Source organism: Panicum virgatum, chromosome 1N, assembly GCF_016808335.1.
Source record: "Panicum virgatum strain AP13 chromosome 1N, P.virgatum_v5, whole genome shotgun sequence".
In the NCBI taxonomy this organism is placed as follows: Eukaryota; Viridiplantae; Streptophyta; class Magnoliopsida; order Poales; family Poaceae; genus Panicum; species Panicum virgatum.
The window spans coordinates 52,348,089-52,401,890 of record NC_053145.1 but is presented as its reverse complement, the minus strand read 5'-3'; the positions used below and the strand labels follow the sequence as shown (position 1 = coordinate 52,401,890).

Here is a 53,802-nt window from a genome sequence, read left to right as displayed (position 1 = left end):
AACGAATATACCTATGCAAATATGATGGAGTATGTATGTATTATATATATAAGCACTCCAATAATATATATGTGTATATATATATATATTTATATAATATTGGTCCTAGACATTTTCATATGTAAAGGAATTCACATGTATAGATATGTGTATACATATATATATATATAAGTGAATTAATTTATATATGAAAACTATATAGGACAAATATTATATAAGTAACTATATATATATGTATATATTAGTGGAGATCATACACACTGAATTCCAATACATAAGTTTAATTGAAATGCAAAAGTATAATTGAAATAGAAAAAGAATTGAGAAAAGAAAAACATGAAAAAAAAGAGACCTTTTGTCCCGGTTGGTAACACCAATCGGGACAAAAGGGTGCGCCAGCCACGTGGGCGCTGGCTGCACCTTTTGTCCCGGTTGGTGTTACCAACCGGGACAAAAGGTCCACTTTTGTCCCGGTTGCCACACCCGGGACAAAAGGGCACCCCTTTTGTCCCGAACAGGCGTTCCCGGTTGGGAAATCGGGACAACAGCGGTTTCCCAACCGGGACAAATCAACGTTTTTGTAGTAGTGGGGGTGGAGGCCGGGCAGTGATGGCGCTACTAGCTGGGCAGGGGAGGATCTCTGGTAGATGGTGCCGGCGGCATGGCATGGCGGCGAGTGACCACCAGTTATGATGGTGGTGGAGGTGGGCAGCGGGGTGGGGATGGGTAGCAGGGAGCTCAGAAGTGGAAGATTGTGAGGTAAAAGAAGACCAAGAAGGAAACATAAAACATATGAGAACGCGTTGCTTCGATCATCACTAAGTTAGTGGTGAATACGCGTTCCGCTAAGAGCACTGAGAAACTCGTGAAGCATGCACGAGTGTAGGACAAAGTATGGGCCTACTCCTTAACAACGTAGGACAGAGAGAAAGGGGGAGAGGGAGAGGGAGGGAAAGAGTGGTCGCCTAGGCATCCCCAGATGGACCATAGTGAAAATAGGCTAAAAGCTAGAGCGAAAGTTCGTGGTCTGTCAATTCACCAATCCGTCGATTTCTGAAAGAAATCCATTTGACCAAGATGACTCAGCTCCGTGAGCCCGATATGGCTCCATCAATAAAATTAGATCTTCACTGAAAAGTGTTAGAATTTGCAAGCTTAAACATTAGAGGCACATAAACTTCAGGATCTTTACATAACCTAGTTCATGACAAATCAACCTAATGCGGAAAATTGGTCGATTATTATACCAGCGTTAGCAGTAGCAGCAGCCATAAATGCCTCAGCCGTAGATGAAGTAGTCAGTACTTGTCGGTGTTGATGCAGCAGCGTAGTGGCATCCCTCTGGGTGCCAACGGCACTGACCGCGAGAACTTGGTCTTCCAAACCCCTCCAGTACCTTTAGCGATCAGACTTGAGGTGGCTAGAGCTATAGAATGACATGAATGGGTGATTAAGGTGATAACCACGACCTCATATTTATAGGCATTGTCCTCATATTTATAGGCATTGTGGGGCTGGGGGCCAGCCTCTGGAAACAGGCCTGCTGATCATTAGATTTCCTTAATCACGTTTAGGTGGCTTAAATGTTTTTTTAACAGTGAAGATCACAATATTCTTATCAGAAAATTTATTTCCAACAAAATGGACAACATTAGAGCTAGTGACATAAACTAGAAAGAAAATAATTTGTCGGCGTAGCAATTCGAGTGAACCAAAAAATCTCTCCAACAGAATACTAGGGTGTGTTTGGTTGGAGAGCAAGCGGGGATGAACGGTACGGTTCCATCCTAGTTTACAACAATGGGATCACTACATCACAGTTTCTGGGAATAGGATGGCTCCATCCCACTATAGGGCTTTTTTTTGCGATGAGGATGCACATATATGTATATTAAAAGGATGCAAACGGATCGGTACACCCAACTTTTGCAGAAAGGACCCCAAGGAATAAGAAAATTATAACCAAGTCCCTACTGCTACTGTAGATCTTCCACCTCCGACCCGGCCATCAACCCCCATCTGTTCGCCAAACCGCGCACACAAGCCGCAGTCCTCCACCATCAGTCCAAAACGAAGGTGCAAACAATGGAAAGCTGCAGCACATCCTCCGTAACCGCCCATCAGCCGTCGGGCCTTTCGAGGCGGTCTTGCCACACGCCTTCTCTTGCCCAGCGACTTGCACACGCAGGACCAGCAGCAACAAGAAGGGGAAGAACAGACTGGAGTCGAAGAAGAAGAAGAGCCCCAATTCAACTCCATCTGAATCCCGACAAGGAGCTTCAGAACCGAGACGAACAAACCCCACAGATCCGCCGCCGCCAACGGAGCACATGACGGTGAGGTGGACGGAGACCTCGGGGAGTTTATTCCACGGTGGCCGCGCTGCCCCCACCAAACAAGCACTGCCGGGAACTAACCTCATGTTGTTGCCGCCGCCGATACCAGAGAAGAAGCAGAGTCCATCCTGAGAACCAGCGAACCCACAGCAGTAGAGGAGAAGCACACACCTCCAAAGGTTTCCGAAGAAGCTTTGGAGAGTCAAAATCCTCTGTGGATCAGCATCGGATGGATCAAGACCACCAATCCACATGAAGCAAGCTATCCTCTTGTGCTCGCCGGTGGCGTCCCAACCGGAGCCGAAGGCGAACGCAAGGAAGCAGCACAGCTCACACGACGCGGCCGCCGGGAGCAAACCTAACCCCTAACCTACCTAAGCATAAGCTAAAAGGAGGGGGTATATACACCGAACATCGATTTCGCGTCTCCTCATCACCTCCGGCAGCGGAGCAGCCACCGGAGGCGAGGAGGAGGCGACGAAATCGACGCCGGAACTTTGTTCGCCCTGCTTTCACCCTGGTGTACTGTAGAGAAGGGGAAAGAAGCCTGATTGGGACTGAACTTATCCCACTATAGGGCTTTGGGTCCATTGTTATTATCACACATTCCAATTGGGATGGCTGCGTTCCACCATTTTCATTGAATACGTTCGGTTCGGCATCAAGAGAAATATTCTCCTGTGAGAGCCACTCCATCCAACCTCTTCTACCAACCAAACACATGAAAAAGTAGGATGGAATGATTCTATCCCACCTCGTCCCATGAACCAAATACTACCTAAAGCTCCATGCATAATTAAAAAAAAGAGGCATCAAGATCGCAAAAGAATCTAGAGTTTAGCAAGTTGAGCAAACGGGGTTTTCCCGTCGCTTTGTTTATTCATTTAAATAGATTTTGGACACACAGTACACTCAAAGCATTCATAGAGAACTGAGAAAAACCACAGTAAACAGTAGTAGTTCATAGAAAGCGAGTATGCAGTCTAGCCAAAGACCGAGTACTCCTCATGCGTCCGACCAGGTGATGGGGTAGTCGCCGACGTCGTCACCTGTGATGCCCAGCGCGTCCCAGACGGACTGGGACGCGTCGACGATATTGGGCTCACACGGCGGCTGGAAGGCGTGCGTCTCATCGCAGCCGTGCAGACTGTCGCACTCGTCCACTACCTTGGCGAGCACAGATCTGCCCTTGGCGCTGATCCGTATGTTCTTGCCGCAGCGCCTGCCATTAGCGTACCATCCCGTGGAGAGCGCCACCACGTGCTCTGTGTTCAGGTGGTACTTGTTGTCGCACTCCGACGGGCCGCCACCGTCACCACCCTCCTCAAAGTTGTTGAGCGTCATGACGGCCTTGGTGCTCGCGGTGACCGGTGGCGAGCACTGGTACTTCGGGTAGAAGTGCCCCGGCTTGCAGCACTCCCCGCAGATGTGGCCCGTGCTCGGCGCCTCCAGCGTGCCGCTCGGGTGACACTTTTTGGCAACGAGGCGGTGAGCTGCAGCGGTGCCGGCGCAGAGGCCTGGGAAGGTGACGAGCACGAGGCCTGCCAGAGCAAGCGCGAGGAAGCTGGCCGTCGACATCTTTGTTAATTGTGACTGTGTGAGTAATTAAGCTGTGAGCCTGTGAGCATTGATCCTGAGATCCCTGCCCTATTTATAGCTAGGGAGTGAGCGACGTCGTCTGCCCATCTGAGCTACTTGTGCGATTTTGAATCGTCGTGTCGTGACCAGCAATGTTGGGAATTGGTAACTTCTCTATCGCAACGCAAGCCAGCCATTCTTTACTTGATGGAAGTTCCGGTAAGTTTTCAATCAGATGATGATGCATGCAGGCATGCAGCCTAGATTGGCAGAGCGCTAGCCTTTTTCAGTACCCTCTCCTCCGTTGCTCCGCCTGACTCGAGCAACGCGCGCACAAACGTGCAACGAGCCAAGCGTACGGTCCGTTCCGTGCCGCGGGCAGCCAGTATGAGCTCGAGGGACGTCGGACGGAGAAATAAGTTTCGGCGCCGGCGGAGAGTGACGGGCGCATGAAACGGCCAGCCTATCTGACCTCACTCTTTCTGTAAGCATGGGACAATGGCTAATTAATGAAGTGCTCCAGTTAATTAGGTTGTTACCATGTACTTAATTGCTTATTAGGAGATATTCCCTCCCTATCTTTTTAGCAGAACATAAAATTTTAGTTTATTTTAGTACAATTATTTGGTCTGAAACAACATCTAAAAGATATGGAGGTAGTATTTAGCTACGTTGGCTCCCGTTGATGGTTGTTTAGCTCAAGCTACCTAACGTGAGGTTTGATCTACGAGCGATAGCCGGCGTCGTACCATGAAGAAACAAAGCATATAACTTATTTCATATATTTTTTTAACCTTTAGACTTTTATTACCAGCTTCCCAGAATCCACCATCCAAAATATGCATTCCATAATCCAAAGGGGAAACATAGGCATGCACAATTGATGTTTATTTTTTCGAAATACAGTAAAATACTCATGATACACACAAACCTGCACGCAAGTTTATTTTATTTATTCATGCATCCTATGAACGGCGATTTTACACATGAACGATTTATTTCATACTAGGAGCACACAACACCAGCCATGCTTACAGTTGTAGTGTTGCGGCAAAGAGCATGCAGTTTATTTACTCTCGTATGACCATACGGCTCACGCGTCGGACCAGGTGATGGGGTACTCGCCGACGTCATCCCCTGTGATTCCCAGCGCGTCCCACACGGCCTGGGACGCGTCGACGATGTTGGGGGCGGCACGGCGGTTGGTAGGCGTGCGGCTTGTCGCAGCCGTGGAGGGAGTCACACTCGTCCCCGACCTTAGCGAGCACGGACCTACTCTTGGCGTTGATCCGTATGTTCTTGCCGCAGCGTCTGCCCTTAGCATACCATCCCGTGGACAGCGCCACCACGCGTTCTGAGTTCCTGTGGAACCTTCCGTCGCACTCCGATGGATCGCCGCCGTCGCCACCTTCCTCGAAGTCGTTGAGCGTCATGACGGCCTTGGTGCTCCATGAGACAGGTGGCGAGCACGCGTACGTCGGATAGGCCCGCCCAGCCTTGCAGCACTCGTCGCACGAGGGGCCGTCCTTGGTAGACCCCAGCGTGCCGCTCGGCTGGCACCCGTCGGCGAGCTCGCGCCGGCGGTGATGATCAGTGTCGCCGCTGCAGTGGCCTGACAATGTGACCAGCAGGACGCCCGCGCGCCGCCAATGCGAGCACGGCGAGGCGGCCGGTGGTGGTCGACATCTTTGTCTTAGCTTGTTGTAAATTGTGACCGGTGATCCCTGTTGTCAGTCGTGTTTGGTTTAGCCTGAAAAAAAAATCGCGAAAATTTTTTGCACCTTTGACCACTAATTTAAAGTATTAAATAAAGTCTAATTACAAACCACCTGCAGGACTCCTGGTAAATTCGCGAGACCAATCTAATGAGACTTTTGACCGCACGATTAGAGAATGGTTACTGTAGCATCACTGTAGCAAATCATAGATTAATTACTGTCATTAGATTCGTCTCGAAAAATTACACCCACCCGTGAAAAAATTTCACAAATAAACTTCGTTTAGTACTTCATGCATCCATTCGTCTTTTTTGAAAAAATTTCGTCGGATAAACCAAACACGGCGCGCCGCCGTGATCGAGGACGTACGTTCGTGCAGTTCATATCCTTCACACTAGTGTTTCCTCCTCCGTCCTGGTGAACTCGAAGAAAATCGCTGTAAGAGAAGTCAAGCCGATCGATGCGTGACGTAAGGGCGCGTTTAGTTCCCAAAAATTTTCACCCAAAAATTTTCACCTCCCCTTTAAACACACGTATGAAGCACTAAATGTAATTGAATAACAAAACTTATTACACAGTTTGGATGTACACGTCGAGACGAATCTTTTGAGCCTAATTAGTGCATGATTAGCCATAAGTGCTACAGTAACCCATATGTGCTAATGATGCGGTCAAAGGCCTCAAAAGATTCGTCTCGCGGTTTCCAAGTGAGTTCTGAAATTAGTTTTTTAATTAGTGTCCGAAAAGTACTCCCGACATCTGGTCAAAAAATCGATTTGACACCTAAAAATTTTTGCAAACGGAACTAAACGCGCCCTAAGTACGAGACGGCGGCTAGCTGCGGAAGGGATTGGGATGCGTACGTCTAGTACTCTAGCAGGGGATCCGACCCACTTGCTCTTGGGCTCTGTGCTTTGCGCATGGCGCCTTGTTGGCGACTTGGTGTGCAGAGACGATGTCAATGGAAGCATTATTAGAGAGTACTCGTACTACTGTAACACACAGTACACGGATCGACGCCGAAGTGGACTTCGCCAGACGCGGGACGACCGGCGCCCGATGAGAAAGCTGCAGGACACGACAACTTCCAAGTTCCAACTGTTAATTTGGGACCAGCGCATCGTACGCAGGGCCGAACCCCAGTATGCGGGGGAACCGGATCCGCTGACTTGCTGACTTTAAGTCAACGGGACACTGTGGCTGATGTGTGGGCCACGCTCATGTGGAGCCCACACGTCAGTGGCCCAAGTCCCGCTGACTTCAGCGGAGACTCATCCGTATGTGGGGCCCCGGAGCGAAATGGAAATGGGTCCTAAATATCTATGGAGAAAATTATTTTTCATTTACTCCAATACAATTATTCTACGTATTTGTATAACAATACACTCATTCTATTGATGTTTAATTTTTCCTTACTCAAATACAGTTATTTTACCAGTTCAAAAGATAATCATCCGGTTGATGTTTTTTTGTCAAAAGGGAATAAAAGTTATATTGGCTCGTGGGGATTCAATATATTCTATTCTAATCATATACTCAAGAACTTTAAGCTTATAACAAAAATGCACTTGCGCCTAAAGAAAGCTGATCATACGATCTACTCTTCACATCAGAGTACCTGAGACAGCACGAGATAAGGTCAGAGAGGTGAACGATCAAGCTAATAATGTCCCGCTGACCAAATTATTTGGTAATTGCATGGATTAATGGTAATAATCTCAGCTTTACGGTCAGAAGATGGGGGCCGTCGCCGAGTGGGTGCCCTGTGCGGCTGCCCGCTTTGCCTCTGCCACTCAATGGCCCTGAAGGTCGATATGACTACGATCGGCCATGTGTATGAAACTTGAAGTAAAATTTCGCTTTTGAAATTTTAGTCTATCTAGGCCGTTCATGTTTCTTATCCAGAAGGAAAGGGAGCACCCGTATCTTGAAAATGGATGAGTATGGGAATGGTGCACGCACCGTAACCGAGTGCTTGAACTTCCTACTTTGTACGTCAGTACGTGTACATAGTATATATATAGCAGCACGCGAAGTCGCGAACTCGAGCTCGGTCCTGAACGTTTGCTCCGGGGCTTCTATTCATCGTAGGAGCGATGGGAAGGAATCCCATCGTAGGAGCACCACCGTGCTCGCCCCGCCTTGCCCCCCCCCCTCCCGGGCTCCGGCGCCACCCACGGCACCTCCACCGTTGCCCTCCGCCGCCACCCTCCCTAACCTAACTCGCTGTCGCGCGCCGCCGTCTTCTCTCGCCCCCGCCGCCGGCACCGCCCACCGGCCATCCAGCCCTGCCCGGCCGGTGGCGCTCCCGCGCCGCCGCGCCCTCCACCGGACGAACCATCGCCACCGCCTGGCCGCCGCCACCCCGACCTCCTCCTCTATGGCCGGCGACCATGGAGCCACCCCACCCCCAGCAAACCGAATCATAAGGCCGCCGCCGCCCTCCACCACCCCGGCCGCCGATCGCCGGCGGCCGCTCCGCCCAGCAACCACCCCCCTCTCCTGTCTAGAGGAAGAAGATGAACAGAGGAGGGCCTTCTGCGACGCGCCGCGCAAATATCGCGAGCGCGATAAATAGATTTAGCGTTTGCTCCAGAGGTTGTAAGGTACTAAGGTTGTGGTCTAGCCGTCGATGTTGAGTGGCGTAATGTGGTAGCACACAAGATCAAGATGTGTGGACTGAAATTTTTTAAGAAAGTATGACAACTGGACTTACGTACGTGGTCAGGTCCTTGTTGATAGTTCTTTCACAGTTTCACTATGGAAGGTCGATCAGCGTATTTGGGAACGGATACGGAAATGATCTGCATAAGTTACAATTGCTTATAATTAGAAGATCGATCGATCGCTCACTTGCACTGGCTTAGGTGGTCGGCCCGGCCCGGGTAGGAAAGCAAAACGAAAAAACGAGGAAGCCCAAAAAGAACTGGAGATGCGGGGGATCGAACCCCGTGCCTCTCGCATGCAAAGCGAGCGCTCTACCATTTGAGCTACAACCCCGTGTTGTTAGATTTCGAAACTTAATTTATCTATACAATTAGGAAACGAGCCCCCGGCGCTGTTGGCGGCCCATATCCTATCCGGCCGGCCGCTCATGGACGGATATGCAGGCCGCTTGATAGGCCGCCGCAGCCCAGTAGCCCACAGGCATCTGCCTGCTAACGACTGTTGTGAAACACGTCGTCAACGTCGGATCGACTCTCTCTCTCTCAACAATCACACGGACACACGGAGACACAAGAACACAAGTACGAGAGACAAATCTTTATTCCTCAAATTCTCTCTTTTACAATGAACATATCTCTCATATATATATTCCAATCAAAGTCTAGAGTTTCGGTAAGAGCCCACAAACAAACCGGACTAGGAATAGGACTTCCAGTCTTTTCCTTTCCTTCTAGGATTCTTGTTTCCAAAGTTGATTTGTTTTACAACACTCCCCCTTGGGCGATTACCAACGATATTTTATGCCTCATCAAAAACTCCATCCGAAAACCCAGTGGGAAAAATGGTTCATTGGAGAAAAGAGTACATATATACCGTACTTGTTAATTGCACTTTATTGCCTCATTAAAAACCTTTATGAGAGACTTCAGGAAAACTCATAGTAGGAAAAGAGTACAATAATTATATAATCTTCAAGATATTTATTGAATATTCTTCTGGAATAATCATTATGTCTTCTAGATAAGTTTATCAGGATTACTCAAGGAGTTCTCCCCCTGATTCTTGTATTTCTCTCAGTCTCCTCATGCCAAGTCCACAAACACATTTTTCAAAAATTGGTGGAGCTACTACTTTTGTGAATACATCTGCAAGATTATCACACGATTTGACACGAGTCACTTTTATTTCTCCATTCTTTTGCAAGTTATGCGTGTAGAAGAATTTAGGTGAAATATGCTTCGTGATATTTGACTTTATATACCCTGATTGTACTTGTGCAATACAAGCTGAGTTATCTTCATAGATAATAGTGGGGGTAGGCGCTATCATTATTCCGCATGCATTCTGTACATGCTGATGAATACGCCGAAGCTAGGTGCATTCCTTGGCTGCTTCATAAAGTGCTATAATTTCAGAATGGTTAGTAGATGTCGCTACCATAGTTTGCCTGATTTCCAAGAAATAGCTGTTCCACCACTAAGAAATACATATCCAGTCTGTGATAGTGCATTATGGGGATCAGAAAGATACCCTGCGTCCGTATATCCAATTATGTTGAGATCTTGTTTCTTCTGGAAATATAATCCAAGATCAATCGTACCTCTTAGGTATCTGAGGATTCTTTTAATGCCATTCCAATGCCTTTTGGTTGGAGCCGAGCTGAACCTTGCAAGTAGGTTGACAGCAAATGCAATATCAAGTCTAGTACCATTCGCTAAGTACATTAAAGCTCCAATGGCACTTAAGTAGGGATATCCTGATCCCAACAATTCCTCTCCATCTTCCCTTGGTCTAAAAGGGTCTTTCTCTATGTCGAGAGATCGCCCCATCATGGGTGTATGTTCTGGGTGTGCATTTTCATGATGAAATTTCTCTAATACCTTCTTGGTATAAGCAGACTGGTGCACTAAAATCCCTTCTTGGTTATGTTCTAGCTGCAGGCCTAAACAAAATGTAGTTTTACCTAAATCCTTCATTTCAAATTCAGATTTTAGGTATGAACTAGCTTCTTCAATATCCTCTGTGGTTCCTATGACATTCAGGTCATCAACATAAACTGATATTATACAAAAACCTTTGTTAGATTTTTGTATGAACACACAAGGACAATCATCATTCTTCAGGAATCCCTTTTCTTCGAGAAAATTGCTAAGACGATTATACCACATTCTTCCATATTGTTTTAAGCCATAAAGTGATCTTTGTAATTTCACACAATACATGTTACGTTTTGTTGGGTTAGGGACAGTAATTCCTTTAGGGACTTTCATATAAATATTTGCATCAAGTGACCCATATAAATATGCTGTCACGACATCCATTAATTTCATCTGCAAGTTCATACTTGCTGCCATAGATATTAAGTACCGGAATGTGATTCCATCCATCACAGGAGAATAAGTTTCATCGAAATCGATACCGGGTCTCTGCGTAAACCCTTGTGCTACTAGTCTCGCTTTATATCTTACCACCTGGTTATTTTCATTTCTTTTTCGAACGAAAACCCATTTATGTCCTACAGGGAATATCCCTTCAGGGATTCGATCTACTGGGCCGAATACTTTTCTTTTATTAAGCGAGAACAATTCAGCTGCGATTGCTTCTTTCCATTTGGGCCAGTCAGAACGCTTCTTGCATTCTATTAATGACTTCGGCTCCGGATCTAGATCAATTTTTGCAATCTTCTCAGCAAAATATATATCGACATTAGTAATCTTTCTATCATATATTTCTTCTGTTTCAACATAATTTGTTGAATTTTCCAATATTCTTTCACATTCATCCTGATCAATTATTATATTTAAATCAGGAATTTCCGGTCTCCCAACGTGAGTATTTTCAGTGCGCACATTCTCACTGGGTGTCACTACATGTGTACCTTCACTTTTATTATTATTTTCATTCTGCCCAGTCTTAAGCTTCTTAGGACGTCTCCCTGAAGCTATAGTCTGAGTAGATGCACCATTATTAGTATTTCTACTCTGTCTCCACCTCTTCAGGGTATGAGGAGTCAATGTAGATTTTACTTGGAATTCCATTTCATCCACTTCATGTGGTATTTCTATTCTTTCTGGTGCGTTTACTGCAGGTATGTGAGATTTCATAATCCCTTTATTATTAGTGAAGGCTTCAGGCAGCTCGTTTGCAATTCTTTGTAAATCGATGATACTCTGAACTTCATGTTCAGTTTCTTTAGTGCAAGGATCCATTCCTAGGATCCCTATGCTTTCCCATGTTATTTCTCGGCATTCGTCCCTAGCGAGATACTTTCCTCCCCCTAATGCCGGGAAATGATCTTCGTTAAAAATACAGTCAGCGAACCGAGCTGTATGCAGATCTCCAGTTAATGGCTCTAAATATTTAATTATTGATGGGCTTTCAAATCCGACATAGATTCCCAGCTTACGCTGAGGCCCCATCGTGGTTTGCTGAGGTGGTGGTATTGGAATGTATACAGCACATCCAAATTTACGCAGATGGGAAATATTCGGTTCAATTTTTCGCACTAATTGGATCGGTGATACTTCATGATATGCAGATGGTCTAAGTTGTATTAGTGCTGCTGTGTGCAGTACAGCATGCCCCCAACAAGTGGAAGGTAGCTGACAATTCTATATCAATGGCCTTGCTATAAACTTGATCCTCTTAATTAATGATTCTGCTAGACCATTTTGCGTATGCACGTGTGGCACAGAGTGCTCAACTTTAATTCCCAAAGCCATGCAATAATCATTAAATACCTTCGAGGTAAATTCCCCAGCATTATCCATTCTGATGGATTGAATTCTTGAATCTGGGAAGTTGGCTCGTAATTGAATTATTTGGGAAATTAATCGTGCAAATGCATGATTTCTAGTAGAGAGAAGACATACATGGCTCCACTTCGTAGAAGCATCAATTAGCACCATAAAGTACCGAAATGGCCCTGACAGGGGACTGATCGGACCGCAAATGTCACCCTGAATTCGGTTCAGGAATGCTGGTGATTCATCTCTCACTTTTAATTTCGAGGGTCGAGTTATTAGTTTCCCTTTGGCGCATGCGATGCACACAAAATCTTCATGATTAGGAAAATCATTTTTCTTTAAACTATGACCATTGGAATTGTTAGTAATTCTTTTCATCATACTTAGACCAGGATGTCCTAATCGATCATGCCATATTCTGTATGACTCATTTTTTCTAATTATTGTTTGCATAGTAACATGTTTGGGAATAGGCTTAATGTAAGTGTAGTACAATGCTTGGCGCATGGAAGGAAAGGTTTCGACAATCTTCTTGTTGTCTCCTATTTTCTTAGTCATGATTAGGCATTCTTTACCATTATCATCATTTGTTTCCACATGTAAATCATTTGCACGTATATCCTTGAATGAAAGCAACGTTCTGGTTGATTCAGGATAAAGTAATGCTTCTTGGATTACTAATTCAGTTCCATTAGGGAGGATTATAGTGGCTCTACCAGTGCCAACTATATGCATACCACTGCCAGTGATAGTAGTAATATTTTCATCATTCTTTCTAAGAGTATGAAAATATCTTGTATCCCTAAGAATTGTGTCAGTTGTGCAACTGTCTACGAGACATAATTCCTCTTCCATAGCCATTTGTACTCCACAAATTCTATAATAAAGCAATATAATTCGTTCAGATTATGCAGATAATAGATATATGCTTAAAAATAGAATACACGAAAATATTACTCATATACTAAAATTTATTAAAGCAAAAAAATTGTCTGCAAGACTCTTATTACATAAATAAGCTCTACATGAGCTGACTCCAAACCACAAAATTCATGCAGGAATTTTAAAATACTTAATGTAATATTAAGACCACTATACTATTAGATAGTTGGGAACGATTTGGAAGACTTAGACAGAGTCCCCATGCATATCTTCAAGCTCTTCTCCTAGAAGATCATCATCATCATCTTGCTGAATTTTATTCTCTAGATTCTTCATGATTTCATCCATAGTGTCAGTAGGTTTGATATCTACTAACATATCTTCAGGATTTTCTTCGGCAGCTGGAGCTTCATTCTTCTCTTCATGCTTTGAAGAGTCAATCTCCATTTCCTTTGACTTGGAAGATTCACCTTGTTCAAACTTCCGGCTAGAGACAAAGTGAGCTTCATGTTCAGTCTTCCTTTTCTTGAGCTGACCATTGAGTTCTTGATAGAGTTTCACTATATGCTTAGGAGTGCGACATATTCTAGACCAATGGCCTTTCATTCCACATTTATAGCATTCTTGGTCCTGTTTGCCATATTCTCCCCCTGGTGGAATTTTCTTTGATTTCCACTGTCCCTTCTTTTTGAAGTTATTAAACTTCTGGTTTTTTCCTTTCCAAGGTGCCTTCTGTGACTCCTTTCCTTTTCCTTCATTCTTCTGTGATGAAGAAACAACATTTGCTTCAGGCCTACTTAAGCTGCCAGTAGAGCGAGTTAGATGATTCTGCATCAACTCTTCATCTTCACCTTGGTCTTGCTGTAAAGCATTACTAAGGTCAATATACTTCTTGTATTTTTCTTTCTTATACTGGCGGCTTAAATATGTCTGTTTAGGATGGAAAGTGGACAAGGTTTTCTCTATGAGATCTGATTCAGTCAGCTTAAGTCCACACAACTTCATGCGTGTAACAATTGCATAGAGTTTGGCATTGTATTCCTCCACAGTCTTGTAGTCTTGATAGCGAAGATTCTGCCATTCGCGTTTTATTCGAGGAAGAAGTACAGTCTCCATCTTTTCAAAGCGTTCATGCAATGCATTCCACAAGACTATAGGGTCACGTTCAGTCATATACTCATTCTTCAGTGATGAGCTTATGTGATGCCTGAGAAAGTGTAGAGCTTGCGCTCTTTCAGCACTTGTTGCAATTTTGTCATTGGTGGGTTTAATCGCATGCAGGAGATTTTTCCCATCCAAGACAATCTCGGCATCTAAGGACCAAGACAGATAGTTGCTGCCATTTGGGGCGAGCTCTGTGATCTCTCTTTTCACAAGATCAGACATTTTCTATATGATGAAAAAAAATATGTAAGTAAGTTTACTGCTAGTAAACATGTAGTATACAGAAAGTAAATTGGTTTGGAAGCTTAAATAATCTTAGTTATATTTTTCTAGCAGAATAACAAAAATAATAAACCATGCTAGAAAAATTAAAATATGAGCCTCATGGGGGGTTTAGAGAACTCATATGCCTGCAACATAAACAAAAAAACAATATCTAATGTCCAGTTGGTAAACAGGCATGTAAAAAAATAATCTACCGCAAAGATGTTAATGATCTGAACTGCTAGTTCTATGGTTAACTTCAAGTTTTCGAATTTAGCCGAGGGGTGACGCATGGCTAGCGCGCACATATCAGTGGCAGAACGTCGCGTTCAGGCGGCTTACCCTGTTCGCCGGCAGTGTTGTGAAACACGTCGTCAACGTCGGATCGACTCTCTCTCTCTCAACAATCACACGGACACACGGAGACACAAGAACACAAGTACGAGAGACAAATCTTTATTCCTCAAATTTTCTTTTACAATGAACATATCTCTCATATATATATTCCAATCAAAGTCTAGAGTTTCGGTAAGAGCCCACAAACAAACCGGACTAGGAATAGGACTTCCAGTCTTTTCCTTTCCTTCTAGGATTCTTGTTTCCAAAGTTGATTTGTTTTACAACAACGACTACTATGAATGATATTGATCCCACGAACATGAAGCAGTGATCGCTGTACTCCATTTTCGAACAGTGAAGGCCGCTTACGGTCCCAACTCCCTAGTGTCGCAGCAACAAGGCGCAAGAAATCCAGAGTCACCGGCCAACGCAACGCGGGAGCAGCTTGCCTGACTGACTGCCCCCCCCCCCCCCCCCCCCCCTTCCTTGCTATAGGAGCTAGTGCCGTAGGTGCAATTTTTTGTTGCAACAATCTCACCAAACACCTAGGCAGTGGCAGACAAATTCCGTCTGTCCCGTATTGCTGTCTCGTGTTTTTCGTGCGCTCCATAGAATGAGGAAGACAAATGAAACCATTTCTAGGCTATAACGCTCCTATGAGCAAGAACAGTGGTTACCTGCACACCTAAAGTAGTGTCCAGATGATCAAATCCAGCACGTGCCTTATTAAATCTCGTTTAATACACTAGACAATCATCTACTGTCAATCACGCTCCATGAAATCAGTGACAGGCAACCCCGACAGTCCGACACTGCAGACCATATCAAGGCAGCCCCAGATTTCCGAAGAGCAAGCAACTCTGTCCCTTGCCCCCCACCCCCTCCTATCACGTGGGGGCATTCCGCAGTCGTCTTCTTGATCTGCCACTGCCGCTCACCGGATCTCTGGTCGGAGAAAGCGTACCAAACATATGATCTGATGCTGATAGGATAAGTGGCTGCCAATGCAAGATCTATCGGCAGTTGGCCATGTCAGAACTAACATACATCCTGTTCACACCACACCTGCAAGCTCTTGCTCCTACAGCGCCGAAGGCCGGACACCACCACGACCCTAAACCCGACGACATGTGGATATGATCATCAGATCATGTGGTTCCCAGAACTCGCACACCGAAAACGAAAAGCCACCCAAGCTAGGCTGCAGCCTGCAGGAGCCGCCCGGTCCCGACCCCCAGGCCAGCATGTATACAGCTAGCTCCGATCCTTGGCCACCCGGCACCGAACGATCCAGAGTTCCAGACCCTCCAACGACCTGCCGCGGCGTGCCCCGCACGCGGACGAGGCACCGGCAATGGCCACGCAGAAAGGCGAGCGGCAGTCAGTGTAGTAGTTTACTGATCCCGAACCGAATCAGAAGTGACACGGACCAGCGTAGGCCGGGCGGGGCCCAAGGCCCACCTCGCCCAGTCGGCGACGACGACGCACGGAGGTCGGGCCCCCCCCCCCCCCCGCCCTTTCCGCGTCGGATCGCAGTTACGCCGCGAGCTTTCCACTGGAGCGCACGAACCCGACCCCAAAAGCTAACAAGCCCGTCGTGTTAAGCCAGCCGCCGAGAACGGAATGGAACCGAACCCATCCTTATCTCCCCGGAGCCGAGGTGGTGGTGGAGCCCCCGCGCGCGCAAGCGCAAGCGCAAGGGGCGGCCACGATCGCGCGAGCCCACGCACGCATGGATCGCGATTTCCTTCCGACCCCCGGGTGATTCATCTGCGACCGCTCCTGCTTTCCGCCGTGCCTTTCGATTCGGGGGCGCCTTTACAACAGGCGCGGCCGCCTTTTGCCGTCATACTGCAACCGGGGGAACGCTCAGAAGTGGGGGGTCAACGTCAAAAGCCTCTTCTTTTCCTTTCGTCGCGAGATCTGCACCAACGCCGGGGGCCGACGGGTTGAGGTTGCTTGCTTTCTATGGCCTCGGCTGCACCTCCTGGTTAAGGAAAGAACAGTGGTGCGGCAGTGCTCCTAGCTAGGGGTTGGTTGGTTCCCCATGAGACAAAGTGATGCGTCGCAGATTTGCCTCCTGCTGGTCGCATCGGTCGTGGCCTGATAAGCTCCCTGCTTTATCTTGATATATAGTAGTAGTGGACTAGTGGTGGTAATCTTTTTAGCTGGACTTATAGGCAACGGACAGGCATCCTTCCCACGCAACGCGCACCAAATACACAAGTACGCTAAGCAACACATATAGAATCAGAGACCAGATTAGCCTACGACATTAGATTACTCAAAATGACCTAATTTCAATAATGAACATTTTCTTGGGGGGGGGGAGTCCGGGTACTGAAACTACTAGTTTACATACTATTGTGAAATGCGCACACTTAAAAGATCCCATCCACGTAAGTGCATGGTCCAACATCAAACTTTACACGACATGGCCAGGAAAAAAGAGAGAGAGAGAAATGACAGTTGTAAAAAGAAAACCAAGGGCTAAAGAAAATTAAAGGCGAAATAAAAAAATAGTTTCAAAAAGGGAAACAACATGCAACCGCACCACCGAGCGAGACCCAACCAACCAGAACAAGAGAGAGCAACGCTCCCAAACAGGAACCCATGCCACGGCCGTCTGACTCGGCGGGGAGTCGGATCGGACGCGACGCGGACTAGTGCCCCGGGCCTCCGTGGCCGGCCACAAAAGCAGCGGAGCTGGGGGAAGACGACGAGGACCCGGCGGCGGCGGCCGAACTCGTGACGGCGTCTCCCGATCTCCCATGGCGAAAAGCAAGTGGTGCCCGCCCGGCCTCGCCGTGGCGAGCGAGTAGGCTCCACGGCCTCGTCAAGGTGTCGCCATCCCCCGTGCCTTCTTTACAGCGACAATCCCCGGGGAGCCCAGCTTTGGATCCGGGCGGATCTAGCAGGGGGCCAGCCTAGCGACCGGTTTCGTTGAAGGGTGCTTGAATTGGGGGGGGGGGGGGGGGGGGGGGGGGGGGCTTCTGATGGACGGTCTCCAATGATAGGTGCAGGGGTGGTTGTGTTTTGACTTTTGTGCAGGTGTGTTTGTGTTGCTTTGTTATGCGCTCTCTGCGTGCATGATCTGAGAAACACATTTGCATGTGAGGATTCGAACACACCACGTTCATATTTGCTCTCTAGAGGTTGAATTGAATTTTGAACACCCATGAATGGAGTCAAAGTGTGCCAATCAGTACAAGTTAACCCTTGAAATGGCATCATGTGTATATTTGAAGAACCATTGATGATGACTCATAGGTTGAGATCAAACACTTGGTTGGTAGATTGTGTTGTTGAGAACCAAGTCTGCTAAAGTAATATTCTAAGTGAATTGCACGACCTCGTGCAATTATTTTCAGAACATCATTGTGCTCTTTTGTTTGTAACGACCGAGGAAATGTTGACATGATGATATATAGGTTCCACTAGATATGGCAGTTAATCCAAGTAATGGGACGCAATTCAAACTATTTGTCAAGCTTTTAAAGTGGCTGAGAGATAACTTTTCTGCAACTAGGATATATATCATAGCTTTCATCCTTTCTTTTACCACAAGATGCAAGAAGGCACTGCACATGTATATCAAGCAAGAGTAAAATGAACTTTTTTCTCTCAAGTGCTAAAAAAATATACTACAAGTTTCATTAGTCAACTATCCTTACGAAGTTAAATCGCACCAGCAACTTATTTGCGAATGCAACAAACCTAAGCTTAGCTAAAATCCTTAAGCCTTCTCTTCAAAACATCCATAGATTTCTTACGAGCATTTTGCTTCACATTGCGGTTCGAAAGGCTCCCAAACAGGGAGTCTGCAGAATCCTTGTACTTGTCACAAACGATGGCCACCTTCTTGTAATCCAGTGATCCATAGTTCCTCTGCCTTATAACCGGATTCATAAAGTTCTCGGGTTGGCTACTGAGCAGAAGATTGACAAGCTGCCTAATTTCAACCAAACAATCTCTGAAAGTTGTTTCCTTGCCCAAATCCGATAGACCCGTGGTGTCAAATTTCTCATCTGCAAATGCCTCCAGCATTTTCAAGTCGATATCAAGTCCTAAAACTGCATTGACAGTGAACCTTTTCACACCATCGTTTAGAAGTGTTGTCATTATAGAGTCTGAGATGTGGGTAATTGCACCAGAAACCACCTTGTATAGAGCTTCCAAAGGTAGAATTGACTGGGCTGTTGATACTAACGTTTCAAGATAGATCAGGACCTCATTCATGTAGTCATTTGCATCATCTGGGGCTTCCTCCGTGATCCAGTTAACATTTTCCAAAAGAACCATAAACTCATCAACCTTGAAATTGGCTAGGTTAATTAGAGAATTATACACTGCATTCTGTGAGGCTTTTAGCACAGCTCGAGCAGTCAAACCAGAATGAGACCTCTCAGCAACTCGCTTGGGAATGCCGCACAAATGGGCAGAGTGCAAGAGGTACATATCGCAAGCCTGGTCAAGAATAGATATGTTACCAGCAAGTTGCATCATCTGTGACATTGCTAGCGAGCGAGCATATATCATGTTCAGAAGACTGTCGTTCAATACCTCAATCAACAGCCTGTCTAGGTACACTTTCACCACATCATAGATGTTCATGAGACCACCATATGACAAGTAGCTGACGGAATCCTCGATGAAGGACCGAACTATACGACAAACTTCTGGAACAGAAGAGGAGAATGGTGCCACATATGGAAAATCAGGGATCAAATCATCGTGTTCCAGATGAAATGCTGTCACATTCATGTTATACTCATATCCCTTCTTTATAACCATTTGTTCATACGAGTCATTAGTGAGGATGTCATCTATCTGCTTCCGACACTCAAGAAGAAGCAATTGATGGTATTTGTCCCTACTTTTCTCAAGAACTTCAATCAACTGTGTGATTTGATAACCGTACTTGTTAACAGCTGCACCTAGAAGAGTGATATAGTCTTTTATGAGGAGGAAGTGGCTGGCAGTACGCATGCGTGAGAACTGCTCCTCCAATATAGATGTTATCTTGGAAATAGCTGTCTCCCATGTTGTTTCCACTTGGCTCTCAGACAACAATCCATCTGCAGTTCGAAGAACACGTTCTTCAACGATAAAAAATCCAGCTACCTGAGAAAGGAAGGGTTGATGGGACTCCAGGAAGGGCTGTGAAGTGGAAATCTGCATGTCCAAGTTGAGTTGCATGAGCCTATTCTTGTAGTAATAGTCTCTGAACTTCTCCCCTATACCAAGACATATGTGCATGTGATGTGCCCGATACACTGGTGTGACATCAAAATCTAATGCTGATTCTTCTTCTTTATTCTCCAAATTTAATGAATAAAAATGCGCATCTGGTCCAGCATGGCTATGCCCTTCAGCTTCTCTCTGCCGGGCTCGCATTTCCTCATCTTTCTGGCGCGCTAAGGAAGCTTGGTTTATTGAGACCTGGCCAATTTGCTTGGCCATTCTTCTGATATGAACAAGCCAATCATTGAACTCGCTACAAACTTTCTTCTCGATGTGCAGCTTTATCAATGGTATCTGTCTCGCCACCACCTTTTTAAGAAGCTTCAAAGGAATACTATTCAAGTAGCCCTTCTGGATCAGATCTAAAGTCTTCAGTGCAGGATGAAACTTAGCTTCTGCAATATAATTGTTGCAAGTCATGCACAAGCTGATGACCTTGACACAAATCTTCAGTGTTGTTATGGCCTCCCCTACATTTTTCTTGACAGAATATATCTCAAGAAGTTCATCAAGCTTAAACAGTAGGGTGGTAGAAGCCTCCTGCAGGTGAGAATTTTCACCAGAGAGCATCCCCTTCAGCTCCTCAGCATCGACCAACACACCACGTAGTTCATCGACAGCAACGATGAAATCCTCATAGTGAAGTCTACATAGCTCTTCAATCTCAACTTCCTTCTTCTTCACAATACTTCTAAGATTTTGCATGAGAGCTTCAGGTTTCCCAGATTCGAATGAATGGCGAATGATGGGACCTAAATCCTCACCATTTGTAATAAATGCAGCAATGCCCAAACCAAGACCTCCATCTCCAGTTTCCACTATAGTCCTCTTCTTTGGTGGAGCAGACATTGTTCAACTATAAAAAAGAACAAACATATAATATTGTTTCATTGTGGATGTAGCAGTGCATAAATGGTAGCATGAGAATTTATAAGGAGGTTTACGTTACAGCCAAAATAAAGAAGCTTTGGGATAGCCAGACAGCTATACAAGAGCTTACTCATTCCAGTTTTCTTCTCAGTGGACACAACCATACACTATGGTAGAAAAGGCAATTCAGATTTCTCGAGAACAACTAAGGGTATTTATATAGGGTATTGACTTTGCTAAAAATAGCTCTTTTAACACAAGCAAAAAAAAAAGCCAACTTTTCCTATACTCATGGTGGAATTTGAATTTGTAATTATCTAGATATATTAGCTATATTGACAACCGATATATTCATTCAAAAATACAAAAAACTGTAGCCTTCTATTAACTAATGTTTTTAGTTTTAAAAGACAAAAATCTCTAGCCAGGTATTTTAAAAATCTAAAGACTAAAATATTTTAATATGTCAAAGATAACAATTTATGCAAAAGAAAATGAATTAAGCAATTATTCATAAAAAGACATTCGTGATAGACAATGCTGGAAAGGTTACCACTAACTAAATCACTAGAAAGTGTTAAATTAAGGATCCCTTAACTTTCATCCCTTAGTTCCAATTGGTGTAAATAAACCCCTTACCTAATTCAACCAGTACATAAATCATCCATATGCTCGCTTAACAACCATTTAGTGCAATTTTGACAACAGTTTAAGACAAATAATCATTTGAAAATCATTGTATAACTATGTCATGTTTGTTAGAGTGAGATAAGTTTCTTCATCATGAGCCTACTAATAAGAAACAAGAATATATTTATACTCAGTTTGTACGTTGAATTAGACAAATCAATATAACAATCCGTGAGAATTGGTTTTGTTATTTTTTTCTAAAAATGTAAAAACAATCGCTTTCCCCTTTATTGCCACCCAGACGCTTGGCGGCTGCCAGATGGGTTGATTTGTCGTAATTAAAATGTAAGTTATAAAAATCACACTTTTGGGATCGGTGAGGGATGAAAAAAACCCTTTTTCCTTAAATCAAACCACTTCTACCAATGAATGCACGTACATGAAAGAGGAGCGGAAAAACAACCTCTAGTACGGAAGGTAAATTATCAACTCTACCCAACCTAAGAAGGAATAATTGCACAAACCGCAACTAGACGTGACACTCAAAATATTAGCGACAGCAACTAGCATCACAATGTGGGTAAATTACAAAAATCTTACAGTGCAATAACACCCAGCCTTCACTACAGGATCCTGGTGTCTTATCTGTTCAAAGCATATAGCAGCACTGCAACGAACCACGCATTGCCACCAACATGTTATGATGTTATAAACAGCAGCACAATCAGAATGGCAGATGAGCCGACGGCCGCTGGGAATTTCAATTGGCTCCAAGAACAGGCCTGGTTACAGAAATCGACAAGGAGCCAGCTACCACTGGGCTCGACCACGGCGGGGCCAGGGTACGTGGGGAAGGCGGTGAATTGGAAGGAATCGAACTCGAATGTGGATGAGAGAGAGAGAGAGGAGAGAGAGATGGCCGGTTTTCCATTTGTGAAGCCGAAAAAGGTGCGGATGGATCCACGAGACGCGCGTCCCTTGCTGCTTACCAATTCTCCGCCCTCCTTTTTTCCTTCCGCAATGGTAGACAGAGATCGACAAAGGGAGAGGAGTCGGTGTTTTTTTTTCTTTTTGACTTGGACAATCAACCACACACTCTCCATTTTTAGCATGTCCCTACTCTTAACAAGTGAAAAGGAGGATTTAGCAATAGTAGTGTTTTAACCCGTATATCCATTTAAAGATATACTTGTACCATTGCGATCCTTGCATTTGTATCACCAACATAAGATCCATACCGCATATTTTTGCCATAAAATTCTCAAAGACATATAAATTTCCTACATTTGAATATAAGATCCTAGACCAAGTCAATTAAAATACTCAAGGGATTTTCCAAAGTGACATAAAACTAGAAATACAAAAGTTTGACATTCAACTTGATTGCCCTGTCCACATGTATCGAAGCAATTCATACTCACATGCATTCACATGCATGCAGTAGGCAAAATTTTGAAAAAGTCATAAGCAATACTCCTTCCTCCGAGAGCCTCGGCTCAAATAAGTTGCATATTTACATGTGTTAATGGTGCCGGTTAGACGATTTCAAGTGTCAAACTCAGCCTTATGGAGTTCCATTGCAGATTATAAACTGCACAGGTCGATGGGCTCAAATAAGGAAATAGATAGGGAATTTAGTCTCAATTCACAAACTCAAATCCCCTGACCCATATTGATCTAAGAATTTATAAGCTTTTTTGTTGAAAGAATTTAGAACTTTGTTAATTGCACAACTAAATTCCTATACAGTGTGCCCACAAAAAGAAATAAAAAAACAGTCAACAATTTAAATGCTTGCCCAAATCTTACTCAACGAAAAGTTGTACTCAGTTGTCTTGCCTCTTAGGGTCCATGTTCTTTTGATAAGAATCCAAGAAGAAAAAGCAATCATCTGACAGACACATTTTTCTATTCAAATCCATGACAATCCCTAGCATTTTCTCTTTGTACGCAACGCAACGCCGGGTCAAAACACCCCATCCATTTCGATGCTTCTGACGGGAAGGCCTAAACAAAAAGCGGACTCTGCGAAACGCCAAGCTCCAAACGACTCGCCGGCAGTGAAGCTGTGCACTCCAAGACAGTAGACAGGCAGCCCGAGCAGCCGAGCCCCAACCATTTGGTGCCATCTCGTGAGCTCCGAATTCCTCAACGCATCTCGCATGCGGATGCTCCGAAGAGCACAAATTCCGTATGCACTTACCCTAAACGAGCTGGACAAATAGGTGACTTTCAGAAAAAGGCGCCATGAATACAAAAATACCACTGGTACTAGCACCAGAACAGCGCACACAAAAGCCATGGGGCCCCCGTGGGTGGCCTCGCGAATTAGGTAGCCACCACCGAGCTTTTCCTCGCGCGAGCTAGCTTTTTATCATGATGAAAGGGTGAGGACTGTTGCTGCATCCGTTCCCAATTCCAAAGAGCCGAATTGGTTTGGGTGGCCACCGGGGCCTTTTGGATCTTTCGGGGGGGGGGGGGGGGGGGGGGGGGGAGGAGAAGATAGGCACACCAACGCTATAAAAGAAGCTTTCCCCCTTCTCATTTGGGGCCTGAGCAACCCGCAACCACCGCACGTTAGGTATCGAGGCAAGAACAGAGCAGGACAGAGCGAAGCAAGGCAGCTGCCAAGTCTTTCGTTGGAAAGAAAGGTTCAGAGATGGAGGGATCGACGACTGAAGGGCATGTGGTCGGGATCCCGGTGAGCAGCAGGGCTTACGGCATCGAGGAGCCGGAGTTCCTGGACGAACAGCAGACCCCCGATCATGGAGAATTCTCGAGCTCCTTCCAGTCCAGCTATGGTGAGAGCTGCCGGACCCCTGTTCTTTATCTGTTCGATTTCGGTTCACTGCAAGCGAGATGAGGAGGAAGAAACCAAGAAAAGCATGTGCTGATCAAAGGCACTTGTTGCTTCCTTTCAGATGCGAACAGCTCCACGACCGCCGACCGGCCGACGAGCAAACAGGGCAGGAAGGGAGACAAGATCGCTCGGGGCATCAAAGAACACGGTAATTTACGATCCTTGTTTTCTCCTACACGGGACAGCTGGAAAAGTGGTTGAGGATGCTTTGTCCTTGGCCATGGCTTTGGGAAAGTAGGCTGAAGTTGCTTGCCTGCTCCGATGTGTTATCTTTGCAGTGACGCTCGGGCCCAAACTTTCCGACACGGTGAAGGGGAAGCTCGCGCTGGGGGCCAAGATCCTCCAGGCCGGCGGCGTGGAGAAGATGTTCCAGCAGTGGTTCTCCGTGGACAAGAACGAGAAGCTGCTCAGGGCCTCGCAGTGCTACCTCTCGACGACGGCCGGCCCGATCGCCGGCCTGCTCTTCGTGTCCACGGCGCGGGTGGCCTTCCGCAGCGACCGCTCCCTGGCGGTGTCCACCCCGCGCGGCGACAAGGCGCGCGTGCCCTACAAGGTCACCATCCCGCTGCGGATGGTGAAGGAGGTTCGCCCCAGCGAGAACAAGCACCGGCCGGAGCAGAAGTACGTCCAGCTCGTCACCAACGACGGCTTCGAGTTCTGGTTCTTGGGCTTCGTCAGCTACAACCGGTCGCTGCAGCACCTGGAGCTGGCCGTCGCGAACGCGCAGCAGCAGGCGCAATGACGGCGGGCGCTCGACGCATGCGTGGTGGAGCTGCTGCTGCTGCTGGTAGGCTGATGATGGGGAGTGGTTTCTTCATGTGCGCGCCGTGTGTCGTCTTCGTGTAGTTGTGATAGCTCTGTCTGTGTATGTGTAGGGCTGCAACATGTCGTTGTAGGGGATCGGTCGCCTCGTGGATTAATCGGCCGTGGCTAGCAAGTTGGTTGGAGGTGATCGATCAAGGGCATGTGATCTTTTTGCGGGTTGGGGAAGAGGAGAATTCATGAATTTGCATCAGATAATGGTTGTGCGCCGATGGCAAAAGTGCCATTGATATCCATTCTTTTCTCAAGAAAAAAAGGTGTGCTCAAATGGGATTGGGCTATCAGAGGCCTCTGAAAATTTTCGGTTTTAGGACAGAGATGCCTTGTTACTTCAAGGTGTAGCACTAGCACCACAGTGGCAAACGCAGATGTTTCTTATAGTTCTGGTGTAAATTGTCGTGCAGGATGGTACCAGATCGATTCGTAGCTGCGGTATCTTTGTTGCTTTGAGGTGATGTCTGAAGAATTCCGACACTAAGCGTGTTCACAGCACATATGACTGTCCAAGTACTGCACTTTGCATGCTAGTCTCTGCAGACGATATCTGACAGAGACTGAATTCAATTAACTGCTTTCATGCAAATTCCATAGTAAACGAATTGAATTCAGTCACCTCTTTTCCTTACGAAATCCAGTCTTATTCAGTCACAGGTCCCTGCATAATTGTACTGATGTGGAAAACAAACTGTCCAGCTTGGTTAGGTAAACAGGAGAAGAATCAGCGCGTGGGAGGACCACGTAATGGTTTCAGACACCCGAAGTCAGAAAAACAAAACACATTTCTCTGACTGGAAGTTGGCACATATCCGACAGAAAAAAGATTGGAATTCAATCCACTGTTTCCACACAAAATCCAGACTGAACTAAATTGAACTCAATTCACTGGTTCTCCCAAAAACCTGTCTTATTCAGTCAGGTGGCTGCACTGATGGAGTAGCAAACAAGGTGTCGAGCTTGGTTAGGTGAACAAGAGGAAAATCATTAGTGGACTATCACATATTAGATACAGACACGAAGAAAAAACAGAAAACAAATTTCCACTGACCTACACAGTCAGTTACCTTGCAAACTAAGCTTTCTGATCCATCCTCGCACCAGAATTCTAAATTCTAATGCTGCCATTTTGGTCACTTTTATTTTTTGAAAGATGCCATTTTGGTCACTTGAACCATGTTCTAGAGGTATATGTACGACAATACAAGAAGGCTGTAAACTACCCGGACCTGAATGGGTCAAGTTGGAGCCATGCATATGCATGACTGACGACTCTGTCCAAGTCGGCAATGCCGATGCACATCCTCGGCAGCGTTCAACCCTTAGCACCGAAGCGCCGAATGGCGATCTTTTGCTTGGAGGCCTCCTGCTCCTGTGGGCAACAAGCCACCCAAGAAGAAACCACCCACCAAAGATGATGATAATAACAAGCTTAGCAAGAAGAAGTCAAGAAAGTGACGACCTCCAGTGGCTGATCATCCATAGCTTTCCCTCTCACTTTATCTTCTCTTTCTTAAGACTTCCTCTCTTTGAGTCTGTAATAATGTCAAAACCTGGTCACATTTATTTTGTAAGATGCATAGTACCTGTGCATCCTCTTTGGTTGTCTCTATCTGGGTTCTTTTATGGATACTTATTTAAATTCTAGATCATGGAAGGTTCTTTGTTGGAATGTTCGTGGGATTAATTCTGATAAAAAGTGGGATTCCATTAGAGATAAGATTGTAGAAAGCAATTGTGACATTCTGTGCCTCCAAGAGACTAAAAGGGAAAACTTTGATATCCAGTTCATTAAGAAATTCTGTTCTAGTAGTTTTGACAGTTTTGAATTTCTTCCATCAGTGGGAGCCTCTGGTGGGATTCTCACAGTCTGGAAATCCTATCTTTTTCATGGCCAACTGGTTTTTAGCAACGATTTCAATCTAACTGTGGAATTTTCATCCAAGCATAACGATTCCAAATGGGTCCTCTCAAATATATACGCACCCTGCACCGCCCCTGGTAGCCATGCATTTTTACACTGGTTCAAAAACATTCAGATGCCAGCTGAAGTTTATTGGTTGATTGTGGGTGATTTTAATCTTATCAGAAAACCTGAAAATAGAAATAAGCCTGGTGGTGATTTGACAAATATGTTCCTTTTCAATGAGGCCTTAAGCGCACTAGGCCTGGTGAAGTTACCTCTCTATGGTAAGCAATTTACTTGGACTAATAAACAAGCCTCACCCCATCTGGAGAGACTTGATTGGTTTTTCACCTCCCAATCTTGGTCTAACAACTACCCTAGTTCTTTTGTTTCTACTATGGCCATGAAAACATCAGACCATGTTCCATGTCTCATATCAATTAACACTTCTACCTAAGGGTAAAGTCTTCAGGTTTGAAAACTATCTTATGGAACATGAACATTTCATGGACATTGTACAGCATGGCTGGTCTTTGCCTACTTCTCAGACTGATACTGCTAAAATCATTACTGCAAAATTCAAAAACCTGCGCAGGGTGATTAAGGCTTGGCAATCCCAACTTTCTAGCTTAAAGGCAGTCATATCCAATGTTAAGCTCATCCTCACTTTCTTGGGATTCTTGGAAGAATTCAGAGACTTAGCCCTGCATGAATGGAATTTCAGAGTTATTTTGGAGCAAAAGTTGATCTCTCTTTTAAGACAACAAAAGATTTATTGGAAGCAAAGAGGAACCATTAGATGGGTAACTAAGGGAGAAGCAGGCAAAAATTCTTTCGTGCAAATGCCACCATAAAGCATAGAAAGAATCTGATTACTTGCCTTGAGAACTCTGATGGCAACATGTTCAGGTCTCATCAAGACAAGGCACACATTCTTTGGGAAGCCTATAAAGAGAGATTAGGCAAGTCTGAATTTACAGCAATGCAACTGAACTTGGAAGAGATTCTTTCTCCAAATCCAAATTTATCTTCCTTGGAAGAACCTTTCACATCTGAAGAAATTGATCAAGTAGTGGCATCTTTACCAACAGATAAGTCACCTGGTCCAGATGGTTTTAATACAGATTTTATTAAGAAATGCTGGCCTATCATAAAGCAGGATTTCTATAATCTTTGTCAGGAGTTTTATGAGGGAAATATTTGTCTTCAGAGCTTAAATAGTTCTTTTATTACACTCATTCCAAAAGTGGATAGGCCTAGGGATGAAAACGGTCGGAAACGATCGGAAGAAGCCTCAATTGTTTTCAGTTTCACATTTTTTCTCGGAAACGATATCGATAACAGTATTGGCGGAAACGAATACGGTACCGATAATACGGGAACTTCGGAAACGAAACTATCCGATCGAGAATAGCTCGATATCGGTCGAAAATCGATAATTTATAGGTTAAAAAACGGTTAGACATGACAATACATAGGTTCAATAAGGCAAGATCATACGGAAAATATTATCAGTTCATCACCTCAACATGGCGACACATCAACATAAGTAATAGAATATTATAGCACTACAGCAGGTCAAGTTCAACCTTAGCCATTAAACAAAACACACGACAGGGTTCAAAAGTGACATAGTAGTGCTAGTGCAGTGCTGCTGCTGCTACACACACATGCACATATGACATATCAAAGTTTGACGCATTTGACAAAGAAACAAAATAGTGCAAATTTGGCCATATGAAGCTTTAGACATCTAGCTTGCTACAGATGAACATCAGGCATGTCATTATCATCCGCAGCCACCTCCATCTCCATTTCCATGACCTCCTCCTACACGGAGGATATATTATTCAAGTCAAAAATCTTGTAGTGCAATGGTAATATATTACAAACAATAAAATAGTGGTAACACCTACTTATGACCGGTCAATTTACTTTTCATAGTTTTTTTCATACCTCAAGTTCAGGTTGAATCTTCATATTCTCGCGGACCTCAAGATCAGAAACAATTGAAGAAACCTTCCTTGTACCTACAAAAAATAACAACAGCTCCATTGGTGAACTATACAAAATGGCAATTGGAACTAACAAAGCAATACCAATACAATACAATACAATATGTTTTTTTAATGTTTTTACTTTTTTATCAGCAAGTATCCAATCTCTTGTGCAAACCAAAGCCTCTACCATCTCAGGATCAAGACGACTACGATATGGATCAACGACACGACCACCAGCACTAAATGCGGATTCAGAAGCAACAATTGATGCTTGCATGGCCAACACATCACGGGCAAGTTGGGAGAGAATAGGATATTCATCCTTTTGATTTTTCCACCATGCTAAGATGTCAAATGTATGCTGATTGGCTTTACTAACCTTAATGGTTGGTTCAGCCAAGTATCTTGTTAATTCACTTGATTCCTCAGGGCCATCACCATGTGTTGCATTATCAAATAGGAAGCTATCTAGCTCAGTATCTATGCTGTCCACGATCTGATTTGCATCCATTGAAGCCGCAGGAGCACGAGCATCACACGAGGAAGGAGTAGCAGCAGCATAAAAGTGATACATCTTCTTAAGAACAACATTGAATTTGTCAAGCTCAACTTGATAGGACTTACTGTATAGCTTTCTCAAGTAAAATTCAACAATTCTCCTCTTGAACCTAGGATCAAGAACATTCGCCACAGCGAGAGCGACATTGGACTTCTTCCAGTACTTGTCAAACTTAACAATCATAGCATTGGCCATTTCACTAATGGTGGGGTCTGTACTAGAGCACCATTCATTTAGCATGAGCTTAATTTCACAAAATCCTCTAAAGAACAAGTTTGCAGTTGGGTATGAAATACCAGATAATATTGCAGTGAGGTCATAAAACTTTCTCAAGAATGGAAGTAAAGTTTCTGCATTCTTCCACTCCTCAGCTGAAGGTGAAATATGCTCGTACCTTTTGCGTTCATATGACGTGAGCATGTCGAAAGCCAGCCTATAATATATAGCATCCTTCAACATCAAATAGGTTGAATTCCACCTTGTGGAAACATCAAGTGACAGCCCAGAGTTTGTGTCCAAACCACACTCAGTAGCATACTTTAGAAACTCCTCCCACTGCACAGTAGATCCCTTCACAGCTACTATGAATGCTCTAATGTTTTTAGTTGTTGACTGAATCACACGCATACCATCTCTAGCAGAAAGATTAAGGATGTGGTTGGCACACCTCACGTGAAAAAATTGGCCATCACAGACTAAAGGACTATGCTTCTTGAGTTCTACAATCACATCCTTAACAGCAACTTCATTTGCAGCAGCATTATCCAAAGTGAGAGAAAACATTTTTTTTTCAACATACCATTTCAAAAGACATGAAGTGAAAGTATCTGATAGCTTCTCACCGGTATGGCGTCCTTTCACATGGAGAAAATTAGCAATTCGCTTCTGAATTTTCCAATCATCATCAACCCAGTGGAGGGTGATACACATATATCCCTTGTTCTGATTAGAAGTCCACATATCCATAGTCGCACTAAAACGGCAGTTAATAGTTTTGAAGTATTCATACATATTTTCCTTCTCTAGCATACAGAGATCCATTACTTCTTTCCTCACAGTGACACGAGACTTAAGAGGATAATGTGGCCGCAAGGATTTAACCCAATCTTGAAAAAATTCATGCTCAGCCATATTGAAGGGGTACTCATGCACAATCATGGCCATGTAAAATTTCTTCAGACTTTCTTCTTGATCATATTTGAAAGGTTTAACAATAGTTACACCATTTTTCTCATCATTTTCTGTTTTTATTTGCTGCTGGCCTTTAACAATACTGTGATAATACCTTAGATGAGTCCAAAAACCTGTTGTTCCAAACCTGCTCTCACATCTACCTTTGCTGGTCTTGTTTTTACAGCCTTGGAATTTGCATTTTGCCCAGTGCTGCTGCTCCTTCTTGCCATTTACCTCCACTGTCACCCAGTACTTGTCAAAGTACTCCCAAACACCTGATGTACACTTCTTTTGCTTCTTCTCGGCAGGCTCATCGTCACCGCTCCCACCTCCATCTTCAATATTGATGACACCAGCATCCTGTGTGCCACTTCCGCCTGTTGCAGGACTTGGCACTAATGCTACGTCCAATGAAGCTGCAGGTGCTCTAGGTGTTCCTGAAGAGGCGGCCAGATCAGTCTGGCTCTCCGCTGAAATGAGAAATGGAATATTTAGCTAATGAGTATTGAGTCATTTAAGTGGAAACAAATAGCCTGATAAATGACAAGGAATATATAGAAATAACAGGTGAAAAGTGAAATAGTAATCACTCTGAATATTATAGGATATAATACAAGAGGAGTAACGTACTGTACTTTAAACACTAAACGACAAGAGACCATCTCATGTCAATGTGTTGAAGTAATAAATAACTAAATCGCACTACAGCTCACACAAACCTGGAGGTTGTCCACGTGATTTACTAATTAAGAAATGCCTCAAAGCAGTACACCCATGCAACGTCTACACTCTCATGCATGCATGTACGTCTGTTACTGTCCTACGCAGCGCTGGAGGCAGAGGAGCACGCCGCGGCACCGGCGCCGGCGGCGGACGCGCAGCTGTGGCAGATGGTGGACGCGGCCGCGGCGCACCACGGGGTGCTGGCCGAGCTGAAGGCCGCGGTGGCGCACACAGAGCTGAGCTAAGATTCAAGAGACCAGTGGACCATGGCCCCCTGCTTAGTGCTTAGTGCTTACCACTCGCACGGAACGGTGCTGCTGGAGATTCGGCTGTCCACCGGGTTGTTGGAGCCACGGATGTCGGCGGCGGGTTGATGGTGGCGATGGCAGCGATTCCTCCGTCGTTAGTCCTCGACGTCATGTTGTCGTAGGCGCCATCGATGCCGATTTGCTGGAGTCTGAAACTGGTGGTAGACGAGGCGCTTGGCCAAGGCCAAGGTAGGCGGCGGGCTGGCGGCGAAGTCGAAGCGTCGAGGTCTCGAGGAGGCGAGGAGACGAGGATCGAGGAGTCGCTGACTAGGGTTCTGGCCTTCTGGCCTTCTGGGATGGGGTAACTGATGGGCAGAGTATTTATTTGACTGGAGTGGAGATGGGCCGAGCTGGGCCTTGGGAGCTCGATGGGAGATTGGGAGAATGGGAGTACCTGTCGGAGGAAGGTTTCCCGGTAAAATACCGGCGGAAATTACCGGGGAAATACGATAAAACGCGGAAATGATCGGAAAGAGGTAAAATCATTTTCGTTATCGTTTCCGTATTTTTTTACCGTTATCGTTTCCGTTTCTTCGGTTACCGTTATCGTTTCCGTTTTCTTTGAAATAGCGGTAAAACCTCGAAAACGAGCCCCGGTAAACGAGATTTTCGGTTACGGTTTTCATCCCTAGATGGGCCTACTAAGGTAAATGATTTCAAGCCAATCTCACTTCTGAATATTTCCATGAAGATCATCACCAAATTACTGGCAAACAGACTACAGAAGCTGATTCAGCAGATTGTTCATAAGAATCAATATGGGTTTATCAAGAGTAGAACCATTCAGGATTGTCTAGCATGGGCCTTGGAATATCTTCACATGCCATCAATCTAGAAAGGAACTTATTATTCTTAAACTGGATTTTGAGAAAGCTTTTGACAAAGTAGAGCATCAAGTAATGCTGGCAATCATGCAGCAAAAAGGTTTTGGTAATAGATGGTTATCTTGGATGAAACTTATCTTTGCTTCTGGTACTTCATCTGTACTCTTAAATGGAGTTCCTGAGAAAGTTTTTCACTGCAGAAGAGGTGTAAGACAAGGGGATCCATTATCACCACTCCTATATGTACTGACCTCAGATCTGTTGCAGAGTATGGTGAATCAAGCCCAATCCCAGAACCTGCTCTCTCTACCAATTCCACTGCAATACTGCAATGATTTCCCAATCCTACAATATGCAGATGATACACTAGTAATTATGGAAGCATGTCCTTCTCAGATGGCTAATCTCAAGAATATCTTGCATGATTTCTCTTCATCAACAGGGTTGAAAGTTAATTATACAAAATCTATGATGGTGCCAATTAATGTGGATGAAGCTAAAACAATCATGCTTGCCCAACTCTTTGGCTGTATAGTAGGGTCTTTGCCCTTTACTTATCTGGGATTACCTTTGGGTTTATCTAAACCTAAAGTGGTGGATTTCCTACCTCTTGTAAACAAGTGTGAAAGAAGATTAGCCTACACTTCTGCTTTCCTATCCCAGGCTGGTAGATTGGAAATCACAAACTCCATTTTTACATCTTTCCCAATGTTTTTCATGAGCACCTTTAGCCTTCACAAGACAGTTATCCAGCAAGTTGATAAATACAGAAAGCATAGTCTTTGGAGAGGAGCAAATATTGCTGATAAATCACCATCAAAGGCAGCTTGGAAATTAGTTTGCTTGCCTAAGCAAGAAGGAGGACTTGGAGTACTCAATCTCCAAACCCAAAATGAAGCCTTACTGTTGAAAAATCTACATAAATTTTTCAACAGACATGATCTACCGTGGGTAAATTTAATTTGGGAAAGACATTACAGTTCTGGAGAGCTACCTTCAGCAGAGAAAAAAGTTGGATCCTTTTGGTGGAGAGATATACTAAAGCTGTTAGACTCTTTCAAAGGTTTAGCAATGATCAACATCTTTGATGGTAGATCCTGTCATTTCTGGGAAGATATGTGGCTTAATAAAGTGCCAAGAATTTATTACCCACAACTATTCTCTTTTGCTAAGGTCAAAAACGTTACCCTCCATGAGGTCATGCACACTGATAGTTATGAAACATTCCTGCTCCTTCCACTGTCTCCTCTAGCTGCCGATCAGCTACTTGAAATTGCCCAGAACTTGATCACTTTGCCGAACTCAGATGATCCAGATATTTGGTCCTATATTTGGGGTTCACCCTTCTTTTCCACATCCAAGGCCTACACTCATCTTACTGGCCATCGACTCACCCATCCTATTTTCAGATGGCTCTGGAAATCTGCAAGCCAAAACAAGCATAAAGTGTTTTTTAGTTACTTTTACATAACAGACTCAGCACTAGGGAGATTCTTCGAAGAAGGCACATGTTCTTACCCTCATATGATTGTGTCTGTTGTCATTTGGGTATGGAAGAGACTTTATCTCACCTCTTTTTTGACTGCCCCTTTGCCCTAGCATGCTGGGCCAGACTGAACATTTTGATTATGAGTAACTCGTCAGTTCAAATTCTAGAAGCAATCAAAGTTCAAATCAACCTTCCTTTCTCCATGGACATTATTATCACCTTTTGCTGGAATATTTGGATGCAAAGGAATGACCTCATCTTCCAGGGGATACAGCCATCTCCACAATGTTGCATGCAGCTTTTCAAGAAGGATTTTGCTCTGGTTACTCTAAGAGCAAAAGCAAGATATAAAGATCATATGTTAGAATGGCTAGAAGCCCTTGTGTAATTTGGTTGATTTTCTTTTTGACTTTTTTCGTCTCTTGATTCTTAAGACTCTGTACTTTGCTTAGACTTTTTGGTTTGCTTTAATATATATAATCAGTAGGGGATTACACCCCTCCTGTTTCTTAAAAAAAAATACGCGCTTCGACCTTTGGTTTGGTCCTCTTGTCCCGTCATTTCACTTCCATCTCTGGATGAACAGGGTGCTTTGTCTGCCGGGCTGCTTTGGACCATCAGAATCAGGTAACCCTCTTTCAGAATCTCCACGCAGTTATCCGATCAGATGTTCTTTATCAGTTGGGCCTTTCACCCACATTGGGACGGGAAAAAGGGCCCCATGCAGCACAGTTTGTCTTGGCCATGAAGTTATCGCCAAGAAGAGGGGCGAAGGGCGCCATTGGAGCAGCATCACCTCATGGTTCATTTACAGAAATGGGAGAGGAACCTAAAGAGAAAGTGGGTCGCTTTGCATTGCATTTGTTCCAACCCTAACAAAACTCGCCTCTGATTTAGTTTCTAGAAATGAAAATGATCCCTGCAACTTGCATCTGCTGCTCCAAAGCAGTTGCAAAGCTGGCCAGCCTGGACTCTGAAATGGATATCTCGCGTAGTTTTCGGTCCTTTACGCTGAAAAGACAGCGTTGTTGGACTGAAGACGTTGCACCAGGGCGAGGAAACTCCGACAGAAACCAACAGCTTCCACTACCTACAGTGGCAGAGTTCCACGGCGGCGTCGACACGAACGCCCATGACTAGGATCTGCCGAGATCGACGCCGAAAGGGTCCACCTCGTCAGTCCTCGCCTCCGAGCTTTTCCGCATCGCACGGCGCCGGCGATCGTACTTGTTAAACCCCCCGGGAGATTGCTTTGCAAGTGCAGAAATGGCAGAGGAGGAGCCCCTCCGCCTGCCGGCGCAACCGCGGACAAGGACAGCGCGGCGCCGATGGCCTATGGCGGGCGCGGCCGGGGCCGTGGGCTCGGCACGTAGCTGGCCGAGGCGGCCGTGCTGAGTCCGAATCGGTGCCGCGTGGGAAACGACCCGGACACGGCCGACTTCGTGGGCCGAACTGCCGAAGAGGTGGACTAGATCCTCTGCAGCCCTGCAGTAGCTGCAGAGCTGATTTCAGTCACTGACGGGTGGGCCCGGCCCCACGTGTCAGTGACCGAGTCCCTCTGCTGGCCGGGTGGCGAGCGGTGACTTGGGTTGGGAGGGAAGCGGGAAGCCGGACGAGAAAGGAGACTGGAGACCGATCGGAAGTCGGAACTTGTAGGGGCTTGAACTTGCGATCCCCAAGGGACCGAGACACAGAGATTTTTCGCTGGAAAAAGGGCGTCGTTTTACACGATGGATCGTCATGGCTCTGCATCATCCATAGGCCACGGGACATGGGGCCAGGGGCCTTGCTGTCCTCCTGAGTTTGCAGTCAAGTTGAGTTCCTCCCTTTCTGTTCACTTTTGGGACGAGAAGGGGAACATTTTCTTCTTGTATGACTCGGATCATGTGGATAAAGTAGTACTATGTCACTACGAGCCCATTGAATATTCAGCGTGTCCTCTTCATCCTCGTCCCTTTGTTTTGCCAGAAATTTAAGTTACGGCCCCCTACGTGCCGCTACTTCTTGCTCCACTGAGATAGCCCTCCCATCTTCTCGTCCTATGAGGAAGGCCTATCCCCCCCCCCCCCCCCCCTTGTTTTTCTTTTGAGAAAAAGGTTCCCATAATGTCTCCAGTGGCCTGTGTCATTTCCATGCATAGTTCTCTGCTTCTCCACATGCGCCACAACAACGTCGTCTCCACTCTCCACCTCGTGCCACCCTCAAGTAGGCTTGCAAGCGGGCGGGTTGGGCGGGTTGCGTGAAAGGATCGGGTGCTCTATCCTAAGAGGGAGAGGTTGTGAATTAGGCACTCTAAAAAACTTAGATTTATGACTCCAACTAGTTTGCACAAAATTTAAACTAAAACAAGCTATCTAGATGTGCAACTATAGTTGTTCTAGTGTGAAACCCCTATCCAAAAAGAGTTTAGCAACCTATAGCCTTTCCTATCAAGAACCTACACTATGAAAGTAAAGACATATAAATTGCTAGTATGAAATGCGGAAGCTTAATGAGCGTGATAGGAGATAGCAAACTCTTGACGCGGGTGTTTATCCCGTGGTTCGGTTAGCCACAAAGTCACACATACATCCATGTTGTTGTAGCACTCACTAAGAGTATTGCTACTCGGCTACCAAGTCTCTTTCGTGAACACAATCACAGTCACCTTCCCTCCGGGTTCCACTAAGGAGCTTCTCCACAAAGGATGGGGGTCTCCACGTCCCCCGCACAAAGTGTCGTCGCCGCTCCACACCAAGTTGGAGGGTCGATGACGTTGCCGGCGAGCTTCACAGCTCCAAGGGGCCGGCGCACCAAGCTCTTCTTTTGGTTCACTAAAGAACCACAGCACAAAGGCTTAAGGCCTTGCAATCTCACTCACTAAGAGCTAATCTAGCACTCACACTTTACAAGGCTAGTGCTAAAGGCTAAGGATATGATCAATGGGCTCTTGTATGGCTTGGAGATGATCTTGGGTGTGCGTGTGTGACTTTTAGCAACTCCAACAATCTTCAAATGGCCGGGGGATGCCATATATATAGGCCTCCAAATCGTGGAGCCGTTGCTCCAACAGTCAGCAAAAATCTGCGTACCATCGGATGAACCGATGCCTCTGCCTGGGGTAGCGTCGGTTCATCCGGTCACTCTCAGACCCGAAGTAGCCGTTGAGCTTCTGACGCACTGTCTGCGACCCCACCGATTTAACCGATGACATGGCGTCGGTTCAACCGGTCACTCACAGCACTCAACTAGCCGTTGGCCTCTTTCTCTCCTGCTGACTTCATTACACCGGTGCTTTGCTCCGATGCATCATCGGTTCAACCGGTGCTGAATGATCTTCTCCTGGGCGCATAGACTTGTGCTAATAGCCAGGCCGTCGGATCATCCGACAACCATCGGATGCACCGATGCTTCTTCCGGTGCTACTGATTTCAGTAGAACTCGTCCAATTTAGTATTTTTTGAGTTCTTTCTTCGTGTTTTTCTTTGCATGGCCTTTTTACTTCATCCCTATGATCTAAAAATATTCTCTTAACAATACAATTAGTCTCATTGATTACGTTGTCATTCAATCATCAAAATCACTTGAAATGACATAAATGGTGCCAAGTTCGTTACATTACGGCTGCCCGCCCCGCGTCCGTACAAGCCGCGAGTCCAGTCGCGGGCACACGCGGGCAGCCGCATGGCGCCGTTTGCCTTTTGCGGGCGTTGCGGCAGCCCGCTGCGTCCCGCATCCGCTTATTGGGCTTGTGCCCATATGCCATCTCTCATCTCTGTACAGCTTTAAAGCTTGCTATCTCTGTACTGGCTTCGATTCGTCTCCATGGGGCAGGGTCGGTCGTCATGGGCATGGGCTCGCCGTTCCACTCCTTGAGGCACTCAAGCATGGCGTCGATGTGCTTTCCCGCGTTCACGGCCACGAATACTTTGTTCACCTCCTCGTCGAAGGACCTCGTCTTCAGGTACGACCGGCACTCGGCGATCCGGTTCGGGATCACGGCGCCGCGGGCGGCGTCCACCTCCCGCGACAGCGCGGCGCGGAGCTCCTCCTCGAACGTGGCGACCTTGGCGAACACCGTCATGCCCGGATCGCGCTCGGCCTCGCCGTTGACCAGGACAGCGCCCCTCTTTTCTCAATCTCAGCTCGAACACATGAGGGGGGGGGGGGGGGGGGGATGAGGCAAGAAGCCTGTGGATCCGCTGGCGAAGTAAGCGGTGGATTCCCCGGCGACCGGCGGTGGTGGCGCGAATGACGACTGCGGCGGCGCAGAAACGGATAGCGGCGGCACCACACGCGAGCGGTCGTTGGATTGGGGGGCCACGGCGCAACGCACGGAGCGGCCTTCTTTCCTGTTCTTTCGTTTTTGCGGGCTACGCGGCGCCATTGGGCCCCGCGGACAGGAAGCCTAGCGCCAGCCATTTCACCGATGCGGGCTGGATCGCGGCGAGATGCGGGTTTGCGGCGCGGGTCAACCCAACGGATTTGCGGCAGAACCCGCCCCGCTAGCATTCCTACCCTCAAGTCTGCAGTGCTCCGATGCTGAGGCCTGACACTGGCACCTTCTCTTTCCAGTTTCGATTAGAAGGTTCCTAACATACCTGCTATAGTTTCTCTCAACTCAAAATACTCGACAATAAACTGATCAAAAATAATAAAATGTTCCTTATCAAAGTCTAACGGTTGGTACTAGGTACTTGAAAAAACCAATTAAAGCATCCTAAAATCCCCATATATACATTAGATCCTAGGGCCCTACCTGGCATGGCACCACATATCTTTTCCCGTAACCCGGCGCACGGTAAGCTAGCGAGGATCGTGCGAGCACATGGGGTGCTTCTTCGAAAGCGGCAAGCCATCCGCCGCGCCGAGCCACCTGTCCCCGCGCCGCGGCGGCCGTCGGCAAATACGGCAAGGCCTCCACGGCGGCGCGCGGCGGAAAGAAGCAATATCCTGCTCCAGGCCTCCAGCAGGCCGCGCGCGCGCACGATCGACGGAAAAGCTCGGAGGCGGATGACACAGACCCACGCCAAAGCCTGGCCCTTTTCGCGAACATGGATGCCTGGACCGCCACCGCCTGCTTTAATTTTTCCGGCGCCGGTGAGCCGGTGCTGACTAAGCACGGATCCACCCCGCCTTTCGCCCCAAGATTTCATCACCCCGTCGGCTTATAAAACCGGCGCCCCGGGCTCGCCGTCTCGAGCCACCTAACCTTACACCAACGCACAAGCGCTCTCTCTCTCTCTTTCTTTCTCACGCACCGTGGTTGGCAAGGAAGAATCCAGTAGGCCGTGGAAGGGGCCGGAGAGCCATGAAGATGTCGAGCTCGAGCGGCAGCCACGTGATCGGAGTGCCCGTCACCGCCAAGGCGTACGCCATCGAGGAGGCGGCGAGGGACCGCCCGGCGGCGGCTAAGAAGGACGGCGATCGCCTCGCGGTCTCGCTGATCGGCTACAAGCACGGTACGTCCTCGATCCGACGCTCAAGACTTGCTGCTGCCTTGCATCATCAGCTGCTACGTGCTTGATGCTAACAGGAAGTTCACACGCTATGGTTTTCAGGCAAGGGCCAGGTGATCCACTGGGTGAACAAGATGGGAAGACGAGCTCAGAGCTTCAGGGACCATGGTGAGTAGAGTTGTAGCCAACAGTGGCAGTGGATGATGGAACAGAGTACGTGTTCGTGAGCTGACGTGTTTCGTGCGCGCAGTGACGCTGGGGCCGAAGCTCTCGGAGACGGTGAAGGGAAAGCTGAGCCTGGGAGCGAGGATCCTGCTGGCTGGCGGCTTGGAGCGCGCGTTCCGGCACGCCTTCCCGGCGGAGAGAGGCGAGCGGCTGGTGAAGGCCCACCAGTGCTACCTCTACACCACCGGCGGCCCCATCGCCGGGATGCTCTTCGTCTCCACCCGCAGGATCGCCTTCCGCAGCGACCGGTCCCTGGCCGTCACCTCCCCGGCCGGCGAGGTCGTGGCCCGGGTCCCCTACAAGGTGGTGGTCCCCCTGCGGCGGATCAAGCGGGTGAGGCCCCGCGAGAACGCCGAGAAGCCGGAGCACAAGTACATACAGGTGGCCACGGTGGACGGCTTCGAGTTCTGGTTCACGGGGTTCGTCAGTTACCAGATATGCTGCAAGTACATGGTGTACCTGATGGAGACCTCCGGCGACCTGTGACGTGGTCGGCGCGGCGCGGGCGGGGGCCGAGGCGTGTCCGGCGGGTCGTCGCCGTGGATCGGAGGTCCGTGCGCCCTGTCAGTAAGGCAGTACAAGTGATGAAGTTTGAGGGCTACTGTGCACGCGCAGCAACGTCTTGTTGGAACGTTGGTAGCCTCGAACTGGTTCCACCACTTTTTTGATGGGGGCACGTTCCTTCCGCATGCGATTCGGATTGGTTGGCAATTGTGTTGTGTGGTTGCCCAAGTTCTGTTAATTAGTGCTGTAGGATTGATGATGGACCAAGGAACTTGGTTTCGCCAAATGAAAATATATTTGAATTATTCTCAGGATGACAAGATTAAGTTTTTGTTTTTTTCATCCCGCTCTGAGTTTTTCTTTCTTTCATTCGATGTGCCGCATGGACAATGCAAGGACAAACTATGATGTCATTTCTTCTAGGTTTTCGCTCACACCCATTTTCCGAACTAGGAATGAATAATCTTCACTCCAAACTCTTATCGTTAGCCATTTAACATTGCAAGATTATTCAATTGACCTACTACTTTAACTCGATTTTCTGTCTCTAAATTTCACTTTGCTTGTCAGAGAACGTACAGGTGGCTCTGTACGTAGAGCTCCCCGAGCAGTTTCTATGTTGGATCCGAATAATTTTTCTAAAAAAAATGGTTCCAATTATGTGGAGCGATTCTCTTAAATGAACTAAGTAGCCAGAAGTTGAAAAAAAGTAGCTTATCCTGATTCACTTCTCATATTGAATTTTTTCATAGAGAATGAGAATCACTTTCAGCTAATCACTTCTCTCAAACAATAAGCTTAATAGATACCTGTACTCCGACATATCCTCCCAGCAAATCGATAGATGTTCACTGATTCACGCAGCTATACTTCCTACTTCTCCACCCCATGTCTCTATGTGGACTCATTGCTTGCTGATTCTCCTACTATGCTCCGGCACTCACCTTGCTAACATCCTTTTCAGAGATCTGCTACTCTACCATATCCCACGCCCACATAAGATCCCAATCACCTTTCTTTTTCTTTATCCCTCGGCGTGAGCTCGAAAAGGGGAGGCTGTTCATGCCCTGCATGTAAAGATTCACACATCAGCGTAGTCTTATTATTACTAACTGATTACTAATTGGAGACTTATTTAGCCTCCACGTAAAACCAACTAGAATCCTAGGTGGACATTCTAAAAGAATAGAGAAATAGTTGAAATTCTCATAAAAATCAGAAATATTTGAACATCAATCGGACAGCTCTAATTCATAATAGTCATTAGATCTGTTAGCTTTTCTAATAAATTACTCACTTTTTTATTATAAAAACAGACTAAAGTAACCTCCTAAACATGTATTTAAATTACACACCTATGTCATTATAAAAAATCTAAAGTAACCCCAACCCCAAATCTTCGTGTAAATTACCCACATATGCCATTAGAAAAATAATACATATAAACCCATAGATTTTCTTATAAATTATCTAGTTATGTTATTATCAAAAGTTAAAGTAAACCCTAAATATGGATCTAAATTCTATAATTATAACAAAATATTAAAGTGCATCAACATAAATTCTAATTTACAATTTCTATCATTGTTAATATATTATTTATGTTATTCTTTTATAAAATACTGCGCACAATATGTGTCACCATGTATTCATATGATGTAAGAGATAAGAAGACGAATTCACAAACAAATGTTTCAATTAAATATATATCGAACACATATGGAGGTGTAATGCAAAATGAATTCTATTGTAACTAGATAATGATAAATGTGTATTTTAGATTGTATGTTAGAATATTTTATAGATGAAAGAGGGCGTGCGATAGATATTTATAATTATTATCTATAAGGCTTATTTTATACTTAATCTAATTAGCCAGTGCGGAATCACGAGTTGATAGGCTAGTTTATATCAATTCGAATAGCTGCAACCACCACGAAGAACTAGCGTGCACACCACTGTTTTATGTGAGTGGGCTGTGGCACGCACCGTGTTTGGAAATAAACTCTATCTACCAAATTGTTTTGTAACCATTATGTTAGAAATTTATGTGTAGCTTTTCAAAAAAAAATTATGTGTATAAGCTACACGTTGAACTTAGAAAATAGGGGTGTCAATTAGTGACCCTTAGGTGCACCTTCAACTCTCTTTAGTTCAAAATTTTATAATACTTCTCCAAAATCATATCTCATTTTTAAAAATTAGTATAAAATTTTGAACTAAAGAGAGTTAGAGGTGCACCTAAGGATCACCAATTTGCACCTCTACTAGAAAATGATGTGACAAACAAAAAAAAACTGCTAGGGGTGAGAGCAGCGCCGCTACATCAACCATCAAGTACCTATAAACTAAATATGCAATAAAATCAACCTTTTAAATTTTAGCAGTGGCTTGATGACTAACAGAGGCATTTTTATAGAGGAAACTTAATAATCGTGGCACATTCTTTTGCTTGGATATCCTTCAGAGTTCAGAATTTAATGTTTTCCCGATCTCTAGTATCTTTGCTTTGAATTTAGATATGGTACTAATGAGCTATATACACAGAAAGATATATATAATATCATCTAAGATCTTTAGAGAATATTTAACTCTATCTATCGAACTATTTTGTAACCATTATGTTAGAAATTTATGTGTATCTTTTCAAAAATAAATTTATGTGTATCTTTTCAAAAATAAATTTATGTGTATCTTTTCAAAAAGAAATTTATGTGTATAAGCTACATGTTGAACTTAGAAAATAGGATTGTCAAATAGTGACCCTTAGGTGCACCTCCAACCTTTTTTTTATTCAAAATTTTGTACTACTTCTTCAAAATCAGATCTCATTTTGAAAAATTAGTATAAAATTTTGAACTAAATAGAGTTAGAGGTGGATCTAAGGATCACCAATTTGCACCCCTACTAGAAAATGATGTGACAAACAAAAAAAACTGCTGGGGTGAGAGCAGCGCCGCTACATCAACCATCATGTACCTATAAACTAAATATGCAATAAAATCAACCTTTTAAATTTTAGCAGTGGGTTGATGACTAACGGATGCATTTTTATAGAGGAAACTTAATAATCGTGGCACATTCTTTTGCTTGGATATCCTTTAGAGTTTAGAAATTAATGTTTTCCCCATCTCTAGTATCTTTGCTCTGAATTTGGATATGGTACTAATGAGCTATACATACAGAAAGATATATATAATATCATCTGAGATCTTTAGAGAATATTTAACTCTATCTATCGAACTATTTTGTAACAATTATGTTAGAAATTTATGTGTAGCTTTTCAAAAAGAATTTATGTGTATAAGCTACATGTTGAACTTAGAAAATAGGGATGTCAATTAGTGACCCTTAGGTGCACCTCCAATCCTTTTTAGTTCAAAATTTTGTACTACTTCTCCAAAATCATATCTCATTTTGGAAAATTAGTATAAAATTTTGAACTAAAAAGAGTTAGAGGCGCATCTAAGGATCACCAATTTGCACCCCTACTAGAAAATGATGTGACAAACAAAAAAAACTGCTGGGGGTGAGAGCAACGCCGCTACATCAACCATCAAGTACCTATAAACTAAATATGCAATAAAATCAACCTTTTAAATTTTAGCAGTGGGTTGATGACTAACGGATGCATTTTTATAGAGGAAACTTAATAATCATGGCACATTCTTTTGCTTGGATATCCTTTAGAGTTCAGAATTTAATGTTTTCCCGATCTCTAGTATCTTTGCCCTGAATTTGGATATGGTTCCTAATGAGCTATATATACAGAAAGATATAATATCATCTAAGATCTTTAGAGAATATTTAATTCTGCCTAGCGTGGTTGATTACTATCTATATATAAAGCCCATGTTGTTTACTCTTTGAGGCAGAAAGAGTCCTCATCCAAATATTCAGCTTGAGCATATATACTCACAACAAGACAATAGAAAACCACAAGCTGAATCGGTGTAGTCATGAAACTTCTCCTCATTCCGCTCCTCGCCATCATCCTCTCTTGTAGTGTTGGGGATGCCACAGAATTGGTCTATGACACATAGGGTCACGAGCTGATGAGCAATTCCACCTATTACATTCTCCCGGTAGTAGAAGGTGGGAATGGCAGTGGCCTCATAATGTCCTACGAATGGAGACCCTGCAACTACTTCATAGCCCAAGCACAAGGCAAAGCCAAAGACGGGATGGCCGTGCGAATCCGGCCGTCTAACGCTTCGAGACTTAACCCAGTTGCAATTCCTCTATCAACTGATGTCATGTGTAACGAACATGGCACTATTTATGCCATTTCGAGTGATTTTGGTGATCGTATGACAACGCAATCAATGGGACTAATAGTTTTATTAAGTGAACATTTCTAGATCCCAGGGATGAAGTAAAAAGGCCATGCAAAGTAAAACACGAAGAAAGAACTCAAAGAAACGCTGAATTGGATGAGTTCTACTGAAATCAGTATCACCGGAAGAACCGATGCCTACAGCATCAGTGCATCCGATGGTTGTCGGAAGATCCGATGCCCTGGCTTTGGCACTGGAAGAAGCGAAGCACCGGATGAACCGACGATGTCAAGAGAGGCATCGGTGCATTCAATGTACTATGTTCTAGAGACGTTGTCAAGCGTGCAGCAGCCAAGCCTTCAGCACCGGTTGAACCGGTGGTGCGTCGGAGCAAGACATCGGTGCAATGACGTCAGCAAGGGCAATGGCTATCTGCGGATCAAGTGTCACCGGAAGAACCGACGCCTAAGCATCGGTTTAACCGATGGTCCCTGAAGGTGATGCGGCCGTGTCAGTGAAGCCAACGGCTAGTTCAGAGCGTAGAGTGACCGGAAGAACCGATGCCCTATGGTCGGATGTTCCGATGCTTACGCAGAACACTGGCCAATGGCTAGTAAATGGCTCTCTTAAGTTGGTGGCCAATATATATGAGCTCCTCCGGCCATTTGAAGTTTGCTGGAGTCTCAAGACATCTCATACACATCCAAGAACACCTCCAAGCCATCCAAGAGCATAAAGATCAAATCCTTAGTCCTTAGCACAAGCTTTGTGAGTGTTAGTGCTAGGTTAGCTCTTGAGAGAGTGATCAAGCAAGGTTTAGATCCTTGTGCTGTGGTTCTAGAGTGAAGCAACATTGTATCTTGGTGCGACGGCCATCCTTGGAGCTTTGGTGGCTCGTCGGCAAGTCAATGACCCTCCGGCTTGGTGTGGAGCGGCGTCGATGACATTGTGCGGGGGACGGAGATCCCTTCTTCGTGGGCAATCTCCCTTAGTGAAGATCGGGATCAAGGTGACCGTGATTGTGTTCACGGAAGAGACTTGATTGCCGGGAAGCGATACTCTTCGTGAGTGCTTCAACAACGTGGACGTAGGGGCGCCTTTGTGGCAATCCGAACCACGGGACAAATCCTCGTGTTGAGAGTTCGCTTCCTCTCATCCCTCCCTTTAAGCTTCTGCATTTCATATTGCAACTTGTGTGCCTTTACTTTCTTAGTGTAGTATCTTGCTAGAATTGGCTATAGGTTGCAAAACTCTTTTGAGATGAGGGTTTCACACTAAGGTGAACCATAGTTGCACATCTAGATAGCTTGATCTAGTTTAAGTTTTGTGCAAACTAGTTGGAACCATAGGTTAAGGTTTTAATAGTGTCTAATTCACCCCTCCCCCTCTTAGGCTAGAGCACCCGATCGCTTTCAATTGGTATCAGAGCTGGGACTCACTTCTCTCACAAAGAAAACCAATTCCATTGGCAAATTTGTGTTTACCGGCTCATTAGATCGGTAGGCCTCACCGTCTAGTCAGTTAGCTCTTTGGGGAAGGGATGAATCCCTTAGAAATGGCTTCACAACTCTACGGGGAAGGGTTAAATATTTCACCATCTAATTTTCCCCAAAAGGTTGAGAGAAAGCTCAAGAAAAAGAAGAAGCAAAAGAAGGAGAAAAAGCCCAAAAATGAACGCCGTGCTTTTCTTGGAGAATGGGTGAATGATGGAGTAGAACCAAGCTCAAGCTCAAGCTGACAAATCACGAAGACGAACTTGCATTTGTTGAATAAAAAAAAAGAAAAGAAAAGCTCAAGTGATGAGTCCATCAAAAGCACCACCACCCGCACCAACAAGGGAGCTTCATCATCATCCAACACATGCCACATGGCCAAAGGTATGGATAGCGATGTAAGTGGTGATGACTCCGATATTCCTTCTTTTGAAGATCTTCTTGACTTAATTTATGAGCAACAAAGAGTCATGAAAAGACAAACTAAAGAAATTAAAAACCTTAATGCTCTCAATGATCTAAATGCTTCTCTTGCTACAAATTTTGAAGATTTGATGTGCAAATTCAATTTGCTTAGCAAGGAGCATGAAGAGCTCAAATTAAAATTTGAGAGCATTAATGATACTAATGACTTTTTGGAAATGGAGCAAACTATCCCTTGTGCAATTTCAATTTCTAGGATAGATGCTTCAACTTCTTGCATTGACTTAATTGATGAATCTTGCTCTAAACCTTGCAATGAGAAATGCTATGAGAATATTATTATAGAATCATGTGATGATCTCATTGGTAAGGAGAATGATGAGCTCAAGGAAGAAATGGAAAGGCTCATGAAGGACTTGTATAGATTGAAGGGCAAGAGCATAGAGAGCAATGTCCAACCTTCTCAAGATAACCGTGAAGACATGGTGAAGAAGCTTGAGAAGGGGTCCACCGTGACTTGCTCAAAGTGCCACAAAGAAGGCCACAAGTCCAACAAGTGTCCTCAACCAAGGAAGAAGCTTCCGAATGAGAAGAACAAGAAGAAACTCACAATCAAGAGTTCTCTCATCTACACCAAGCCCAACCGGAGGAACAAAAGCAATAGCACCTCCTATGTGATAAAAAAGAAGACCAATGTCAAGGTGGTTGCTCACAAGGTTGGGAAGAAGGAAAGGAGTTGGAACCACTCCATTTGGGTGCCCAAGGACATCATCACCAACATTAAGGGGCCTCAAATGGTGTAGGTTCCAAAGGAGACTTAAAGCCAAGAACGACTTCGGGGGATTTGGAGACTTAGCTTACAAGTTGAAGTGAAGGTTCAAGCCAAAATAAGCTAAGCTCACAACTTGGACATTTATTGCCCAAGTCCCCCATAAGGTAATGGTAGCTAGATTTCAATTCAAGCATCATGTAGCTCCATTAGTCTTGCTAGGATATTTGCATATCTTGCATCTCCTAGTGTTATATATGGTGGGTTGCTTGTGTCATGATTCTAACCCATGAGCAACATATATGGTTTGATAAGTATGTAGAAATCTGCACAAGATTATTCTTCATGGTACATGGATCTCATGAGGTATGTATTTCATATGTGTACCATGGACACAAGCTATAGGGTTAACTTCCCAATTGTGTCAAAATCAATGTGCATACATTTGCTTGGTGATTCAAACACTAAATGCACACATTTTGGGGGAGTTCACTCTATGGTTTGTGATTTTGAGATTAACATGTTTGCAAGTTTATCTTTTGTAGTCTCACGGTGGAGTTAACACTCTAAGAGAATGTTATTCACGCTCAATGTGAACAAACAACTCTATAAGAGTGATTAGATAAATTGTGCTTCATGCATATTGAGCCATGCTCTATTGAATTTAAATGCTCATATCTAAGTTCATAGGCTATGCGCTCATACATTTGCTTAACCTTGGTGTACCAAGTGCTCTTCTTTCAAAGACTTTCAATTGGATGCAAGTCACTTTCAAATTGGTACATGCAAGGTAAACAAAAGCCCCCGGAGGTATCCAAGGTTCTAAACTTATTCAATTGATATCATTGTCAAATCTTTATCTTTTTAGAGCTACCTCCGTGCATGATATGATCTAAGTTTTCTTGTTAAAACATCTAGTTGTGCACTTGATTTTTCACATTATCATTTTATGCACATACTTATGGAAAGCTTAGCTCATGTCATGCTAGTTTCGTGATTTTGTGATCCACCATAGTAAATTTTCAATTGGTATCTTCATTGATATCATACAATTGGGTCATAAGTCATGAAACTAACTCTCTAGGCCACTAATCTTCTCTTGAGCTATATTGTTTTACAAGACCTTTAGGTGCAAGACCTTTTAGGTGATTTGATTCCAAAGGGGGAGAAATGTGGATCAAAGCAAGGCATGTTCCCAACAAAGAGGGAGAGATGTTCCAAAAAGGAAAAGTATATTCCAAAGGGAGAAAATGCCGACTGGATCAAGTCAACATATGAGAGAAGAGTAGCAAATAGGCGGAGGAACAAAGGGGGATCATGGCTTTAGGGGGAGGCCAAGCCATCATTGGATGGTGGTAAACATTCAAGCGAGTGTAAGTGGTTAAATTTGTTAATTCTTGCAAATTTTATGCTTACTTTGATTGTGTTGTCATCAATCACCAAAAAGGGGGGAGATTGTAACGAACATGGCACCATTTATGTCATTTCGAGTGATTTTGGTGATCGTATGACAACGCAATCAATGAGACTAATAGTTTTGTTAAGTGAACATTTCTAGATCCCAGGGATGAAGTAAAAAGGCCATGCAAAGTAAAACATGAAGAAAGAACTCAAAGAAACGCTGAATTGGACGAGTTCTACTGAAATCAGTATCACCGGAAGAACCGATGCCTACAGCATCGGTGCATCCGATGGTTGTCGAAAGATTCAACGCCCTGGCTTTGGCACAGTAAGAAGCAAAGCACCGGATGAACCGACGATGTCAAGAGAGGCATCGGTGCATTCAACGTACTATATTCCAGAGACGTTGTCAAGCGTGCAGCAGCCAAGCCTTCAGCACCGGTTGAACCGGTGGTGCGTCGGAGCAAGGCATCGGTGCAATGACGTCAGCAAGGGCAACGGCTATCTGCGGATCAAGTGTCACCGGAAGAACTGACGCCTAAGCATCGGTTCAACCGATGGTCCCTAAAGGTGCTGCAGCCGTGTCAGTGAAGCCAACGGCTAGTTCAGAGCGCAGAGTGACCGGAAGAACCGATGCCCTATGGTCGGATGTTTCGATGCTTACGCAGAAAACTGGCCAACGGCTAGTAAACGGCTCTCTTAAGTTGGTGGCCTATATATATGAGCTCCCCCGACCATTTGAAGTTTGTTGGAGTCTCAAGACATCTCATACACATCCAAGAACACATCCAAGCCATCAAAGAGCATAAAGATCAAATTCTTAGTCCTTAGCACAAGCTTTGTGAGTGTTAGTGCTAGGTTAGCTCTTGAGAGAGTGATCCAGCAATATTTAGATCCTTGTGCTGTGGTTCTAGAGTGAACCAATATTGTATCTTGGTGCGCCGGCCATCCTTGGAGTTTTGGTGGCTCGCAGGCAAGTCAACGACCCTCCGGCTTGGTGTGGAGCGGCGTCAACGACATTGTGCGGGGGACGGAGACCCCTCCTTCGTGGGCAATCTCCCTTAGTGAAGATCGGGATCAAGGTGACCGTGATTGTGTTCACGGAAGAGACTTGATTGCCGGGAAACGATACTTTTCGTGAGTGCTTCAACAACGTGGACGTAGGGGCGCCTTTGTGGCAATCCGAACCACGGGACAAATCCTCGTGTTGAGAGTTTGCTTCCTCTCATCCCTCCCTTTAAGCTTCCGCATTTCATATTGCAACTTGTGTGTCTTTATTTTCTTAGTGTAGTATCTTGCTAGAATTGGCTATAGGTTGCAAAACTCTTTTGGGATGAGGGTTTCACACTAAGGTGAACCGTAGTTGCACATCTAGATAGCTTGATCTAGTTTAAGTTTTGTGCAAACTAGTTGGAGTCATAAGTTAAGGTTTTAATAGTGTCTAATTCACCCCCTTCCCTTCTTAGCCTAGAGCACCCGATCGCTTTCAGTCATGATCACATTCCACGTCACCGCGGTGTGTGTGCAACCCATGTTTTGGCACATCAGTGTCGGGTTTCCATTGTCGACATCAAGTCGTCCACGCCAGCATGTTGCTGTCGGGAAGGACGACGGTGCTGCTATGCCCTTCCCGCCGTCACCGGACATGTTGTTCCACATCGAGAGGCACGACGATGGCGCAGCGAAGGGGTACAAGCTAGTCTGCTGCAATGGCACCGGACCATGTGAGAGCCTAGGACTATATGCTTCCAAGGGGGAGAACTGGCTCACCACAAGTGCCTCGCCTTTTGTGGTCGTGTTCAAGAAAGAGCACACAAATGCATAGATTTGCCGTTCATAGGCTCTATGCATGTTGCTTATTATGTTTCATTAAGCATTGCATTGTTTAAGCCGTGCACCAATAAATAAGTCTTGTTTATGCTATGTCGTATCATGTATGACTTTTACTTTCCCCAATAAGGGGCAATATGTGTGTTTGGCAGAGCTCTCAGAGCTGATTCTCTATTGAATCCAACAAAAGCTCTACTAAAGAGTTTTCCTAAGAGAAGTGATTCTCCGCTGATTCCGTGAAATGAATTAAAAAACTGAGAGTTGAAAATAGTAGCTTCTCCTGATTGTGTGAAGTGATTCTCCATTCTAATTTTACGAGTTTATGCTAGAGAATAAAAAAATCACTTTCAGTCATAGAATCACTTCTCTTGAAGAATCAATTTCCACGTAGAATAAGAATCAGATGGAGCTCTACCAAAGAGTCCCTATATTTCGCTAATATAGATGGCATTTCTTCGATGCCATCATTATGAGTGGTATTTTGTCACCGGAATTTTATTTTGCTGAGCAAACACGACATCCAATCCTCATATGCACTGCTAACTAATTTATTGATTTCAAATATGTACGGTTCCACTACTACAATTTGGGATTAAGGGAGGCACTTAAAATGGCCTCTGAGACGGGCATGCTGGCCGAACGCCTCTGTTAATGGTGGCAGGGGCGCCGGTTCTCTACTTTTCGTCTGAATTTGGAGAGAGAGAGAAAGGCAACTGCCACTAGATCTATCACTTCATGTGTATTTTCATTGGGAATTGAAATTCCAAATATTTAAATAGAAATTTCTAAAATTTTGAGTCAAGGGATTTTATCTATGCCTTAATATGAGGTTTTTAAATTAAAATTTTTGTTTATATTTTTGATATTTTGATCATCCAATTATGGCTTCATTTTGAAAGTTTTGAAAAAATTCATGAAATTCTAATATGTTGACACATCTAATGGGAAATTCAAGCTGCAATTTCCTGAATACCAAACCTGCTATTGCCATATTTCATTATCATTTTGTAACACCCCAGGTGTTAATCACATGTAGTTATGGTTAATCGTGTATTTGATATCGTTGTTAACACTAACCTTGCATGCATAAAATCTTTTAATTACATTTTTGCTAGTTGTGAACACATGAAATGATGACTAGTTTTCAAATTCAATGAAAAATGCTTTGAAAATAACTTTTAAATTCTTGCTCAAATGAACTTTTGCCTAAAAACAAAGTTGTAGAATTTTAAACAGTGAACAACTTTCATGTTTGTGGTTTTTCAAGTTGCCATGCAAAAACTTGAGAAGAATTTGAATTTTGAAAAGGGCCATATTTTGAATTTGCAAGAGTTTAAAATTTATTTTTAAAGTAGGCTTCAAATGAAAAAGTGACTAAAACGGAAGTTGTAGATCTCGAAATTTTAAGCAAGTTTGGTATTCAAAAGTTTTTCATTTGAGGACATGAAAGTGGAGAAAAATTGAGTTTACAAAAGAAAATTTTGAACTTTCCTTTATTTACAAGACTGCCCTCACTGCACATCTCTCCTCTCTGTTTCCCGCCGTGACGGAGTTCGCCGCCGGCGTCGGCCACGCGCCGCGCCCTCGACGTGCCCCCGGCCAACTCCACCTCGCACGCCCCCGGTTTCGCCCGAAACCGCTCTCTTCTGGCACCTCGCGCGGCTGCCACGCGCCCCGACGCCCCTCCGCGCGACACGCCGCCGAACGCCGTCGCCGTCGCCGCTCTCGACGTCTGTGCCCACGCGTCGCGCGCCGACGACCACCACCGCCGCTTAACCCCGTCGTTGCTGTGGAGGTCGCCAAGTTCGTTTTCGCCTCTTCCCTCCCGCCCACACTCCGAGCCGAGCTCCTCAGTCCTCTGCTCGCGCGCCCAGAGGCGCCGCCGGCCTCCATGAGCGCCACCCTCCGACCTCCGTCTGCCCAACCGACCCCGGGAACGGGATCCCCACCTCCCAGCAAAGCTCCCGAGCCCCGACGCCACCGCCCAGGGCCATCGGCCGGCCGCCGCCGCCATTGTTGGCCGCCGAAGCTCCGCCCCGCCTTCGATCCTCGTCTTCCGGCCCTTCTCCGCCCGATTGAACCCCGCAGTGAGCTTCCTTGTGCTCTCCTCTCCCTCCCTGACCTCTCTCCCGCCCGATTCCGGCACCACCGCCGTCGGAACGCCGCCGCGCCGCCGTGGTTGCCGGGCTGTGCCGCTGGCGCACGCCGCGGGCTGCTCCTGCGCGGGCCCGGGCGCCCCCGCCGCGCGCCTCGGGGCCGCAGGGCTCCCCTGGTCGCCGTGCTGCCTTGCCCCGCCGCCGCCTTGGCCCATCGTCGGCGAGCCAGGCACGCCACGCCGCCGGCCATGGTCCTGGTGGCAATGGCGTGGTAGCTGCCACTGTAGTTTTGCAGTGCGATTTTTTGTTTCATTTCATGTGAAGCTTGCAAAATCCATAAAAAAATAAATAAAAATGCTAAAAATGCAAACTAAAGTTTGTTAGTTTACTTAAATCAAGATCTTCAGAGAAAAAATACCCCTACATGTTAAATGTCAGTTTTGCCCCTAGTAGATTTTGTTTTGTGCTTAAGGTTGTTTAATTTTTTTCCCACTGTTTTGATGCTCTGAAAATTATGAAACTTTGGCAGTAGCTTACTCTTTGCACGGGTAGACCACTGAAAAATTTCCATGTGTAGAAGCTTTGTGTATGTTGCAAATCTTTTTATGCTCGATTTATTGTGGCTAGGGGCAAAATAAATGCTTTCTTTTCGCAATAACTGTTAATAAAATTTTTCTTCGATGTGGTATCAATTTATTTTCATGCTGGTAAAAGTTTGTTGCTATGTCATATCTGCAGGTTAAGAATTTGCAAGTGTTTAGCTCCTAGCCGCAGTTTTATTTTTTTCTGTTATGAAGTAAATTGTTTTCCGCAATATGCCTTTTTAATAGAGGTTTGGTCCCAGCTTAGCCCATGTGTTCTTGCATTAGGATCAAAATAGTTTGCACTTGAGAAATATTTGGTTCTATTTGCTTGTTCGTAATTAAATCTCTAATAAACCGTTGCCAAATCGTTTCTTTCTTTTAATTGCCGTATTGCATTCTGATTGCCCTGCATCATTTCATTGCACCGCTTTAACTTTTGCATGGCATCTTTTAATACGTGTAGACGCCGCGAACGAAGCAGTTTACGAGCTGGTTGCTGAGCCGGTCCCGGAGCCGCAAGCAGGAGAGCAGCAGGAGGGCGCCGTCGAAAACGCGCCAGAAGAAGTTGCTAACCCCACTGACTTGCAAGGCAAGCCCCAGAGCATAACCCCTAATTTGAGTATTCAATGTTTATTTAAGTATTTGTGCTTTTACGTTTTTAGGAGT

At 45.1% G+C, this 53,802-nt stretch overlaps 4 protein-coding genes, 1 non-coding gene and 1 pseudogene across 5 annotated transcripts; 2 read left to right on the top strand and 4 right to left on the bottom strand.

Annotated features, from left to right (window-relative positions):
- Positions 1 to 3,192: 3,192 nt before the first annotated feature.
- On the bottom strand, positions 3,193 to 13,374 carry LOC120653651 (annotated as a pseudogene).
- TRNAA-UGC lies at positions 8,560 to 8,632 on the bottom strand. Its single transcript has one exon. It is a non-coding gene; the product is annotated as a tRNA-Ala (tRNA).
- A 5,043-nt stretch (positions 13,375 to 18,417) lies between the features above and the next one.
- LOC120654164 (exocyst complex component SEC15A-like) lies at positions 18,418 to 20,787 on the bottom strand. The gene has a single exon (XM_039931712.1). It carries the CDS (start codon positions 20,785 to 20,787, stop codon positions 18,418 to 18,420), a length of 2,370 nt encoding a protein of 789 aa, XP_039787646.1.
- A 3,155-nt stretch (positions 20,788 to 23,942) lies between these two features.
- Positions 23,943 to 25,534, top strand: LOC120656569 (putative GEM-like protein 8). Its single transcript, XM_039934694.1, has 3 exons — positions 23,943 to 24,239; positions 24,360 to 24,446; positions 24,577 to 25,534. The coding sequence occupies exons 1-3, from the start codon at positions 24,098 to 24,100 to the stop codon at positions 25,038 to 25,040; spliced, it is 693 nt and encodes a 230-aa protein (XP_039790628.1). The 5' UTR covers positions 23,943 to 24,097; the 3' UTR covers positions 25,041 to 25,534.
- Positions 25,535 to 37,655: 12,121 nt separating this feature from the next.
- Positions 37,656 to 38,387, bottom strand: LOC120654162 (phenylalanine ammonia-lyase-like). Its single transcript, XM_039931711.1, has one exon. The coding sequence runs from the start codon at positions 38,157 to 38,159 to the stop codon at positions 37,845 to 37,847; it is 315 nt and encodes a 104-aa protein (XP_039787645.1). The 5' UTR covers positions 38,160 to 38,387; the 3' UTR covers positions 37,656 to 37,844.
- An 881-nt stretch (positions 38,388 to 39,268) lies between these two features.
- On the top strand, positions 39,269 to 40,605 carry LOC120656568 (putative GEM-like protein 8). The gene is made up of 3 exons (XM_039934693.1): positions 39,269 to 39,537; positions 39,637 to 39,702; positions 39,785 to 40,605. Exons 1-3 carry the CDS (start codon positions 39,387 to 39,389, stop codon positions 40,243 to 40,245), a joined length of 678 nt encoding a protein of 225 aa, XP_039790627.1. The 5' UTR covers positions 39,269 to 39,386; the 3' UTR covers positions 40,246 to 40,605.
- The last annotated feature ends 13,197 nt before the right edge of the window (positions 40,606 to 53,802 follow it).

Coding starts and splice junctions, on each gene's coding strand:
- LOC120654164 (XM_039931712.1), bottom strand. CDS start 20,787: ATGTCTGCTCCACCAAAGAAGAGGACTATAGTGGAAACTGGAGATGGA.
- LOC120656569 (XM_039934694.1), top strand. CDS start 24,098: ATGGAGGGATCGACGACTGAAGGGCATGTGGTCGGGATCCCGGTGAGC. Junction 24,240..24,359: donor CTCCTTCCAGTCCAGCTATG/GTGAGAGCTGCC, acceptor GCTTCCTTTCAG/ATGCGAACAGCTCCACGACC. Junction 24,447..24,576: donor TCGGGGCATCAAAGAACACG/GTAATTTACGAT, acceptor TTATCTTTGCAG/TGACGCTCGGGCCCAAACTT.
- LOC120654162 (XM_039931711.1), bottom strand. CDS start 38,159: ATGACGGTGTTCGCCAAGGTCGCCACGTTCGAGGAGGAGCTCCGCGCC.
- LOC120656568 (XM_039934693.1), top strand. CDS start 39,387: ATGAAGATGTCGAGCTCGAGCGGCAGCCACGTGATCGGAGTGCCCGTC. Junction 39,538..39,636: donor GCTGATCGGCTACAAGCACG/GTACGTCCTCGA, acceptor TATGGTTTTCAG/GCAAGGGCCAGGTGATCCAC. Junction 39,703..39,784: donor TCAGAGCTTCAGGGACCATG/GTGAGTAGAGTT, acceptor TCGTGCGCGCAG/TGACGCTGGGGCCGAAGCTC.